This window comes from Triturus cristatus, chromosome 1_1 (assembly GCF_964204655.1).
Source record: "Triturus cristatus chromosome 1_1, aTriCri1.1, whole genome shotgun sequence".
Classification (NCBI taxonomy): Eukaryota; Metazoa; Chordata; class Amphibia; order Caudata; family Salamandridae; genus Triturus; species Triturus cristatus.
The window spans coordinates 89,029,155-89,101,243 of record NC_140579.1 but is presented as its reverse complement, the minus strand read 5'-3'; the positions used below and the strand labels follow the sequence as shown (position 1 = coordinate 89,101,243).

Here is a 72,089-nt window from a genome sequence, read left to right as displayed (position 1 = left end):
GTCAGTACTCACACAGGATCAAGCAGGAGCACACAAACCATGTGCTTATTTTTCTAGTACATTAGATCCCGTAGCTCAGGCTTTGCCTGCATGTCTGAAATCAGTGGCAGCGACAGCTTTAGCAATCAGACAAAGCGATGCCATAGTGTTAGGACATCCATTGACAGTTCAAGTACCACACGCAGTAGAGGTTCTTATAAATAGAACACAAACACAACACTTGACCATAGCACGACTTACAGGGTATGAACTTACATTGTTTCAGCCACATATAGAAATAAGACGCTGTAACACATTGAATCCTGCCACACTTTTGCCAGTAACCGGAACAGACCCACTAGCCCATGACTGTATTGAAGTTATTACTGTAACGACAAAACCCAGACAAGACTTGACCGATGTTCCATTGTCAGATCCAGACTTGACATTTTATGTCGATGGTTCATGTATGAGAACAAGTACAGGAGAATTAGTGGCCGCTTATGCAGTCACAACAGATACTGAAGTCATTGAAACTAATCGTATAAATACTTTGTCAGCTCAAGCCGCAGAGCTCATCGCTCTGACACAAGCCTGTATTCAAGCCACGAATAAAAAAGTCAACATATACACTGACTCACGTTATGCATTCGGAGTTGTACATGACTTCGGCGTGCTGTGGCGAGAGAGAGGTTATTTAACTTCCCACGGTGCCCACATTCAGCACGGACCCCTCATTCATGCCTTATTAGATGCAATACATCTACCTACTGAAATATCAATTATGAAATGTAAGGCCCATACGAAGGTTACTGATATCATTTCCCAAGGCAATGATCTAGCCGACAGAACAGCTAAACTGACCGCTCAAACTCAAACCCCCGACATGACAAAGACAATAGTCCTGACACCGACACATTGTATGACAGTTAAAGATCCTACTCTTGACGTAATTGACATACAGACACATGCTACACCAGACGAAATAAAGAAATGGACTGAATTAGGAGGGATCCAAACGGACCAAGGATGGATGATGAAGGAAAAGTCTGTATGGTTCCTTCCTGATTCAATGGTCCAAGTTATAATTAACACTATACATAGTCCGGCACATCTAGGAGAAAAAGCTATGCTAGACAGCATTCAACACATTTGGTTTAATAAACATTTACGAGCAGCAGCCAAACAAAAGGTCCGTACCTGTATGATCTGTTGCCAGTTCAACCCAGGAAAAAGTGTTCCCGTAGAACAGGGTGGATTTCATCCTCCTGATCACCCTTTTGAAGTCCTACAGATGGATTATATCCAGATGGAACAATGTCGAGGATTCAAATATGTTCTCGTAGTTGTCTGCGCTCTGTCCCGTTGGACGGAGGCATACCCGGTTTCAGATTACACTGCTCCGACTACTGCCAAACAGTTGGTTCGAGAATTTTTCCCACGATACGGTTTACCACGTGCTGTTTACTCAGATAACGGCCAGCCGTTCTCATCAGAATTAATGAAACATGTTTCACTTCTGTTAGGATATCAGTGGAAATTCCACTGTGTCCGACACCCCGAGGCAGCAGGTCTCGTAGAAAGACATAACCAGATACTGAAAATCAGAATGTCCAAAATATGCAGAGAGAAAGGTGTCGACTGGGTAGTAGCGTTACCAGTTGCACTATTTTACATGAGAATGGTAGCACACTCTCGAACAGGGCTATCCCCGTATGAGGTGATCTTCGGTAGACCACCAAATATGTGGGGGACGCCTATACCACGTAAAATAACTGATATTGACTGTAATATGCTGACAGATTACTTGGCTTCCTTGATGTCTGCACTACAATCTTCTCGTTCACAGGTAGCTGCAGCCTTTCCCGACAACACTGAGGTGAAACCCCATGACGTTGTTCCGGGTAATCTTGTCTTTGTGAGGAATTTCGACCGAAAGACTCAGCTGGAGCCCAGGTGGAAAGCACCCAAGTTGGTCCTGTTGACCACAAGAACAGCCGTGAAGATCGAGGGCCGCAAGGGCTGGATTCATTCAAGCCATATTAAGAAATTTCATGGACTATCCTCGGATATAGACACTGTGCCCTGCACTACCTCACAGACTGATTCAAAACTCCCTTTTGTTGAACCGAACAAATCTGAAAGTTATAAACTAAAGCTTAGGCCCAACCAGTCGAGCAATTTGATTGTTTAAGTCCTCTCCAAGGTGAAGCGGTTGAATTGTCTCTGACATGTATCCCTTGGACCTGAGTAGAGGAAATACCCGTAAAATGTTGAAACAACAGGCGTATTGTAAATTACTGCGTAGCCACTGTATAGTGACATTATTAATTTTGTTTTTATTGAGTCTTTTAATAATTATTACAAGTATGTTGTTGCACATATATTACCCTATTTCTAGACATGTTTATAATGTTACTGCTGAACATTCTTTTAGTGACTTACCTCCGCATGAATTGTCTTATAGACTTGCGCTGCGCAATAACACTTTCATCAGTATGTTACATCATTCCCATCAGACTAGTAATGCCACAAATTGTTGGGTGTGTGGCCGACTCCCTCCCTATCAGAATTATGAAGGAGTCCTGCCATTCTTTCCACACCCATTTACACACAATGGCTCCTGTGGAGCATGGTTCAGTTTAATCAATTCCATAGACTCAGACACAGCAGTTTACCAAGATCATTGGATATGGGGAAACCTGAACCTAGTTTTACTCAAAGTCTGCTACCCTGACAAGGAGGGTCGCCCCAAAAGAACAGGAACTGATCTAGAAAATGAAGTGTATGGATTAGGTAATTTTACACCTAATCTCATGATTCTAAATGTCGTATCCGAAGTTGAACTAGTCTTACCCACCATGTCAGTATTCCCAGCAAAAGGTGAATTGTGTGTAAGAAAGGTTGGTTCCATACATATGGGCCATAGTAAATGCACTACTATAGTAGAATTCAGTGATCAAGGAAAATCTTCATTTAGAGCTTCTCGCCACTCCTACTTCATATGTGGTCAGACTGCATATATGCGTCTACCCCTAGATTGGGATGGTACCTGCTACATTGCATTCCTTTTGCCACCTGTTTTCCTAGCTCCTCCTGATTATTACAGAAATATTCATTTAGTACACAACAGAGAACGGAGAGATCTCCCCATTGTCGATTACACTGAAACGGCATGGGACAAGTATGTAGATTTTAATAAAGGCATCTTTCCCTATATAGGTACTGTTACTAATAGTAAGCTGATACGTAGATTAACTAGAACCCTTGAAGCAGTAGTGAATGAGACTATTTCCGCCTTAGGCAATTTAACGGAAGAGCAGTCTGCTATGCGGATTGTTGTGCTTCAAAATCGTCTTGTCCTTGACGTCATCCTGGCTGATAGGGGCGGAGCTTGTAGGGTCATCGGATCAAGCTGCTGCGTATTCATACCAGAAAATTCGCCATCTGTATATAAAGCCATCACTCGCCTTCATAAGATTGTAAGCCAGATACACCAGAACCCAGGCACTTGGACTTGGTCCAGTTGGTTTTGGAATGCGGTATCAGCCTGGGGATGGAGAGTTTTATCCTTCCTAGGTATTGGCCTTCTCATACTATTCAGTTGCTGTCTATGTCTACAATGTGGACCAGCGATTTGTGGTCTGTGTGCCACATCGTGCATTCCACATCAAGATTTACGTTCAGGATCCCGGAAGAAGAAAGAAGAACAAATGATGCTATATGAACAGATCAATGGATTAATGAAGATTGATATCTCTTGAAGGGCAAGTAGGGGACAAGGAGGGAATGTGGAAATATGGATTTTCCTGGTCAGTTATGTCCCCTATCTTGGACCCCAACGGTTCTATGTGCATGTCACAAGTACATGTAGGTTCCCTCCAGTTCCAGTTATGAAGACGCAAATACATGTGCGTCCACCGTCAACATGTCCTCTGTCAGATCCGCCATGAATAGGCCGGATATTCCATTCCTAAGTATGAAAAGCCATCGGTTTAATATGGTTCACTTATGCCATTTTACAGTCCAGGCAAGTAGGCCCTGATTCTGTCATCAAAACTCCTTTTCCCTTCTGCCTCTGAAAGCTCCGGTCCGAGCCTGCATCTATGACCATGAACTTTGTCTCATTCTCTGCGCGGCTCACGAAGCCTGACATCAGCCTATTCTCTGCCAAGAACTGTATTTCACCTTCGAATTATCTGCCTCTCCCTCAGCCGATGCATTCCTGCCTAGTAGTTTAAGTAAACATTCTTCCAGTTATCAAGCAAAAAGGCCCATCTTCTCTGTCCTCATGCAAGTAATTCATAGCCCTGTTACTAGGAAATATTCCTACCCCCTCGCATTCAGTGTAGACACTTAGACGCTTGTACATACACGCACAGTCAGTATAGAGTAGATTCTGTCCGAGAGTCCTTCTTTTGTGGATAACATAGTTCTTTAAACATAGGATGTTAGATATGATTTGGGATTAGGTTGACTTGACCCCCCAGACTTCTCGTCTCCACATATAGAGCTAAATGTCAAGTCCTCGTCACCCCCTAGTTACACGTCAATTACACGTCATACTGCTGCGCGCGCATCTATGCCAAGTATTATCTTATAGATCCACCTATACATGACATCATAACCAATCATGTTCCTTTTTACTCATTATTACACCCATTTTCGGTTACGCAGACAAACGTCAATGTCCTTATCAAATTGTCACGCCTACTGTATTCACTTCATTATAATGTATGTACTATAAAAGTTACTTCTCTGTCAATAAAGTATGTACTTCACTTCCTGAACCCCCGTGGTGATGGACCTTGAAGCATCCGATTATAATCGATTATTGGAATAAAGCCCATTCCGAAACTCTAATATCACGGATTCTGCCTCTCATTTTACTGAGCTATTTTATAATGTTTCTGTATCAAATTCAGTCCCGGTAAAGGAATTTTTATTTACCACAACATGCTTATCACTGGAGGACATGTGACAACCGTGCTTCATATCCATCTAGAGATATACCTGCTGGAGGTAGAGCAGCACATGCTCATCACCGGAGGACATGTGACAACAGTGCTCCATGTCCATCTAGAGATATACCTGCTGGAGGTAGAGCAGCACATGCTTATCACTGGAGGACATGTGACAACCGTGCTTCATATCCATCTAGTGATATACCTGCTGGAGGTAGAGCAGCACATGCTTATCACTGGAGGACATTTGACAACCGTGCTTCATATCCATCTAGTGATATACCTGCTGGAGGTAGAGCAGCACATGCTCATCACTGGAGGACATGTGACAACCGTGCTTCATATCCATCTAGTGATATACCTGCTGGAGGTAGAGCAGCACATGCTCATCACTGGAGCACATGTGACAACAGTGCTTCATATCCATCTAGAGATACACCTGCTCGAGGTAGAGCAGCACATGCTTATCACTGGAGGACATGTGACAACCGTGCTTCATATCCATCTAGAGGTATACCTGCTGGAGGCAGAGCAGCACATGCTCATCACTGGAGGACATGTGACAACCGTGCTTCATATCCATCTAGAGGTATACCTGTTGGAGGTAGAGCAGCACATGCTCATCACTAGAGGACATGTGACAACAGTGCTTCATATCCATCTAGAGATATACCTGCTGGAGGTAGAGCAGCACATGCTCATCACTGGAGAACATGTGACAACAGTGCTTCATACCCATCTAGAGATATACCTGCTGGGGGTAGAGCAGCACATGCTTATCACTGGAGCACATGTGACAACAGTGCTTCATATCCATCTAGAGATATACCTGCTGGAGGTAGAGCAGCACATGCTTATCACTGGAGGACATGTGACAACAGTGCTTCATATCCATCAAGTGATATACCCGCTGGAGGTAGAGCAGCACATGCTTATCACTGGAGGACATGTGATAACACTGCTTCATATCCATCTAGAGATATACCTGCTGGAGGTAGAGCAGCACATGCTTATCCTCACCTGAGGAAATGTGACAACAGTGCTTCATATCCATCTAGAGATGTACCTGCTGGAGGTAGAGCAGCACATGCTCATCACTGGAGAACATGTGACAACAGTGCTTGATACCCATCTAGAGATATACCTGCTGGGGGTAGAGCAGCACATGGTTATCACTGGAGCACATGTGACAACAGTGCTTCATATCCATCTGGAGATATACCTGCTGGAGCTAGAGCAGCACATGCTTATCACTGGAGGACAAGTGACAACAGTGCTTCATATCCATCTAGAGATATACCTGCTGGAGGTAGAGCAGCACATGCTCATCACTGGAGCACATGTGACAACAGTGCTTCATATCCATCTAGAGATATACCTGCTGGAGGTAGAGCAGCACATGCTTATCACTGGAGGACATGTGCCAACCGTGCTTCATATCCATCTAGAGGTATACCTGCTGGAGGCAGAGCAGCACATGCTCATCACTGGAGGACATGTGACAACCGTGCTTCATATCCATCTAGAGGTATACCTGTTGGAGGTAGAGCAGCACATGCTCATCACTAGAGGACATGTGACAACAGTGCTTCATATCCATCTAGAGATATACCTGCTGGAGGTAGAGCAGCACATGCTCATCACTGGAGAACATGTAACAACAGTGCTTCATACCCATCTAGAGATATACCTGCTGGGGGTAGAGCAGCACATGCTTATCACTGGAGCACATGTGACAACAGTGCTTCATATCCATCTAGAGATATACCTGCTGGAGGTAGAGCAGCACATGCTTATCACTGGAGGACATGTGACAACAGTGCTTCATATCCATCTAGGGATGTACCTGCTGGAGGTAGAGCAGCACATGCTCATCACCGGAGGACATGTGACAACAGTGTTTCATGTCCATATAGAGATATACCTGCTGGAGGTAGAGCAGCACATGCTTATCACTGGAGGACATGTGATAACCGTGCTTCATATCCATCTAGTGATATACCTGCTGGAGGTAGAGCAGCACATGCTTATCACTGGAGGACATGTGACAACCGTGCTTCATATCCATCTAGAGATATACCTGCTGGAGGTAGAGCAGCACATGCTCATCACCGGAGGACATGTGACAACAGTGCTTCATGTCCATCTAGAGATATACCTGCTGGAGGTAGAGCAGCACATGCTTATCACTGGAGGACATGTGACAACCGTGCTTCATATCCATCTAGTGATATACCTGCTGGAGGTAGAGCAGCACATGCTTATCACTGGAGGACATATGACAACCGTGCTTCATATCCATCTAGTGATATACCTGCTGTAGGTAGAGCAGCACATGCTCATCACTGGAGGACATGTGACAACCGTGCTTCATATCCATCTAGTGATATACCTGCTGGAGGTAGAGCAGCACATGCTCATCACTGGAGCACATGTGACAACAGTGCTTCATATCCATCTAGAGATACACCTGCTGGAGGTAGAGCAGCACATGCTTATCACTGGAGGACATGTGACAACCGTGCTTCATATCCATCTAGAGGTATACCTGCTGGAGGCAGAGCAGCACATGCTCATCACTGGAGGAAATGTGACAACCGTGCTTCATATCCATCTAGAGGTATACCTGTTGGAGGTAGAGCAGCACATGCTCATCACTAGAGGACATGTGACAACAGTGCTTCATATCCATCTAGAGATATACCTGCTGGAGGTAGAGCAGCACATGCTCATCACTGGAGAACATGTGACAACAGTGCTTCATACCCATCTAGAGATATACCTGCTGGGGTAGAGCAGCACATGCTTATCACTGGAGCACATGTGACAACAGTGCTTCATATACATCTAGAGATATACCTGCTGGAGGTAGAGCAGCACATGCTTATCACTGGAGGACATGTGACAACAGTGCTTCATATCCATCAAGTGATATACCCGCTGGAGGTAGAGCAGCACATGCTTATCACTGGAGGACATGTGATAACACTGCTTCATATCCATCTAGAGATATACCTGCTGGAGGTAGAGCAGCACATGCTTATCCTCACCTGAGGACATGTGACAACAGTGCTTCATATCCATCTAGAGATGTACCTGCTGGAGGTAGAGCAGCACATGCTCATCACTGGAGAACATGTGACAACAGTGCTTGATACCCATCTAGAGATATACCTGCTGGGGGTAGAGCAGCACATGGTTATCACTGGAGCACATGTGACAACAGTGCTTCATATCCATCTGGAGATATACCTGCTGGAGCTAGAGCAGCACATGCTTATCACTGGAGGACAAGTGACAACAGTGCTTCATATCCATCTAGAGATATACCTGCTGGAGGTAGAGCAGCACATGCTCATCACTGGAGCACATGTGACAACACTGCTTCATATCCATCTAGAGATATACCTGCTGGAGGTAGAGCAGCACATGCTTATCCTCGCCTGAGGACATGTGACAACAGTGCTTCATATCCATCTAGAGATGTACCTGCTGGAGGTAGAGAAGCACATGCTCATCACCGGAGGACATGTGACAACTGTGCTTCATATCCATCTGGGGATATACCTGCTGGAGGTAGAGCAGCACATGCTTATCACTGGAGGACATGTGACAACAGTGCTTCATATCCATCTGGAGATATGCCTGCTGGAGGTAGAGCAGCACATGCTTATCACTGGAGGACATGTGACAAAAGTACTTCATATTCATCTAGAGATATACCTGCTGGAGGTAGAGCAGCACATGGTTCTCATCACTGGAGCACATGTGACAACAGTGCTTCATATCCATCTGGAGATATACCTGCTGGAGGTAGAGCAGCACATGCTTCTCACCGGAGGACATGTGATGACAGTGCTTCATATCCATCTAGAGATATACCTGCTGGAGGTAGAGCAGCACATGCTTATCACCTGAGGACATGTGACAACAGTGCTTCATAGCCATCTAGAGATATACCTGCTGGAGGTAGAGCAGCACATGCTCATCACCGTGGGACATGTGACCACAGTGCTTCATATCCATCTAGAAATATACCTGCTGGAGGTAGAGCAGCACATGCTTATCACAGGAGGACATGTGACAACCGTGCTTCATATCCATCTAGTGATATACCTGCTGGAGGTAGAGCAGCACATGCTTATCACTGGAGGACATGTGACAACCGTGCTTCATATCCATCTAGTGGTATACCTGCTGGAGGTAGAGCAGCACATGCTCATCCATGGAGGACATGTGACAACCGTGCTTCATATCCATCTAGTGATATACCTGCTGGAGGTAAAGCAGCGCATGCTCATCACTGGAGCACATGTGACAACAGTGCTTCATATTCATCTAGAGATATACCTGCTGGGGGTAGAGCAGCACATGCTTATCATCACTGGAGGACATGTGACAACAGTGCTTCATATCCATCTAGAGATATACCTGCTGGTGGTAATGTGACAACCGTGTTTCATATCCATCTAGAGGTATACCTGTTGGAGGTAGAGCAGCACATGCTCCTCATTAGAGGACATGTGACAACAGTGCTTCATATCCATCTAGAGATATACCTGCTGGGGGTAGAGCAGCACATGGTTATCACTGGAGCACATGTGACAACAGTGCTTCATATCCATCTGGAGATATACCTGCTGGAGCTAGAGCAGCACATGCTTATCACTGGAGGACAAGTGACAACAGTGCTTCATATCCATCTAGAGGTATACCTGTTGGAGGTAGAGCAGCACATGCTCCTCATTAGATGACATGTGACAACAGTGCTTCATATCCATCTAGAGATATACCTGCTGGGGGTAGAGCAGCACATGGTTATCACTGGAGCACATGTGACAACAGTGCTTCATATCCATCTGGAGATATACCTGCTGGAGCTAGAGCAGCACATGCTTATCACTGGAGGACATGTGACAACCGTGCTTCATATCCATCTAGTGGTATACCTGCTGGAGGTAGAGCAGCACATGCTCATCCATGGAGGACATGTGACAACCGTGCTTCATATCCATCTAGTGATATACCTGCTGGAGGTAAAGCAGCGCATGCTCATCACTGGAGTACATGTGACAACAGTGCTTCATATTCATCTAGAGATATACCTGCTTGGGGTAGAGCAGCACATGCTTATCATCACTGGAGGACATGTGACAACAGTGCTTCATATCCATCTAGAGATATACCTGCTGGAGGTAATGTGACAACCGTGTTTCATATCCATCTAGAGGTATACCTGTTGGAGGTAGAGCAGCACATGCTCCTCATTAGAGGACATGTGACAACAGTGCTTCATATCCATCTAGAGATATACCTGCTGGAGGTAGAGCAGCACATGCTCATCACTGGAGCACATGTGACAACACTGCTTCATATCCATCTAGAGATATGCCTGCTGGCGGTAGAGCAGCACATGCTTATCCTCACCTGAGGACATTTGACAACAGTGCTTCATATCCATCTAGAGATGTACCTGCTGGAGGTAGAGAAGCACATGCTCATCACCGGAGGACATGTGACAACAGTGCTTCATATCCATCTGGGGATATACCTGCTGGAGGTAGAGCAGCACATGCTTATCACTGGAGGACATGTGACAACAGTGCTTCATATCCATCTGGAGATATACCTGCTGGAGGTAGAGCAGCACATGCTTATCACTGGAGGACATGTGACAAAAGTACTTCATATTGATCTAGAGATATACCTGCTGGAGGTAGAGCAGCACATGGTTATCATCACTGGAGCACATGTGACAAGAGTGCTTCATATCCATCTGGAGATATACCTGCTGGAGGTAGAGCAGCACATGCTTATCACCGGAGGACATGTGACAACAGTGCTTCATAGCCATCTAGAGATATACCTGCTGGAGGTAGAGCAGCACATGCTCATCACCGTGGGACATGTGACAACAGTGTTTCATATCCATCTAGAAATATACCTGCTGGAGGTAGAGCAGCACATGCTTATCACTGGAGGACATGTGACAACCGTGCTCCATATCCATCTAGTGGTATACCTGCTGGAGGTAGAGCAGCACATGCTTATCACTGGAGGACATGTGACAACCGTGCTCCATATCCATCTAGTGGTATACCTGCTGGAGGTAGAGCAGCACATGCTCATCCATGGAGGACATGTGACAACAGTGCTTCATATTCATCTAGAGATATACCTGCTGGGGGTAGAGCAGCACATGCTTATCATCACTGGAGGACATATGACAACAGTGCTTCATATCCATCTAGAGATATACCTGCTGGAGGTAATGTGACAACCGTGCTTCGTGTCCATCTAGAGGTATACCTGTTGGAGGTAGAGCAGCACATGCTCCTCATTAGAGGACATGTGACAACAGTGCTTCATATCCATCTAGAGATATACCTGCTGGAGGTAGAGCAGCACATGCTCATCACTGGAGGACATGTGACGACAGTGCTTCATATCCATCTAGGGATGTACCTGCTGGAGGTAGAGCAGCACATGCTCATCACCGGAGGACATGTGACAACAGTGCTTCATGTCCATATAGAGATATACCTGCTGGAGGTAGAGCAGCACATGCTTATCACTGGAGGACATGTGATAACCGTGCTTCATATCCATCTAGTGATATACCTGCTGGAGGTAGAGCAGCACATGCTTATCACTGGAGAACATGTGACAACCGTGCTTCATGTCCATCTAGAGATATACCTGCTGGAGGTAGAGCAGCACATGCTCATCACCGGAGGACATGTGACAACAGTGCTTCATGTCCATCTAGAGATATACCTGCTGGAGGTAGAGCAGCACATGCTTATCACTGGAGGACATGTGACAACCGTGCTTCATATCCATCTAGTGATATACCTGCTGGAGGTAGAGCAGCACATGCTCATCACTGGAGGACATGTGACAACCGTGCTTCATATCCATCTAGTGATATACCTGCTGGAGGTAGAGCAGCACATGCTCATCACTGGAGCACATGTGACAACAGTGCTTCATATCCATCTAGAGATATACCCGCTGGAGGCAGAGCAGCACATGCTTATCACTGGAGGACATGTGACAACCGTGCTTCATATCCATCTAGAGGTATACCTGCTGGAGGCAGAGCAGCACATGCTCATCACTGGAGGACATGTGACAACCGTGCTTCATATCCATCTAGAGGTATACCTGTTGGAGGTAGAGCAGCACATGCTCATCACTAGAGGACATGTGACAACAGTGCTTCATATCCATCTAGAGATATTCCTGCTGGAGGTAGAGCAGCACATGCTCATCACTGGAGAACATGTGACAACAGTGCTTCATACCCATCTAGAGATATACCTGCTGGGGGTAGAGCAGCACATGCTTATCACTGGAGCACATGTGACAACAGTGCTTCATATCCATCTAGAGATATACCTGCTGGAGGTAGAGCAGCACATGCTTATCACTGGAGGACATGTGACAACAGTGCTTCATATCCATCTAGGGATGTACCTGCTGGAGGTAGAGCAGCACATGCTCATCACCGGAGGACATGTGACAACAGTGCTTCATGTCCATAGAGAGATATACCTGCTGGAGGTAGAGCAGCACATGCTTATCACTGGAGGACATGTGATAACCGTGCTTCATATCCATTTAGTGATATACCTGCTGGAGGTAGAGCAGCACATGCTTATCACTGGAGGACATGTGACAACCGTGCTTCATATCCATCTAGTGGTATACCTGCTGGAGGTAAAGCAGCGCATGCTCATCACTGGAGCACATGTGACAACAGTGCTTCATATTCATCTAGAGATATACCTGCTGGGGGTAGAGCAGCACATGCTTATCATCACTGGAGGACATGTGACAACAGTGCTTCATATCCATCTAGAGATATACCTGCTGGAGGTAATGTGACAACCGTGCTTCATATCCATCTAGAGGTATACCTGTTGGAGGTAGAGCAGCACATGCTCCTCATTAGAGGACATGTGACAACAGTGCTTCATATCCATCTAGAGATATACCTGCTGGAGGTAGAGCAGCACATGCTCATCACTGGAGGACATGTGACGACAGTGCTTCATATCCATCTAGGGATGTACCTGCTGGAGGTAGAGAAGCACATGCTCATCACCGGAGGACATGTGACAACAGTGCTTCATGTCCATATAGAGATATACCTGCTGGAGGTAGAGCAGCACATGCTTATCACTGGAGGACATGTGATAACCGTGCTTCATATCCATCTAGTGATATACCTGCTGGAGGTAGAGCAGCACATGCTTATCACTGGAGGACATGTGACAACCGTGCTTCATATCCATCTAGTGATATACCTGCTGGAGGTAGAGCAGCACATGCTCATCACTGGAGGACATGTGACAACCGTGCTTCATATCCATCTAGTGATATACCTGCTGGAGGTAGAGCAGCACATGCTCATCACTGGAGCACATGTGACAACAGTGCTTCATATCCATCTAGAGATATACCTGCTGGAGGTAGAGCAGCACATGCTTATCATTGGAGGACATGTGACAACCGTGCTTCATATACATCTAGAGGTATACCTGCTGGAGGCAGAGCAGCACATGCTCATCACTGGAGGACACGTGACAACAGTGCTTCATATCCATCTAGAGGTATACCTGTTGGAGGTAGAGCAGCACATGCTCATCACTAGAGGACATGTGACAACAGTGCTTCATATCCATCTAGAGATATACCTGCTGGAGGTAGAGCAGCACATGCTCATCACTGGAGAACATGTGACAACAGTGCTTCATACCCATCTAGAGATATACCTGCTGGGGGTAGAGCAGCACATGCTTATCACTGGAGCACATGTGACAACAGTGCTTCATATCCATCTAGAGATATACCTGCTGGAGGTAGAGCAGCACATGCTTATCACTGGAGGACATGTGACAACAGTGCTTCATATCCCTCTAGGGATGTACCTGCTGGAGGTAGAGCAGCACATGCTCATCACCGGAGGACATGTGACAACAGTGCTTCATGTCCATATAGAGATATACCTGCTGGAGGTAGAGCAGCACATGCTTATCACTGGAGGACATGTGATAACCGTGCTTCATATCCATCTAGTGATATACCTGCTGGAGGTAGAGCAGCACATGCTTATCACTGGAGAACATGTGACAACCGTGCTTCATATCCATCTAGAGATATACCTGCTGGAGGTAGAGCAGCACATGCTCATCACCGGAGGACATGTGACAACAGTGCTTCATGTCCATCTAGAGATATACCTGCTGGAGGTAGAGCAGCACATGCTTATCACTGGAGGACATGTGACAACCGTGCTTCATATCCATCTAGTGATATACCTGCTGGAGGTAGAGCAGCACATGCTCATCACTGGAGGACATGTGACAACCGTGCTTCATATCCATCTACTGATATACCTGCTGGAGGTAGAGCAGCACATGCTCATCACTGGAGCACATGTGACAACAGTGCTTCATATCCATCTAGAGATACACCTGCTGGAGGTAGAGCAGCACATGCTTATCACTGGAGGACATGTGACAACCGTGCTTCATATCCATCTAGAGGTATACCTGCTGGAGGCAGAGCAGCACATGCTCATCACTGGAGGACATGTGACAACCGTGCTTCATATCCATCTAGAGGTATACCTGTTGGAGGTAGAGCAGCACATGCTCATCACTAGAGGACATGTGACAACAGTGCTTCATATCCATCTAGAGATATACCTGCTGGAGGTAGAGCAGCACATGCTCATCACTGGAGAACATGTGACAACAGTGCTTCATACCCATCTAGAGATATACCTGCTGGGGGCAGAGCAGCACATGCTTATCACTGGAGCACATGTGACAACACTGCTTCATATCCATCTAGAGATATACCTGCTGGAGGTAGAGCAGCACATGCTTATCACTGGAGGACATGTGACAACAGTGCTTCATATCCATCAAGTGATAACCCGCTGGAGGTAGAGCAGCACATGCTTATCACTGGAGGACATGTGATAACACTGCTTCATATCCATCTAGAGATATACCTGCTGGAGGTAGAGCAGCACATGCTTATCCTCACCTGAGGACATGTGACAACAGTGCTTCATATCCATCTAGAGATGTACCTGCTGGAGGTAGAGCAGCACATGCTCATCACTGGAGAACATGTGACAACAGTGCTTCATACCCATCTAGAGATATACCTGCTGGGGGTAGAGCAGCACATGGTTATCACTGGAGCACATGTGACAACAGTGCTTCATATCCATCTGGAGATATACCTGCTGGAGCTAGAGCAGCACATGCTTATCACTGGAGGACAAGTGACAACAGTGCTTCATATCCATCTAGAGACATACCTGCTGGAGGTAGAGCAGCACATGCTCATCACTGGAGCACATGTGACAACACTGCTTCATATCCATCTAGAGATATACCTGCTGGAGGTAGAGCAGCACATGCTTATCCTCACCTGAGGACATGTGACAACAGTGCTTCATATCCATCTAGAGATGTACCTGCTGGAGGTAGAGAAGCACATGCTCATCACCGGAGGACATGTGACAACAGTGCTTCATATCCATCTGGGGATATACCTGCTGGAGGTAGAGCAGCACATGCTTATCACTGGAGGACATGTGACAACAGTGCTTCATATCCATCTGGAGATATACCTGCTGGAGGTAGAGCAGCACATGCTTATCACTGGAGGACATGTGACAAAAGTACTTCATATTCATCTAGAGATATACCTGCTGGAGGTAGAGCAGCACATGGTTCTCATCACTGGAGCACATGTTACAACAGTGCTTCATATCCATCTGGAGATATACCTGCTGGAGGTAGAGCAGCACATGCTTCTCACCGGAGGACATGTGATGACAGTGCTTCATATCCATCTAGAGATATACCTGCTGGAGGTAGAGCAGCACATGCTTATCACCTGAGGACATGTGACAACAGTGCTTCATTGCTATTGATTGACTTTCACAGAACTAATTTTAGATAAAATTACCTTATGTTTGAATTACAGTGTCGGGTGGTAATTTCTTTGTCAGTTATTGAATTCCTTATTGTGACTATTATTGTTTAAATCATTACTCAAGGCAATATCAATTTGGTCGCATCGGCCTTAGTGTAGATACAGAGTGTTCAAGGAGTTTCCTCTCAGGTTCAGTGCGGATAGAGTAATAGAGCGTATGTTGGTGTGATGGGCCCTAGTGAATGAAGAGTGTATGTGCGTGTATCTGTGAAATTACTCTATTTGTGGAAGTAGGGAGAATTTATATGCTCTGATCTGCAGCAATTTCCTGGTAGCAGAGTAATGGTTTTGATTAATGTCTTAATTTGATAGGTTGCTTGTACATAGGCTTTCGGTTTCATTGATTATTGATGTTGATATATGTACTAATACTATATGTTGAAGTCGTCATGTTGAGTTTTATGTAGTGCTTCTGGAACTTGGGAGCTGGTGACGGTTCCGTAGTAGGGCAGAGGGAAGTGTGTGCTGCTCTCGGGAAAGACGGGATTGTTGGAATTACCTGTACGTATGCAGGAAAAACGTGTGACAAATGAAGTTGCGCGTCACATTGTCTGGGTTCGGAATTAGTGACATCGTCGTGTGTTACTACTAGAGATATTTCTGTGTATAAGAGGAGTGTGTATGGTAGCAAAGGTTATCTGTGAAACTTTGGTCTTAAGTCCCAGGGATCCGTAAGGTTTGCCGTTAAAGCTTACCACTGGAGAAGTAATAGGTATACTCTGAGCTTGCTTGAAGGACTGGGCAGAGGTAAATGCTGCTTGGTCAACGTGTGTTATAATTCTGTAGCGGGACAGATTGTTCGCTGTTCTGGGGAAAGGCAGGATTCTGAATGCATGTGCTATATTTTCTTGTGTGAAAGTGCGTGAATGTATGAGCATTTAGTTAATTGTGAAAGCTCCTAGGAACAGTCCGGGAGGAAGCAGTTACTGGATGTGTGTTAGAAGGGCAGAGTAGAGGGATGTGCTACTGTGTCAACGAGAGTATTAATTCCGTGGTGGAGCAGAGGTAAGCGCTGTTTTAGAGAGAAGCGGGATTCTTGTGAGAAAGATTTTCTTTACTATTCTGTGGTTAGCGAAGCAGACAATGGAGATGTATATATGTTGTACCTAATGAATTTTGTAGAATTGTGAGACAAGGCCAACAGAGACGGCTTTGTAAAGGAGGGGTAGTAGAGTGACAAGAGACAGGCGTCAAAGCGGCTGCAGCGACTACTGACGTCAGAAAGACCGCGCTCTGATTGGACAGTGAATCAGAACAGTGCTCGCGCTGGGATTGGTGCGTTAGTGTGAGCCGCGCAGGGATTGGAAGAAGTACAGAGTGACGTAGACGCTCCAGGATTGGTGCGTTGGTGTGAGTCGCGCTGTAATTGGACAAAAGATCCGCGACTGTACGGAAGGGACTAGAGAGTTTTGGTAGACGCTGAAATGTATTACAAAGAGGGAAAAAAGAAGAAATCTAATGGTTTGACAAGGATAAGGACATTCAAACAAGAGAGGGTGAATTGCTACCTCCGACGAAAACACCTGCATCCTTCATGGTTGCGAAATATGGGTATCATACTTGTATATGGTTGGACAATTGGGTTAGGTATACTAAAGAAGATGGTGTTTTAGCTTTCCCGGAACATGGTTCATTTAATTTGGCTGTGTTGAGAAATTTACGGGAAAAGATGTTGTGTCTTGAGCCGAGACCAAGGCCGACGCAGTTTGAGGCATTGGTAGAATGGGAAGATGAGGTGCATGAGCGAGAGAAACAGAGAAGTGGGAGCCAGTATAGGTATATGTTTGGGAGAAGATATGATCGTGAAACTCATCATGATCGAATGAGGAGATGGCGAGATGCGAGTATGACAGAGGGATTATATCCTATGAGGACAGTTGATGGAAAGGAGGACAGGAAGGAAGCAGGGTGGGTACCTGATGCAGAAGTGAAAAGGTTTGGAGCTAATGATTATGAGGATGAGGTCCTGGATGACATGATTTACAAGAGACCACCTCCATATAGACCAGAATCAGAAGAAAACACGCCAGTGGCTACTCCAATAAGAGATACTTTGCATATCATTGAGACAGAAGTTGTGTCTCCTGATTTGAAAGGTGGTAGCTCTTTCATGGAAAGGGAAAGAGAGAAAGAGCGAGAGAGAAAGGATCGAATTAGTGATGAGAAAACAAGAGAATTAGCTAGAACAACATCTGAGCTGACTGAAAAGATCAGAGAGCTGACGAAGAATCTAGAAGCTGTTACGGTACCTGTAACCATAGGTCCGGTTATGCCTGTTTTTGATAAGCAGAGGACGGGTGAAAGTGGTTTAACGGTTCCATATATAGGGAATGGATTGGCTGGTTCTTCGGGAGAGTCAGGAATGAGGACGAGAGAAAATCAGTTGAGGCATACCCTAGGTGATGATGAGTTAAATGTACAGTCAAATTCAGGATTGAATACCAGTTGTGTAGGAATGCCAATATTGGAACCACAGAAGATGGCAGAACCAGTGAGCACAGTAAAAAGATCTACGGAAATAACAGCTGAGGATTTGAATGATTGGTTGAAAGTTCTTCAAAAGAAGGAGAAAAAATCTCAAGCAATTGATGTAGCCAGGTTGCGCATAGAATTGGAGGAGCTTATTGCAGGAACAGTTTCTATGGAAATACTGAGAGATCATCATGATGGTGAATTGTTATATATGTGCAAGAGTATCACCTGGAGGGCTAAAAGTACACATGATAGGTTAAGAGGAATAGCGAGTGAATTGGGAGTTGACATGGATAAAGTGAAGGCTTTGCAGAAGCCTTATCGAGTGGATTTTTCTGAAAAGGATATAGAAAATTTGAATAATGTTGGCAGAACAGGGCAAATTAAGGAAATGATTTCCTTGTTGCGGAAATGGGGTGATGTAGAAAGATGGAAGGACAGGTGGTACAAAGAAAGGCAAGAATCAGAGGACAGGACTTATTCAGCATTTCCAGTGAGGGAAAAGGAGAAAACAGTGGATGCTTATCCTATGAGAGAAATACCTGGAGGAGGATATGTACATGTTCCATGGACTAGACAGGATATTTTGTCATTTACAAATGATTTCCCTCGACTGAGAGAAAAGCCAGTCGAGTGGTATAGGCAGGTAGACAGGTTTGTGAAATTGTCAAAAGTGCTGTGGATTGACCTGAATAGTCTGTTTGATATAATTGTTCTGGCAGACTTGTGGGCTGAGTGTAAGATAGTCATAGATTGGCCTGCTAAGGAATACCCAAGAGATCCAAAGACAGGAGCTCCAGATCCAGAAGTTATGAGGAAATACGATCAGGTTATTGTGTTTCTGAAAAGCAAGGTACCTCCAAAAGAGACAGACTGGGTTAAAATAGATCGAACACATCAGGAAGCAAAAGAATCAGTTCATGCTTTCTATGAAAGGCTGATACTAGCTTTTAAACAGTTCAGTGGAGATGAACACCTGGGAGACAAAGATTTGAGTCATTTTGTATACAGATTTGTATATGGCCTGAGACCTGAGATTAGTGAAAGAATTTGTGAGCATACAGTTGATTGGCAGAGTAAGAAAATTGATGAAATCCTGAGACATGCTAAGTATTTCAGTGATGAAATTGAAGCAAAACAAAGGAAGCTGAAAGAGAAGGCAATGTGGGCACAGGTGAAAGTTGCAGAGAGACAAGAAGCACAGTTGGTGGAACAGGCAAATAATCCAGGAAATAGGCCCAGATATGCAGGAAAAGGAAAGGGAAGCTTGGAGGAGGCCAAGAAAAAGTTCCCTTGCCACAATTGTGGTCAACTGGGACATTGGAGATCCGAATGTACAAATCCACCATTAGTAGTAAGTAATGAGAATAAATCTTTAAATCAACAGGTGCAGAACGAGGGGTGTAATCATCAGCAGCAACAGCAGAAGGGTGTTAAGCAGCAGAGTCAAGAGCCAAAACCGCCCTTGCCGCAGAATAGAGGGTCCCAAAAGTACAGCCAGGATTCGGGATTCTACAATGATGAGCAGGTAAACAAACAGAGACGTTCGAACTCGGTACAGCAGTACTGGTTAAAGAATGAAGGGAGTGAGTCTGAGGGTGATTATTGACGGTGCCGAGGAGAGGAGGAAGAGTGCATACTTGGTGCAACTCTAGAAATAGACCAGGCAGGACCATTTGTGGATGGGAAAATAAATGAAGAAAGTGTTACTTTTTTAGTAGACACAGGTGCAACGAGATCAACTGTCAGGTCAGCAGATGTGAGAAATCTTCCTCTCTCGGACGAAGCAATCCAAGTAGTGGGTGTAGCCAACACACAGATTAAGACTCGTCTTACTGAACCAGTAAGGGTAAAAATAGGGAAATTTTCAGACATGCACAGATTTGTGGTCTGTGACACCAGTCCAGTGAACTTGTTAGGTAGGGATTTATTGTGCAAGATGAATTGTACAATTTTCTGTACTCCGGATGGAATAGCATTTGAGACACCAGATGAGGATGTTTTGTACCGAATGACTCTAGATAATAGAGAGAGTGAGATTGTTGGTACATATGCTGTGTTTAAGCCAGATGATTTGCCACAGGAGTTGAGACACACAGTGAAAACAGCAGTTTGGGATTTTACTGGAGAAGATGTGGGATTGATGAATAATGTAGATCCAGTGAAGATTTCAGTGAAAGAGGGGATTGTTTATCCTAATATTCCTCAGTACAGATTGACACCGGAAATAATTGAGGGAATAACCCCTATAATTGACAAGATGATTCAACAGGGTGTTTTGAGAGAGTTACTGAGTAGCCCGTGTAATTCACCGATAATGGGGCTAAAGAAACCTAATGGAAAGTTCAGGATTGTACAAGATTTGAGAAAGATTAACAAAATTGTGGTGGCATGTTGTCCTATTGTGCCAAATCCATCAGTGTTTTTGTATCAGATTCCACATGATGCTGAGTGGTATACAGTGATTGATTTGTGTCATGCTTTCTTTTCAATTCCATTGCATCATGACAGCCAGCCTATTTTTGCATTTAGGTTTGGACAGCGTATTTTAGCATGGTGTCGTATCCCACAGGGGTATACAGAGAGTCCTTCGATATTTAATCAGTTGCTGAAAAAATCAGTGGAGAGTTTAATCATGCCTGAAAGCTCAGTGCTAGTGCAGTACATCGATGACTTACTTGTGGCATCGAAGACACGTGAAGCTTGTAAAGTAGATACCATAGCTTTACTGAATCATCTGGCAGATGGAGGGTTAAAGGTATCTCCAGCCAAATTGCAATTTTGCAAGAAAGAGGAGCATTATCTTGGACAAAAAATTGAAAAAGGTCTGAGAAAAGTGACTAATGACAGAATCAGAATCATCAGAGGAATGAGAGCCCCGAGGACCCAAAGAGAAGTGAGGATGTTTCTGGGGATGGTGGGTTATTGTCGTCAGTGGATAAGTAATTTTTCCCTGATAGCAAGGCCATTGATTAAATTGACCAAAAGTGAGGTGAGAGACCCATTGGAGCTGGATGGAGAACAAATGGCAGCATTTGAAGAGTTAAAGAGCAGAATGTGTGAAGCACCTGCTTTGGGAATGCCTGACTATGAGAAAGAGTTTGAGTTGTACTGCAGTGAGAGAAATGGATGTGCACTTTCAGTGTTAATACAAAAGCATGGACAACTGAGAAGTCCTATTGCGTACTTCTCATCGACACTTGACCCAGTGGCTGTGGGTTTACCAGGTTGCTTGAAATCAGTAGCTGCTACGTGCAGAAGTTTGGAACAGAGTGAGGGTATTATCATGGGATATCCTGTAAGGGTATTCGTACCTCATAATGTGGAGATTCTTTTGACAAGAAGCAGAACTCAATATATGTCACATAGTCGGCTGACTAAATATGAGAAAATCATTCTGGGAGCATCAAATGTGACTCTTGAAAGATGTGTGAATGTGAATCCAGCGACATTGTTGCCTGATGCTGAAAATGTGGGTGTGAAGGATGAAGTTGATCATGATTGTTTGGATGTACTTGACTATTGTACGAAACCAAGACCAGATATTAGAGATCTTCCTCTACATGTGAGTGATCATGTGTTGTTTGTGGATGGATCTTGTCTGAGGACTGACGATAGTGTGCTGAGTGCAGCATATGCAGTGTGTAAAGTTTCAGAAGTGATGGAGGCATCTTCTTTGAAAGGAGTAAGATCTGCTAAAGTTGCTGAATTGGTGGCGTTGACGAAAGCTTGCAAGATTGGAAAGAATCTAAGAGTGACTGTGATGACTGATAGTCAGTATGGCTTTGGAGTTGTGCATGATTTTGACCAATTGTGGCTACAGAGAGGTTTCTTGACGTCGAGTGGAACTCCAATAAAGAATGCTGAAGTGATTGGGAAGTTGCTTGAGGCGATACAGCTGCCTAAAGAACTAGCAGTTGTGAAATGTGCTGCTCATGGACAAGGAGATGATTTTGTTACCCTTGGTAATAGATTTGCCAATGACATAGCACAGTATTGTGCAAAGAATAACCAATCAATTAATCGGGAACGAGAAAAGGAAATGTCTTTTTGTTCTGTGATATTTACTAATGTCCTAGAAACGTGGGATGAAGTGAAACTGTTGCAGGATGAGGCAGGAAAGGAAGAGAAGAAAGATTGGATTAAGGCAGGTTGTGCTCCGAGAGAATCAGATCATGTTTGGGTCTGTAAGGATGGAAGACCAGTCATGCCAAATAGCATGCTGTCGACAATGGCAAGAATGTATCATGGCCAGGGACACCTGGGGAGGGATGCCATGATTAGGTCTTTTAAACAGACCTGGTATAATGCAAAGTTCAGGTTGATTGCAGAAAGTATCTGTCAAAGATGTTTGATTTGTCAGCAATTCAATACTGGGAAAAAGACAGTGGTGAGCCTAGGAACAATAGGCAGAGAAGGAGGTCCTTTTACAAGAATGCAAATAGATTTCATTGAAATGCCCCAAGTGAACAGATTGAGGTATGTTCTAGTGGTAGTCTGTTTGTTTTCGAGATGGGTGGAGGCTTATCCAACTAGGAGAAATGATGGAATAACAGTGGCAAAGTTACTGTTAAGAGAACTGATTCCTAGATATGGGTTTCCAGTAACGATTGAGTCTGATAGAGGTGGACACTTCTATAATGAGCTCATGAGTTTAATTTTTGAAGCACTAAGCATACAGCAGAAATTACATTGTGCATATAGACCAGAGGCTTCTGGAGTTGTTGAACAGATAAATGGCACAATCAAGAACAGAATTGGTAAGATGTGTTTAGCTACTGGAATGAAATGGCCTGATGACTTGCCTCTAGTGTTGATGACTATTAGGTCTACTCCAGATAGAACTACTGGTTTGAGTCCGCATGAAATCCTGATGGGACGTGCGATGAGACATGCATTTGTGCCTGTCAACAAGTTGATGACAATAACTGATGACATGATTTTGGATTACTGTAAAGGCCTGGCTGACGCAGTTCATTCTGTGTTTCACCAGGTTGGAGGAGACGCCACTACACTTGAAAGGAAGCAAGCCCATGATCTGAGTCCAGGGGATTGGGTGAGGATAAAGGTGCACAGGAGAAGAAATTGCTTGGTTCCAAGGTGGGGAAGACCAAGGCAAGTTATTCTGACTACGACAACTGCTGTAAAGTGTGCCGGTGTGAAGAACTGGGTGCATGCAAGTCATACTCTGAGAGTTCCAAATCCAAGAGAAGGGACTGGTAAAGAGTATTTTGAAGAGTCAGACTCGAGTGATGATGAACAAACTGAGCCAGTGAGAAGGGAAAAGAATCCTGAAAGAGCTGAAGGAGAAAGAGAATCAGGTGATTCTTTCCTTCCAGAAGAAGCTTTAAGGCAAACATTGAGAGTTTCAGAGGAGAGATCAGATTCTGTAAGAGAGCCTGAAGTTCCAACGAGCAGTGGAGAAGAAAGGAGAGAAAAGAGCAATTCCACAGGGAATACTCCTGAATCAGATGAGGAGGTTGAAATTCCACTTGAGATTACACCTGAAGAAGCAGGGTCAGAAGAAGAAAGAGAGGGACAGAATGCGGAAGACCCCCGAGGAGGTGTAGGGAACATTTCTGAAGAGCTAGGTGAAGGGACAAGTAGACAGCAAGAAGATTGCGTGTTTTTAGACCCGAGGAGGGACAGGAATAGGGAAATCTCGAGTGGTGGAAAAGAAGTCTGTGGAGCAAAAAAGAATTGCTGAGGAACAAAAGGCAGATGAAACAGAATCGGATGAAAGTGAGAATGAGAAACCTGAGGGTCGAGTTCTGAGGAAAAGGACTTGGATTGGAGAAAGAAACAATAAAGAAGTGAGACCGAAAAAGGTTGTACGAGGAGATATTTGGCCTAACAAGATAAAGAGGCTAAGGTACAGACTGACACAAGTGGATTCGTCAAAAGCTGAACAGGTAAACGAAGTGTCGAGTCAAAACAGAACAAAAGGTGAGAAACAAGAAGGATCGAAAGAACAAGGAAGAATAAAGAGAATTAGACAACCCAACCAAAAGTACAGATCACCGGAATGGTCTTATGTGGCACTGTCTGAAGGAGAAGAAGAAGAATCAGAGAGTCAAGACAATCCGGAGGGGATCTTGAGAAAAGTGGTTGAGGGAGAGGAAAAATCTGTTGAAATCTTAAAAGTTATCCTGACTGACATTGGAGAAGAGTCAGATGCACAGGATGTTGTTGAAGATCTGATACAATTCGATGTTGCTGAAGAAGAAGTGAAAAACGATGAAAATCCAAATTGAGTGAACTGAAGGAGTCACTTGGAGAAAGTGAAAAGAAGAAAATTTGAAAATTAGCAGTAAAGAGATAATTTAGAGTTCTAAATTCAGTAGTGGAGTAGAAGAGGCTAAGCCAAAAGACACTGCCAGAGTAGTAAAATGGCTAACACAGAGAATAATCAAAGTAGATGTGCCTTTTTGAAAAGATGGTGTAGAATGTGCTGCTGCTGTACTGGTTTATTAGTGCTATTATGGTGTGTATTTGCTTTATTAGTTACCTTTAGGGTTACAATAGACACTTTTGGAATACATACTGAGAATATGACTAATGTAGGGAAAAATTCACAGAAAATAGTTCCAACTAGAATTAGTAACATTTACATACATAAAGATAGGTCAATTAATGATTTTTCTAGCAATGTTTTTTCAAAATTGTTGTATGAATACGTAAAGACAATGGAAGTTAGGGATTGCTACGTATGTATGCAATTACCTGCATCTGTTTCAGAAGGTGTTACTTATCACCATTTACCAGCTACGTATGGAATTTCCTGTAGTGTGTTGAGTAGTGTTTTTTATTTGTTAGGGAAAATAGATTATGAGATGTCTAACAAAGATAACATTTTTGGGCAATTGCCTATGAACAAAAAGCTGAATCCAGCTAAAGAAGCTAACATTTTTGGTGAGATTTTTATTGAGAAAGAAGAATTAACATTAGATTACATTTTTAAAAACAATTTAACTTGCAGTTTGAAAGAGGAAGAGAAAGCTTTTCTAGACATGGTAGAGGAAAGGAGAATGAGCATGCATGAGAAGGCAGGGAAATATAAAATGAGTGAGACAATTTGGGACATTTAAATGGGAAGAGAATTGAAGAATGGGGCCAGTCCAACTTTGGCTTTAGATGCACCACAGAAGGGTAAATTATGCATTACCAGGAGGAAATCCCAATATAATAATTATTTTGTTGGGACTAGTGAGTGCCATGATACATACTTTATTGCAACGGGATGGGGATTCAGAGGAGGAGAAGATCCAGTTTTCCCGGGAGTGTATTATATTTGTGGGAACAGGGCTTATTACAGGTTGCCTGACCATTGGTATGGCACATGTTATGTTGGTCTGGTCTTCCCAAAGATTTTTCATATAGATAAGATAGAAGATGTAGAACATATTAACTTACTAACACGTTTTAAGAGAGAGACTTGGTCAGAAATAGTAGGTGATATTTTTGGAGCTTTAATTCCAGCAGTGGGAATTTCGCTAAATGCATATGGAATTCGGAAACTGTCAACAGTGGTGGATCGCTTATCGACAAGTACCGCTGGAGGGTTTCTTTTGGTAAATACGGAAATGGTTGCCTTACGTGCCATGTCTATGCAAAATCGACTTGCCCTTGATATTTTATTGGCCAAGGAGGGTGGAGTCTGTGGAATGCTGAAAGTTCAACATTGTTGCACTTACATTCCTGACGAAAGTAAAGACCTGAAGGTCTATATCAAAAATATTACTGATTTGCATGAGGAATTAGTACCACTGGAAGCTGAAAGTATCTGGACCAAATTAGCTAATAAGATGATAGCTGTTAAGAGTTTTATTGCTAAAATAGGTAGTACTATTATAGGTAAGGTGTTGTTTCCTTTGACATGTGTGATTGTTGCCTTATTGATATTAAGATTGGTGTGTTTGTGTTGTAAAAACAGGGGAGGGAAAAAGAAAAGAATTAGAGCTAATATTGAAAAGAAACAAAAGAGGTCAAAAAGAGACCCACAAGAAATAGAATTGGAAGAATTGAGAGAGAGTGTTTACTTGGAGACAAAAAGGGATGATGAAAGGGAGTCTGGTGTGTAAAGTTGGGAAGAAAGAAAGAGACATTTCCAATTTCTCCTAAATTGGGAAACATTTTTTTTTTGGGTTTTGATTTATTTGGTGATAATATCACCAAAGGGGGGATTGCTGGAGCAGGGTTTTCTGTTGAAAATTTATTGGGTTTTAAGCTTCAGTTTTGTCTATGTGTCATAACTAAAATTATTAATTTGTAATCACTAATTATCGTTTTTACGAGCTTTGACTTATCAACATATTAACAAAAGAAACTACACGTGGGAATGCATATATGTTGCTCAATAATATGTGCGTTTAAATAAATGACGAGAGTGCTATTTGTTTTATATTCATGCTTTTTAATAATGTGTACTAATGCTTAAATATGTTGCAGATGGCTAGATAATTACATACACATAAGGGTATTAGTGGGAATTAACACTTTTTAATCATTGCAATGATGTAGTAACGTTGTTTGTGTTACTTTCAATTAAGATGGTCCGTTTTGGCCTAAATGAAAATGGCTGCCATTTACAGCCTGCGTTCGAGTGAATGAGATGTGACAAAAGTCTTTGCTGAACATGGTTGAAAGTCACCTGATCACAGCCTCTGCACAATTCGGAAAGCTTCTGTGATGACAGCGATTCCAGGCGGGCTGCCAATCCGCTGAGTTGCCCTTGGTTGAGAATGAAGCCACAATGAACTATTCACAATTGTAATGGCTTTGCCATGGTTTTGAGGAAGAGCTTCTATTAATGCAACATTTGCAAGATTGAGTTTCCTTCTTCCGTCTTTTTATTTTTGTGATTTTTTCTGAGCGGAGGTTTTCCAAATGTAGCGATGCTACATCCTTTCTGCTCGCTCTGCTTAGCGGCTCAACGGATATTCAGAACTTATTTTGTTGCTATCATTTTGTAAGTTTCATTATAAATATACTAGACTAGAGAGGGTCCGTGTCATTGTATTCGGGATTTTTGAGGCCACTTCTTTCTGAACCCATGCTGGTGAGGATCGATGCTGTGAGGACGGCGACTCGAGAGACTTTACTGAGAGACCTGTCCTGACCCATTTATGGCATTTAGCTAGAATAGGTAAATATGAGAATAATGATTTTGCTATTGATTGACTTTCACTTGAACTAATTTTAGATAAAATTACCTTATGTTTGAATTACAGTGTCGGGTGGTTATTTCTTTGTCAGTTATTGAATTCCTTATTGTGACTATTATTGTTTAAATCATGACTCAAGGCAATATCAATTTGGTCGCATCGGCCTTAGTGTAGATACAGAGTGTTCGAGGAGTTTCCTCTCAGGTTCAGTGCGGATAGAGTAATAGAGCGTATGTTGGTGTGATGGGCCCTAGTGAATGAAGAGTGTATGTGCGTGTATCTGTGAAATTACTCTATCTGTGGAAGTAGGGAGAATTTATATGCTCTGATCTGCAGCAATGGCACCACAGACATTTTTTTGAGTTTCATATTATTTCCTTTAGACTGAACACCTCTCACATTCGTATGCAGAGTTTTTCTCTTTCCATTTTGCAGATTATTTTGATTAAAAATGGCAAAGACATGCAGAATTATTTTTCTGCTAGTTAAACCTTAGCCATGTAAACTGTTGTAAAAGTCTAGGTGTTCTTGCAAACGTTGTCTATGAGTAATGTAAAATCTGTGCAGAATTGTTCTTGGTATGTCAGTAAGCATAAAACCTTGAAGAGCATTGAGTGTACTCACTCTGTACATGAGCGCGCGGTGCATGGACTGCACTCAAGGGGAGGAGACCTGTGGCTGGATGAGGTACACTCTGCCACATGCCCTCCTAGGCTGAGCATATATTCTTTGACTGCTTCATCAATAGAAAATTCGGGAAACAATTTTCTAAACCTAAGTTCAGTCCACCTTAGATCCCATTCAAACGAACTTCAAGAGAATAAAATAAAATTAAATCTTTTCAATAAATGAATAGCAAAGTTGGGCAAGTGTTTTCTACACATTTAGTAACAGAAAATACACCCTTTTATTTAGCATTCAAAAAGATAGTTTATTGGATAATAATAGAACAGAAACAGAGATGTGTATTTTCTTGCAAAGAGAGGTGAAAGGTCAGAGATGAAAACCCAAAGAAAGAGCCTTGGCACAGTGACCAGCCCCACTTCCCAGCCGATGCCCCTGCTGAGGTGGCAATTTGTGCTGTCTCCACAGGTACATTTGCAAGGGATATGGCACATAAAATGCTCTCCATTGACCTAAGTTTTGAAGGTTAGTAACCAAAAATGGACTATTCATTGTCAAAGTAAGAGCGCTCGTCCTTGGTCAATGCCAAGCCACGTGATGAACCTCTGGGCGCCCTCTCGGTTTTCTGAGGTGTCCTCTCATTCAATGTGGGCGTCTCCTCGCTTGCTTGTATACGCGGGATGCTGGTGTTGTGTTGCTCATTGTGTTGAATTGTCCAACACATTCTATGGCTATGTTTGATGAACCCCCCTAGGAGAAGCAGAAGAACGGGAGGGGTGGTGCTATGGAAGGGGCTCCTCCTCCCTGTCGGGGCATCTTGCTGTAGGTTTCCTGGTAGATCAGCGGCTCCATAAGCAGAGACCCAGCTTCTGTCTATAGTTTCTGTTCACTTTGTTTCTCCTCTTGTGAGACTACTCTGCCATCAACCACTTCCTGGACGATGGTCTTCACAACGCGGCTTCTAACTGGATCTGGGGCTGAAACAAGAAATGAAGAGGTGAACAATGCAATGCAGGTAGTATACCTTTAGAGAAAAAGATTAGTGCATAAAGGTAAGAGAGGGTGGTGGACATGTTGGATAAAGTATGGCATTCTGATCTCATTTCACAAATCAGGCATTACATTTTGTCATCTCCATTGCATCAATTTTTGTACCTAAATTAAACATAGGTAGGGAAATAGCTTTCTAAATTGCGCCCGAACGGTTTCATTTAAAAAAAAAAAAAAAAAAAAAATGGCTCAGAATTAAACTGGTCAAAAGTAATCATGTCTGTTCCTCATGTAAATGTGCCTTTGTGAATTTCCTAATTTTGGTGTCTGTATCTTGTGAATGGTTTAACATTGAAAATGTGCCTCATACACCATTTCTAATAATAAGACTACACTTTAATATTCACGTATCGTTGGCATTAGTATTATTTGAGACATTTATTCCTAGACGTAAGCCCCTAACGCGAACCATCACATATGTCTCATTTGTGAGCGCTTTCAGGCTGGTGCATGTCCCATATGTGATGATAGTATTGAAAATTGTGATATTGTGCTTGTCCACTATTGCTGTTCTTGTGGTGGTGCATTTATCTTATACACAGTGACGTCAGTGCATAATTGCATATGCTTCATGTCATTATTTGATGTATATTTTTTTCCTTTTTGTAATCTTGCCAATGTTAGTGCCCTGCCTGAGGGGAACATTCTACTTAGTGCATATGTCCCTTGTGAAAATTAAAATGTGCATACATCTGTCTTGGGTGCATATACCTCACGTGGCACTAGTGCATGTGCGGCCACATTGGAATGTTCTCTTTGCTGATGTAGCGCCTCTGCAGATCATGCTAAAATTGCGCCAAGCCACTCCTTCGAACATGATAATATTGGTGCATGTTCCTCATTGTTGATAAGTTTACACTGATGCATGTGCCTCTTGAGAAGGGACTAGTGAGTGAAAGTGCCCCATATGCAGGGTCTCGTGTAGAGCAAGTGCCTCATGGTCATTTTCTAGTTGGTGCATATATGTCATGTGACTATTGTCATTGGTGTGTGTGCATCATGTAACTATGACCTTTGGTGCATGTGCCACATGGGAACATCCTAATTGATAGATATGATTCCTGTAAATGTTCTAGTTGGTGCATGCACCGTGTGTTAATGTGCTAAATATAAAGACAGTGGTGTAAGTAACTCATGAGAAGGCTCTCCTGATGGGATATGTGCTTCATGTGACCTTGATCGTTGCTGAATGTGCATTGCTGCCTGTATATTCTATTTGGTACATGTGCAGAATATTTACAGACATGCAGGTACAGATTCTAATACTGACCAATATCTCTCATGTAAGCATCCTGTTATTGCTGCATGTCCCATCATTGAACATTCAATCATTGGTCCTTTTATGTCATGTGACCATACTGACCTCTGGTTCTAACATGCCTAGATCAAGATGGCCGTCTTTACATACCTTGGTCATCAGGCCCTCTCCGGAGGCAGCTTTTCTCCACCCCATAGTTAAGCAACTCTCCATGGCAAAAAGGAGTGAGTGAGTGTGTGCTTGAGGGAGAAAGTACCCTAGTGTATGTTAAATGAAGGAGAGAGAGTGGGGCCTCTACTGCATCAGATGTATTTAGTCCAATGCTCTACCAATAGTTGGTGGTTGATAGTAAATTCATTAATTTATAATAAAAGAGGGAATTATAATTCTAAGAGGGAGTATTTTAATCAGGCAGTAATAAAATGCATGTTTCGCTCTTCAAGAGGAGGTTTTTCCAACACGTTTATGGGGCAGTAAATAATCCTCAAACCAAAATCCCAGGATCATCCAATCATTATATTATTTCTATTTTTTCCATCCTTTTTATACAGTGACACATTTCAAGTGCTAAACAGGCATTTATAACTTTTTCATTTCATGCATAGAACTCATGCCAACATATCATCATAAAGCAGCAATGCAACATGTGACTCTAGCACTGTCGGTGAAAAGGAAAGTAGAACAAGATGGCCGCTTACAATGTTAACTTTAGCTTTTAAAGTTGGTAAAAGGTGCCAGAAGTTACCTTGCAAAAGGGATAACAACTAGATGAGTGTAGCAGGTTGTATTGTGGGAGGGTTAATGCCACAAAATGCGATGATTGGAGGAAATTCACCCTTAATTTCCTTCCTGGATTAGGCCTGCTTGAGCAATGCCACCTCTGTGCTTTCTAATCTATATATAGAGAAGTTAGGCAGTGCAGGACCAGTCTTTGGTCTCTGGTGGGATGGCAAGAACTACTGCTGCCACTTTGGAACTAAATGTCCCATACAAATCCTTTGGCAGTGAGGCTTTATTATACCAGATAGAACTACAAACAGGTGGGATTATGGCAGTAGAACCCACCACTGTCACATCTAGCCATTATCATAACGCAAAAGAGGGCACCCTTACCTTTAGATGAGTGAGAGCCATAACTCTTGGGCTGTTGCTCGATATAGCCACTGAAAGGAAACAACATACATACACATGACTGAGAACGCGTTTGGTTTATAATCATTCTACAAGCAATGTTTAATGTCTAGTGCCAATAGTGGTTTCAAGTAAGGTTTTTGCCAAGGGCTTTCCTATGTCACTTTTTTGGGCGAATTAGGGCTCCCCTCTTTCCTGCAATGGCACCCCAAGTAAAGGTATTTGCCTGGAACCAAAATATTGCTAAAGTGTAGGTGTTCAGGACTTGCCATCGTCTTACCTGCCCTGACCGTCCAGCAGGCGCCGGTAGGTCTCAATCTCCCTCTCCAGCCGGCTCTTGATGTCCAGGAGTTGCTCGTACTCTGCCATATTGTTCTCCATCTCTCCCTTGATTTGCGCGAGCTCCTCCTCTACTTGACTGATCTTTACTTGAAGATGTGCCAGCTGGGCACAGTAGTTGCCTTCTGTTTCTGCCAAGCTAGCTTCAAGGGATTGTTTCTGTGGGTAAACAAGACAAGAAGGACAGGCGACACATGGTAATGGAGGGCGTTCTAGGTGGCGCTGGGTTGTATATCTGAGCATGATGAAGAATGTTCAGAGTAATATACTGCAATCAGGTATGTTGAAGTGTGAAAACTCACCAAGCCTGCCTTGGATTGGGATTGAAAAACAGGCATATGCCAATGAAACACATACAGTAGATGTTTGCGGCCTTAGAGATTACTGCCTAAGCCCGAGAAGAGTCCAAGTTGCTATTAAGGCAGCATGGGAGCATGTTGAATAGTTTCCAACTCTCATTTCCTATCATTTAGAACATATATATTGCTTTTTCATGCAGTAGACACTGAAATATTGACCATAAAGACTGCTTGCTTACTCTCCAATTCTTCTTTACCCTCACGCTATTATTGAGAGAGTTGTGTCCCATAACTTAGGAAAGCTTTGTTTAAGCACTGGATCTATGCTTTGATTTCTTGTATGATTCTTAGTATAGTTTAGAGTTTATGCATATGTATAGTTTTGTTTGTGCCTGGAAGTTGGGTTTAGTCCTGACATTTATATAACTTACAAACATTTATTAGCTTCCCTTTTGGAGCTGTTAATGGCCCTTGACTCAGTTGCTAGAACTCTTTGGAATCTCTTTTCAGACCCATGCTGATGACATGCAATTGATTGTCAGACTAGATGGTAAATAAGAGGAGCCAGCCCACACCTTCAACATGTACCTAAGGAAGGTGGCACATTGGATGCACACTAATTCCTTCTCTCTTAATGAGGGTAAAATGGAGGTTGTAGTGTTCGGGCCTGATGCTAAGTGGACCGCCAAATGGTGGCTGAAGGAGCTTGGAGATTTTCTGTGCCAGTGCCTCCAGCACACAACTGGGGTGTGGGAATAGACAGACTTCAAGTTTGAGGCCGGTGTGGAAAATGTATGTACCACCAGTTCCAGATTATTGTATGTTCTTGATAGGTTCTTGCCTTACACACCTAAGTCTGCTAGAAGAGATATGAGCAGCCACTTTTCACCTCTCGCAAGTACTATTGAAATTCTCCTCTAGTGGATGGGCCTAAATATCTTATCCATTGCCTCCAACTCCTGCGGTACGTTGCTGCGAGGCTAGTTGTAGGCCTGAAAAGCAATGTGTCTATTACTGCATATTTAGACAAATGACATTGGCTGCCTGTTTACGAAAGAGGTTTATTGAAAGCGCTTTCGCTCTTTCATAAAATCATATATCAGGTCAATCCCAAGACATACGTGATGCCATTTTTTCATTGTATATTCTTGGCAGAGCACTGAGATCTTCCAGCTCAGGCCAGGACAACGTAGTCTGGTAGTTCTCACAGCTAGAATTTGGAATTCCCTACCTCCAATCATTGGGCTACAATCGAAGCTGATGCCGCCTAGGAAATCGGTCAAGACCAATATGTTTGACCTTAGGTTAGGAAATCTGTTGGTAATGCTACTCAGTCCCTCCCCTGATGAGATAGCTCATGCATCCTGCTTCTCTAATCTCCCTTAAGCGCTGGTACACTTCTAAGGATGTGGCTGCTTGAGCTCTGTCAATGCAATCAGTCGATCAATTAACGGTAACACTCAGTAGTTGGCTACTATATGTAACATCCAGATTGGCAGATCAACGCCTGATTCCGAGACAAATTGGCTTGTTTTTGAGATTGCAAAAAATGAGATTTAAAGCCAATTCAGTGACAGTGTTCTCACTAATACTGATAAGTGCAGCCCTGCCAAATATCCCGTTTCCAAGCGTGATTAGCTTCTCCAGTCCAGAATTTGTCTTTACATTCTATGACTTGTAGGCACATTTTATCCCATTATAAAACCAGAACTACAAGCTCCAGAATGCAAAGAACTAAACATATCTGGACCAGCTACCCACTCAAGGACCTAGGAAACATGGCACTTATGTATCTTGCCTTCATTCTCTTGAGAATGACCTATGTGCTATATAAATGGTGCTTTCATCATTATCCTGTTCCTAAAGCTCTTCCAGGAGAAATGGGGCACCTTATATGCTTGGAAAGATCTTGCGCCCTTGAAGTATCTTTAGAAAGAACTGGAATAATTGACACAACTTACCATTGCCAGAGCTGCCTGCAATTCAATTACCAGGGCCTGGAGGGAGCGTTTCAGGTCGTGAATCTGACTCTTGCTCGACTGCACCTGCTCAACCCCGGCAGAGATTTCTTGCTTGATGGCATTGCTCTAAGAGACAGCATGGGTGTGAGTGTTAGTCACATGTCTACACATCACAAAAACTGATGGATGAACTGCTTGACTCACCCTCTGCCAGTGGTAGTCATCTGTGGTGCATTCCATTACATCATCTTTCAACTGTCTCGGTCATTACAGACAGGGGTCAACCATATGCTAATTGGTATTTAGAACACACCTCCTCCCAAACCCAAGGCATCAGCATGGACCAGTCTGTGGGAACTCAGAATGGCTGGTAAGCCCTGAGTAGACTAGGTGATAATTTACATAGAGTCTGGGTTGGGACTTACTTGGCAACATCATTTATGGGCATTTCAGGGAACATTAGTTGGTTAGGCAATATCTAGGTTTCCCATCGTTCAGTCCGCCCTATCCCACCACCCGCAAGACATGCACCAAGCAGCTTATCTCCCCTCCTCACCGCTTCCAGGAAATTTGTTTCGGCATCCCGGCGATTCTTTTCTGCCATGTCCTCATACTGGCTTCGCATGTCGCTAAGAAGCTTCAGCAGGTTGATGCCTGGCGCTGCGTTCATCTCTACGCTGAGTTGCCCTTGGGTTCCCATGAGTGCCTTCATTTCCTGCAGGAGGAATAGCAACATATCAAGGGCAGGAATCACAGGCAGGAATACATGAGTTTGAAAGACTACACGGAACAGTCACCTTCTGTGCTCTTTGTATAGTTGCTTTCATAGAAGTCAATTCACCAAAATGCCAATAGTAACAGAAGTGACATCATGCATAATTTGATCCCCATTAGCATTTCAAGTGTCGCCAGTTTCCCACCGTGGGCCCCTCAAGAGCCTCGTCTTAGCCCGCGAGTTGAGATGAAAGGGGCAATGATTGTGCACCTCAAACACAAACATGGTTCTTTGAACTATATTTACTTTCTTGCTCCCGTTAGTTTTGATCCCTGAGACCACTGATGCCAAGAGTAGTGCCAGGGGTACCAAAGGGTTATTCTGTAGTTACAGCGGCCATCCCTAGTCGCCACTAATTCGCATCCATGTTTGCTTTCAATAAAACAAATCATAACCATAACCCCATCATTGGTATCGGTGGATTACCAGACACCAAATACTCCTATAGAGCACAGTGTCGTCACTGGTTTGTAGCAGCATCTACTTTTCCAGAGGGGATATGAGTATATATTGTTTCTAAATTATAGCATTCTCTTTTTCCTTTTTAAGTGACATACTAGGCATTACCATAAGGACATATTTTTGGCATTTTAACAGGAGCCTGTGAATTATTTTGTCTGACTTAATGATTGTAATGCTAGAATAAAAAGAACAGGAATGGTAGGGGAGGGAGGCTTGACATAAGGACAATGGTTTGCATTGATCGAAGGGTTAAGAATGTTCTTCGCAAGGAAGGCTCTTGACTACAAAGAGGAAGGGCAATTGTTGAGTGAGAAGGTTGTGAGGTGTGCTGGTAAGGAGACACAGTCTAGTTGTAGGAAACAGCTAAGATTCATTGCCTGCTGCTGACATCTGGTGTTACTGGCAACTCAGAGGTTCAAAGTCCTTTACAGCACCAACTCTGCCTTTCACTCCTTTGAGGTTAGTAAATGAAGTACCATCAAATGTGGAAATGGAATCTAGGATCTGGAGGTGTGATGTGAGAGAAGATAATGTAGTGCAAGGGAAGAACAGATACTTGATTCGAAACAGGTATGTTTGTGGAGGAAAAGACCTGACTCGGTGTGACAGGATGTGGGCCTGACTCCGGTGTGACAGGAAGTGGGCCTGACTCAGGTGTGACAGGATGTGGACCTGACTCCAGTGTGACGGGATGTGGGCCTGACTCCGGTGTGACAGGATGCGGGCCTGAGTCCGTTGTGACAGGATGCGGGCCTGACTCCGGTGTGACAGGATGCGGGCCTGACTCCGGTGTGACAGGATGCGGGCCTGACTCCGGTGTGACAGGATGTGGACCTGACTCCAGTGTGAAGGGATATGGGCCTGACTCCGGTGTAACAGGATGTGGGCCTGACTCCGGTGTGACAGGATGTGGACCTGACTCCAGTGTGATGGGATATGGGCCTGACTCCGGTGTGACAGGATGCGGGCCTGACTCCAGTGTGACAGGATGTGGGCCTGACTGCGGTGTGACAGGATGCGGGCCTGACTCCGGTGTGACAGGATGTGGACCTGACTCCAGTGTGATGGGATATGGGCCTGACTCCGGTGTAACAGGATGCGGGCCTGACTCCGGTGTGACAGGATGCGGGCCTGACTCCAGTGTGACAGGATGTGGGCCTGACTGCGGTGTGACAGGATGTGGACCTGACTCCAGTGTGATGGGATGTGGGCCTGACTCCGGTGTGATGGGATGTGGGCCTGACTCCGGTGTGACAGGATGTGGACCTGACTCCAGTGTGATGGGATATGGGCCTGACTCCGGTGTGACAGGATGTGGACCTGACTCCAGTGTGATGGGATATGGGCCTGACTCCGGTGTAACAGGATGTGTGCCTGACTCCGGTGTGACAGGATGTGGACCTGACTCCAGTGTGATGGGATATGGGCCTGACTCCGGTGTAACAGGATGCGGGCCTGACTCCGGTGTGACAGGATGCGGGCCTGACTCCAGTGTGACAGGATGTGGGCCTGACTGAGGTGTGACAGGATGTGGACCTGACTCCAGTGTGATGGGATATGGGCCTGACTCCGGTGTAACAGGATGTGGGCCTGACTCCGGTGTGACAGGATGTGGACCTGACTCCAGTGTGATGGGATATGGGCCTGACTCCGGTGTAACAGGATGCGGGCCTGACTCCGGTGTGACAGGATACGGGCCTGACTCCAGTGTGACAGGATGTGGGCCTGACTGCGGTGTGACAGGATGTGGACCTGACTCCAGTGTGATGGGATGTGGGCCTGACTCCGGTGTGATGGAATGTGGGCCTGACTCCGGTGTGACAGGATGTGGTCCTGACTCCGGTGTGACAGGAAGTGGGCCTGACTCAGGTGTGACAGGATGTGGACCTGACTCCAGTGTGACGGGATGTGGGCCTGACTCCGGTGTGACAGGATGCGGGCCTGAGTCCGTTGTGACAGGATGCGGGCCTGACTCCGGTGTGACAGGATGCGGGCCTGACTCCGGTGTGACAGGATGCGGGCCTGACTCCGGTGTGACAGGATGTGGACCTGACTCCAGTGTGAAGGGATATGGGCCTGACTCCGGTGTAACAGGATGTGGGCCTGACTCCGGTGTGACAGGATGTGGACCTGACTCCAGTGTGATGGGATATGGGCCTGACTCCGGTGTGACAGGATGCGGGCCTGACTCCAGTGTGACAGGATGTGGGCCTGACTGCGGTGTGACAGGATGCGGGCCTGACTCCGGTGTGACAGGATGTGGACCTGACTCCAGTGTGATGGGATATGGGCCTGACTCCGGTGTAACAGGATGCGGGCCTGACTCCGGTGTGACAGGATGCGGGCCTGACTCCAGTGTGACAGGATGTGGGCCTGACTGCGGTGTGACAGGATGTGGACCTGACTCCAGTGTGATGGGATGTGGGCCTGACTCCGGTGTGATGGGATGTGGGCCTGACTCCGGTGTGACAGGATGTGGACCTGACTCCAGTGTGATGGGATATGGGCCTGACTCCGGTGTGACAGGATGTGGACCTGACTCCAGTGTGATGGGATATGGGCCTGACTCCGGTGTAACAGGATGTGGGCCTGACTCCGGTGTGACAGGATGTGGACCTGACTCCAGTGTGATGGGATATGGGCCTGACTCCGGTGTAACAGGATGCGGGCCTGACTCCGGTGTGACAGGATGCGGGCCTGACTCCAGTGTGACAGGATGTGGGCCTGACTGCGGTGTGACAGGATGTGGACCTGACTCCAGTGTGATGGGATGTGGGCCTGACTCCGGTGTGATGGGATGTGGGCCTGACTCCGGTGTGACAGGATGTGGACCTGACTCCAGTGTGATGGGATATGGGCCTGACTCCGGTGTGACAGGATGCAGGCCTAACTCCGGTGTGACAGGATGCGGGCCTGACTCCGGTGTGACAGGATGCGGGCCTGACTCCGGTGTGACAGGATGTGGACCTGACTCCAGTGTGATGGGATATGGGCCTGACTCCGGTGTAACAGGATGTGGGCCTGACTCCGGTGTGACAGGATGTGGACCTGACTCCAGTGTGATGGGATATGGGCCTGACTCCGGTGTGACAGGATGCGGGCCTGACTCCAGTGTGACAGGATGTGGGCCTGATTGCGGTGTGACATGATGCGGGCCTGACTCCGGTGTGACAGGATGTGGACCTGACTCCAGTGTGATGGGACATGGGCCTGACTCCGGTGTAACAGGATGCGGGCCTGACTCCGGTGTGACAGGATGCGGGCCTGACTCCAGTGTGACAGGATGTGGGCCTGACTGCGGTGTGACAGGATTTGGACCTGACTCCAGTGTGATGGGATGTGGGCCTGACTCCTGTGTGATGGGATGTGGGCCTGACTCCGGTGTGACAGGATGTGGACCTGACTCCAGTGTGATGGGATATGGGCCTGACTCCGGTGTGACAGGATGTGGACCTGACTCCAGTGTGATGGGATATGGGCCTGACTCCGGTGTAACAGGATGTGGGCCTGACTCCGGTGTGACAGGATGTGGACCTGACTCCAGTGTGATGGGATATGGGCCTGACTCCGGTGTAACAGGATGCGGGCCTGACTCCGGTGTGACAGGATGCGGGTCTGACTCCAGTGTTACAGGATGTGGGCCTGACTGCGGTGTGACAGGATGTGGACCTGACTCCAGTGTGATGGGATGTGGGCCTGACTCCGGTGTGATGGGATGTGGGCCTGACTCCGGTGTGACAGGATGTGGACCTGACTCCAGTGTGATGGGATATGGGCCTGACTCCGGTGTAACAGGATGCAGGCCTGACTCCGGTGTGACAGGATGCAGGCCTGACTCCAGTGTGACAGGATGTGGGCCTGACTGCGGTGTGACAGGATGTGGACCTGACTCCAGTGTGACAGGATGTGGGCCTGACTCCGGTGTGACAGGATGTGGGCCTGACTCAGGTGTGACAGGATGTGGAGCTGACTCCAGTGTGACGGGATGTGGGCCTGACTCCGGTCTGACAGGATGCGGGCCTGAGTCCGTTGTGACAGGATGCAGGCCTGACTCCGGTGTGACAGGATGTGGGCCTGACTCCGGTGTGACAGGATGCGGGCACTAGTCAGCAGAAGATGTGGCGAGGGGTTGACTATGGTCTAGCAAGAAGGTGTATCTACCAAACAAAGATTTCATCAGTAGGACCATGGGTTCTGAAAATGACTGAATGATTCAAGTGAACGATAGTCCTCCCTTTCATGATATCCCCTCCACCAATCATCACATTTACAAATGCCTGTAACTTGGCCAAGGATACAACAGCCTTAGAAACAACAGAGCCACCAGCCCTAGACTTCTTGAGAGTATAACCATATATGTTCTTCTTGGAGCAAGCAATGTAATGCTGTTCACTTCTCACGTGTCTCAGGTTTGCAATGCAAACCTGATATGATAAGCTGTGTGCCAGTGCATTGGTGTTAGGTGAATAGTTGCTTTCTGCCACACCTTTCCCTTGTATCTGTTGACTCTGCCTTGAGAAATGGTAATAATTCATACTGTTTCAAGGCAAAGTGTAAGAAATAGTTGAAATGTGTCAAATATTCTCTACATCCCTATTGCAACTTACCTTGTGATAACGAACAAGAATTCTCAGAATCACTTAGTAAACTGCTAGATCTGGAATGGAGGATTTGTTCAAAAGCACCAATTTCAGCAGGAGAATGTAACTAACATGGCTTCCCACAGTTCCTGCACACCTCAGATTTTTGTCTTAAATGCAAACTCACACTCTCCTGCATTTCCCCACCTAAGACATTTATAAGATCCCTTGACCTCATTTCTTGTCAGGGGTTAGCAAAATTGAGTTTATCATATGATATTGTGTGCCATGCCTTTGAAAAAAGCTCCAAACCAAATCACGAAGATTTTTTTCAAAGATTTTTCTAATACAGACATCCACAATTAAGGAAGAACTCTGATGAATCAGAAAACAAATTTCAAGGGCATGTAAAAAAAAGTTTTTAGCCTCCATCTATGTCAATACCAGCACTTTCATGTCTCTTTAGAAGTACAACAACTGCTTTTACCTCTTCATGGTTCTTCTTGAGGGCAGCCAGCTCCTCTCTTAGACTCTCAACTTCTCCCTCAAGGTCAGACTTGGATAAGGTCAACTCATCCAGCACCCTACGAAGCCCGTTGATGTCAGCCTCCACACTCTGGCGCAGGGACAGCTCATTCTCGTACCTGGAGAAAAAACATAAGTAGGCATGTGAATAACGGGCAAAAAAAACACATCTGAAAGAGCAGGTTCTTACAACTGTGGCTTCAAGCAGGTAAATTAAAGATTGCAACAGCACAGTGCCATAAGCCCTGTGGCATTTCAAATCTACAACTAAATCCATATGCTTTTTTTAAATAAAAGATGTAGAAGTACGATACTGTTGGTGACATCTATAACAAGCGACTGATAAAATGCCTCTATTGGAGAGTTATAGAATTTCTCTTTAAATACCCTTCTGGTGGTTTTGGTCTTTAATTGCTAGATCAGTTTCATACAAAATTCCCAACATGCAAGTTAGACATGACTGTTGGAAATTCAAGTCTACCAAATCCTTCAGGATAAATCATAGTTTCATTATTTTCATAGTCGTGCTGAGGCGTTCTGGATCCGCTGAAGTCTTTTCTGGAGTTTGGCGGTGGTTCCGGCGTAGAGGGAGTTGCCGTAGTCCAGACGGCTGGTGACGAGGGCCTGGGTGACCGTCTTCCTGGTCTCGGTGGGGATCCACCGGAAGATCTTTCGTAGCATGCGCAGGATGTTGAAGCACGACGAGGAGACGGCGTTGACTTGTCTGGTCATGGAGAGGGTGGAGTCCAGAATGAAGCCCAGGTTGCGTGCGTGGTCTGTTGGTTTGGGTGCGCTGCCTAGGGCGGGGGGCCACCAGGAGTCGTCCCAGGCGGAGGGTGAGGAACCCAGGATGAGGACTTCCGTCTTGTCCGAGTTCAGTTTCAGGCGGCTGTTCTTCATCCATTCGGCTACCTCTTTCATCCCTTCGTGGGGGTTGGCTCTGGCGGTGGCGGGGTCGTTGGTGAGGGAGAGAATCAGCTGGGTGTCGTCGGCGTAGGAGATGATGTTGAGGTTGTGCTGGCGTGCGATGTCTGCGAGGGGGCTCATGTACACGTTGAAGAGGGTTGGACTGAGCGAGGAGCCCTGAGGAACGCCGCAGATGACTTCGGTGGCTTCAGATCTGAACGGGGGGAGGCGGACTCTCTGTGTCCTTCCGGCGAGGAAGGAGATGATCCACTCCAGTGCCTTCTCCTGGATTCCGACGTTGCTGAGTCGCTGCACTAGTGTACGGTGGCAGACAGTGTCGAAGGCCGCGGAGAGGTCTAGGAGGATGAGGGCCGCTGTTTCTCCGTTGTCAAGCAGAGCTCGGATGTCATCGGTGGCTGCGATCAGGGCGGTCTCGGTGCTGTGGTTGGCCCGAAAGCCAGACTGCGAGAGGTCGAGGGATCCGTTCGTCTCGAGGAAGGCGGCCAGCTGCTTGTTGACGGTCTTCTCGATGACTTTTGCAGGAAACGGGAGCAGCGAGATGGGGCGGTAGTTCTTGAGGTCGGTGGGGTCGGCTGATGGCTTCTTTAGTAGAGCGCTGAGTTTGGCGTGCTTCCAGCTCTCCGGTAAGGTAGCGGTGTCGAAGGAGGTGTTGATGATGTCCCGCAGGTGGGGCGCGATGACAGCGTCGGCCTTGTTGAAGACGTGGTGAGGGCAGGGGTCGGTAGGAGATCCGGAGTGGATGGAGTTCATCGTGCGGACGGTGTCTTCGGTGCTGATCGGGGTCCAGGCGTGGAGGGTGGTGGTGGGGGGCGGTGGTTCGGTCGTGGCGTGCGTCGGTTGAGTGCTGAAGCTGTTGTGTATGTCTGCGATCTTGTTGTGGAAGTAGGAGGCGAGGGAGTTGCAGAGGTCTTGTGAAGGGGTGATGTCGTTGTTACCGGCGTTGGGGTTGGAGAGCTCTTTGACGATGTTGAAGAGTTCCTTGCTGTTGTGTGCGTTGTTGTCCAGTCGTTCCTTGAATGCGGTTTTCTTGGTGGCGTGGATGAGTTGGTGGTGTTTTCGGGTGGTGAGCTTGAGGGCAGTCATGTTGTCCGGTGTTGGGTCTCTGCGCCAGGTTCTCTCGAGGGCTCGGCAGTTCTTCTTGGAGCTCTTGAGTTCGTCGGTGAACCATGGGGCTTTCTTGCTACCGGGTCTGCTAGTCGGGGTCTTCAGAGGGGCGAGGTCGTCAGCGCAGTCGCTGATCCACTTCGTGAGGTTGATGGCCGCTTGGCTGGGGTTCGTTGCGCTGGTGGGTGGGTTCTTGCTCAGGGCGGTCGCTGATCGGCTGTGATCTTGTTCCAGCTTCTATACAAGCCTGCTTTCTGTTACTTCAGAGCACCAACTTGTCATCAACTACAGCACAAAAACTGCAAGAATCTTTCAGTACCCCGGGATGCCTCAATTCAGGGCACTTGTTCTAGATTGATGTGTTAATCTTTTCTAACGCATTTGTCACAACGTGTACACTTGAAAGAGGCTGTTGCCAAGTCCATGTTATTACTCCAGGCGTACAACTGAAGCCATAAGAAATGAGGGGTGCGTAATCATTAAAAAAAATGTTTATAAAATTACCTAATTAAAGTAAATGCTTACCGTTGCCCCACCCGCTTTGTCTCGTGGGGATGATAGCATGTACCCTGCGGCTTTTCGCAATTTGATGAGAAATGGATCTGCCAAACAAGACTTGAATATTAATTAATTGCACCTATGGTGATGAGAGGGAGAGTCTGGTCTGGAAACAAAACTGTTGATTTAGCAGTTTACTCATAGAAATGAAACACCCACCAGGGTTTGTATATAAAGGCTCAGAAATCCAGCCATTGCACCAGCACCTTCTACTCTCCTACTCTGTGGCAATTTGAAGGGCAGCAGTTCTTCGGGAGCATCATGTCTTACCTCCATCATAGCACTATGTAAGACCAACTAATGAGAGAATACATAAACGTATATTCAATCAGTTTGTAACACTTGGTGGTATAGGCTCTTGTCCATTTAAGAACCAGTTCTCAATAGCCTCTCAACAATCACAGTTAATAAAGGGGGCGAGGTTTAGTCTCAAGGTTATAGGTATCTAGGGGCAGATTTACAAGCCACCTGCGACACTTTTACGCTGCTGTTGTGTCACTTTTATGACGCAGCAGCGTCGTAAACAATGCCCCCCGTTGTGACACGTTTACAACGTGACGCATCTATGGAGATGCGTCACGTTGTAAAGCCCCGCATCACATTATACCTGATGCAGGTATGCAAGTTGGGCGTTCCGACTCAAGAAAGCCTCGTAAAAGTGACGCAGTGAAATCTACAAGATTTCACTGAGTCACTTTTACGACACCACTGCGTCAAAACCTTACGCTTGCTTGAAGCAGACGTAAGGAGTGGCACAGCATGTTTGAAATAGGCCTTCCGAAGCATTGCTGGAGTTGCATCGTGCTTGCGACACGACTCCAGAAATGCGTTGCCTTTATGCCAATAGATGCGTCACGCATCTGTCAATCCTTGCTCCACGGTGCGCCGCATTGTAAACGTGACGCATCTATGGTGGCGCAAGAGTTTTTTTGTGTGACGCAAATTAACTGACGCATCTCTGCTAATATGCAGTGATGTGTCAGTTCTTGTAAATCTGCTCCTAGTGCCTAGCAGCCAATTTGCGGACCTTGAAGTCAGGCGTCCTGTGTGCTCACCTTATCAAATTTGTGAAAAATCACTTGAGTATTAGGCAATCACTTTATTTCCATGCCGACAGTAATGTAAAATGGCAAAGGCTGTCCCTAAAAGGCGCCCCGTGATAACATCTGCTGGGGTCTGAAAAGATCAGTTTTGGCCACTGTAGAGAGCCAAACAAAAAAAAGGAGGGCCGTCCTGTCCCCAGGATCGGTAAGCACACCAAAGTTGTTGCGAAAACTCCAGTCCAAACTGGGACCAAGTATTTTTAAACCCCCTCCTATCCAGGGGGAGGTAGGGGGCACCGCCACACCTCAGTAGGGGGGAAAAAGGTTAAAAAGCCTTGCTGGCCCTGATGCTACTTTCTTTTGTTTAAGAAGATTTTCTCATTCATAAACATTTACACCAATTGGCACCAAAAATGGACAGCAATGGTGTAAAGTAAATCCATTTTCAAGTGTAATTCTGATTATGTCACCACTAGTCATCAATTTATATTGCTAAATCATTGCACTTCAGTAACAAGTTAAACTTTGGAGTGAAACCATTTTGCTTTTGCAAACCGTGCAAATTGCTAAAATTGACTGTTTGCAAATGCCAAATACTCATCAAAGATTTATAAAAAGGCTTTGCAGTCGCAATCTTAGGTAATCGCAATTTTTTGCAATTACTTAAAATAGCGAATGCAAAGAGAGAATCACAATTTGCGATTCAGTAAGCACATGTGGCAAGCATTTTCTAAATGCAAACTGTGGATTTAGGATATGCTATTACCATCGAATCCGAGTCAATGGTAACCATATGCAATATTTGAAAATGCACAAAACTGCATTTTTCATAGTGCCTTGCAGCATAAGTGCACTTGCATGTACACATGTCTCTTTGGGGTGCTTCAGGGGGACCTCAGGCCCCTGGGCACACTTGGTTTTGCATTAACTAATTTGCGATTACCAATTTGGTAATCGCCAATTAGCTAATGCAAAACCATTTGCACCTATGGGCCTTGTAGTAGCGAATGCAGTAGTATTATCTAATAGTGATTACCTAATTGCGATTGTGATCTTTAGCAATCGCTATTTTCTTACATATCATTTTGCATTCCTTACATAGCGATTACCTAAAATTAGCTTTTTATGGAATGCTGAATTGATTTTCGATGCGGCCCTAAGTTTTTTCCATTGTGTTTGTGTCTCCAACTATGGGGTCAATTAGAATGTCAGGCGGATCACCACCACCCGCATGGCGGTGGCGATCCGCCCAATATTCTCTCCCACTCGCATGCCATTTCCCCCCGCCATATTACTATGGCGGGGGAACCCCAGCGGACGGAAGGACCGTCTGCCGGTTTTCCGCCCGGGCAATGAGTCGACTGGGTGGAAAAGGTTTTAATATGGTGGCGGTGTCTGTTAGACACCGCCATCCATATTACGATACACGCGGGGATTTGCCTCTCCGTGGCTTCGTTGCCGCCACGGAAAGGCATGCGGTCCTTGCCATTGGGGGCCCGTAGCGGGTCCCCAGGAATTTTGGGGGGTGCACATGGGGGGTACCTATGGTACCCCCCTGCATTTGCATGCACAACATGGCAGGCACCGCGGAGTGCCTGCCACGTTGTGCATGCAAATGCACAACATGCATTTTTGGCATTGCGGCGGGTGGTGCTGAAAGCACCGCCGCCGCAATTTTAAAAATGCAGGATGCGCCCGCCAGTGTGGCAGGCGCATCCTAATCACCCCCATGGGACCGCCGCACTTATGGCGGGCGTCCCTTTTTACGTTGGGATGGTGGGCGGACTTTCCTAATGATGCCCTTAGTCCCAATTTCATATTTTAATTGTGGTAAAGCTAGATTGCTTAGTCCCTTGTTGTGCTGGTTTCCAAAATAGCGAATAATCGCTCTTTTCCTTGTTCATCTGATGCAGAATAATACTCAGTTTAAATTACCTGTAGTGCAAGTACCGGGAATGGACTAAAGTGGAGTTACTGAACTTGTAAACCTAACACAAAACTTTATGTTGTTAACAAAGTTAGCTGGAATTCTTATTTTTCTATTGGTATATCCACTATGCTAATAACAATGTTCCAGACTCTGGAATAGGATGTTTTATAGGAGAATTTGTAGTTTCTCTATATTTCTGTATATTGTATTACATGACTTTATAAAACATCTCAATTGCCAGTTGCCAGATTGCGACATGTCGGTAGAATACTATGTTTTCAGTCATGAGATTTTCTTTTCTAAAAATAAATATTTCCTTAATACCTACACCAGTTAGACCAATTGTGGAAATTAAAACTAAAAACTACCAATTCCAGATTGTAGTATATTTTTGTAGAAAATCCCCAAAAAATGAAACATGCCTTCATGCTGACATGGAGTAATCAGATGTCTACTTGCTGCTAATTCAGAGCACTTATGCACACAGATTTCCCGGGGAGGAGTCATGCTATTGGATTAAGCTGTATGTATGCTGGACTGAATTAGAGAGAACCAGCGACATGTTTGGAGCTAATTTGGAGTTATTGGGTTCTATATACTGAGTCACTCTATCACTCTGTCACTCTCTCACTCTGTCACTCTCTCACTCTGTCACTCTGTCACTCTGTTCCGCTGTAAAAGTCAGTAGTCTGCGACCTATTACAATCCACCATTTTTCAACAGTGTACTGAAAAACAATTGCTTTGGCTCATCTCTATTATTGAGACTATTTCAGAGTCTAGAGTTGTGCCTTGTGAGGGTTTTAAATGTAGGAGAGTGTATTGTTGACTGATTTGCACCTTTCCACAAAATGGGGGCTACTGAATGAATACATTGACATTTGATTGGAGCGATCTGCTGCCCCCAAATAAGCATCCTGGCACCATCAGCATGTGACATCGCAGCAACCATACTAGACCGTCTATTTAAATTTAGTGGATGTGAATTCTCAGAGAACAGAAGCTTTTTCTCAGCATTCAGCTGCAAGCAGCTGTTCTGCATGTACTTAGCAACTGCACTTTTACAGCTCTGGAATCTATTCTATGATTTTGTCTGCTTGTTAGCCAGCCAGCCGGCATCAGCTGAGTGTCATCCTTGTATGATAAAATGTTGAAACCTCAAAGTTCTGCAACTTGTGCCTTTGGGCTAAATAGATGTTGAATAGGGTAAGGCTAAAGGCAAAACCCTGAGGGGCCCTGAATCTTAACTCCCTGTAGGAAGAGTAATAAGGGGGAGGAGTACATATTGATGTCTGCCTTACAGAAATCTTTCCAGCCATTGTCTAACCATATCTCTCACTCTCACTTTGTCCAAAAATTCAAAGAAGATGGAATGAGACACAGTGATGAAGGCCTCCAACAGGTCCAAAAGGATTACCATAACTTTATGGACCTGGTCTAGATTAGTCTTTATGAATTCAGCTACTTTCAGCATGGTCACCTCTGTTCCAAAACCTGGACAGACACTTGACTGAGACCTATGGGAAAGTAAGTTGTCTTCTAAGTATTACTGCAGCTGCTTTTCACTAGCTTCTCCAGCCTTTTGGAAAGACCTGGCAGCCTGAGATTGTTTAGATTTCTTGGGTCAGCATCAAGCCTCTTTAAGACAAGAAGAAACTGTGCCCTCAGTCTGTTTCTAGAGATTGATTAATTAATGTGTTAACCGTAGGGTTGTAAGTGGATGCCGCAAATTTTAGGATCAAGGGGTGGATAATGGAACGAAAGCTATAAAATAATATTGCCGGGACATAATCTTGTAGCTATTTTGTGTTCAAAAACACTGAGGCTGATTGCCTAATTTCACCCCCATCATTTGCCTCTCTAATTGTGTGGATATTTCTGAGTGTTACAAAAGGAACCATAGATATGTTCTACTTTCTCATGAAGGTAATCCGCAAAACTATTTCATAGTGCTTTAGTTCAAGGCACTTCCTGTGGGCAGGCAACAAGGGTGAGAAAGATTTTCACTATTTTGGGTCATTGCTGCAGATGCAATTTGTACAGAGAAAGCCTCGACCTGGACTTTCAAAAGGGACTTCCTGAAGCCCTTCAAAGCCTCTTTATATAACTTTTTTGCCTTATAGTCATCATTTTCCTTCGGCGCGTATTTCTAACCATTTGCTGTTTTATTTGCCTGTTCTTAGTACCAAGGGGAAGATTGTTTCATTCTCCGTATCGGGCTCCTTCTTCTGGGCAATTTTGTTTAAGGCCCTAAGAAGGTTATCCTTGAATGAAGAAGTGTCTTTTACCAAGTTTCCTTCTAAGGAGATAGAACAGTGGGCAAAGGAATTAGAGATGATTTTTGGCTTGCAGTTTTGTGCAAGTGGAATGATTCCTGAAAGGGAGAAAGGAACTAAGAAATGATTAGACCAGATCAAAGGTATAGGGCTGCCCATCTCCAGCACTATGTGGCTGGAGAAAATGTAGATTTTTCACAGTGTGGAGGGCAGAAAGTCTGGATTTTTTTAAAGACACGGAGGATAAGATTACGTAAATCTCCTTTATTGTGCAGCTCACAGCAGCAACAACTGAAGAAATCTAGAACTTCAATAACATTCAAGTAACATATAAAGTCCATCAGCACAACGCATTCTCCCATCTTTGTTTAAGTTGTGCACTGAAAAAACTTCTGGAACTATAGTTTTCCAAGTGTAGTATTTCCTATTCTGAAAAAAAAATTAAATACTGTCAGAAAAAAACTTTTCCCCACCAGGGAAGGTTTCAGCTGCGGGATAATCTTAGCCTTTGTGTCTTTAATAAAATCCAGATTTTCTGCCCACCAGGCTACATTTTATTGCATGACACGGAGGCTAACATTATGTAAGTTTAAAGTGCATTTAATACATTATCAATAGCACTACTAAAAGGTCTAAAATAACAGCTTTTAAACATTGTTGAAATTGGGCAAATCTGCAGTTCTAAGGATAATTTGTAGGCCTCCACCTAGAAAAGAAGCTTTGGATGCAGAGGCCCCCCTTAGAGAGTGTGCACAAAATATAGTAAAGTCTATGCCCACTTCTTTCATTACCTCTTTGAACCATCTAGCTAGAGTGGGGGATGAAACAGCCTTATGAGGTGATCTATAGGATAAAAGCAGTTGGTTTGCGTTTCCTCTCAGTGTCGCAGTCTTTCTCTCGTATTCTTGCAAGCATCTCTCCAGGCAAAGAAGTGTCATTTTGAGGGAAAAAAGGATGAAAAATGAGTGGGTTGACATTGTTTTTGTCCTTCTTTTTAGGTAGAAACAAACCCCTTCTGGTTGGAAGGCCCTATTGTTAACGTCTAAGGCTTTTACATCTGAGGTTCGTCTAAAAGACACCAGGCAGAGTAAGACAGTGAGTTTGTAGGATAAATATTTAAGGGATAAATTAAACTTCTCACCCCAATTCACTAGAACTTGAAGAACATCTTTACGTCCCACAGAGCGGCGTATTTTGCAAACGGAGGGTTTAGGACCCACATACTTCGCATAATTTTTTTGGGTCAGTACGTTTTGTCCTACAGATACTCCCTCTGTGCGGCAGTGGCCCGCTGCGGTGGCAGACCTTTAAACATTAACTGTTCTGTAAGAGAAACCTGATGTGAAAAGCACGGATAAGTAGTTTAATATATGAACTAAATTAGTTGAAACGGGATTGTTATTCCGTTGAAGACACCAGCGAACCCATTTCTCCCATGCCAGTCTATATGCTTTTCTTGAGCCCGGTGCCCATGACTCTGATATGAGTTGGAGGGCATCTGTTGAAAGGCCTGCGATCTGCCACTGTCGCCTGAAATCCTTTAAGCCTTCAGTGCAGCCGCGGCTCGTGGAGGGAGTTCCGTGGGGCAGAAAGGCGGGGTGGGGGAGGGGCAGGGTGGGGGGTACTAAACACCGGAATATGGATAATTGCAGGTAAGTAAACAATTAAATAAATAAAAAGAATTTCGTTGCTCGCCCTGCATCGCAAATGCGATGCAGGGCGAGCAACAAAATTATTTTTATTTATTTAATTGTTTACTTACCTGCAATTATCCATATTCCGGTGTTTAGTACCCCCCACCCTGCCCCTCCCCCGCCCCGCCTTTCCGCCCCACGGAACTCCCTCCACGAGCCGCTGCTGCTTCAGTGTTAAAAGGCCGTGCTCTACTAGAGGGTGTGGTTCTCCCTCTGGGCCTGTTAATTTTCCTTTGAATGTTGGAAACAGAACTGGAAGGTCTATACTCATTTCTAGTAGGATTGAGAACGATGCCTGCGATCTCCACACTACTAAAATGTCTTTGTTCCTGCGAGTGTGTACTAATAGTCTGGGAAGCATGAAAAACGGAGGGAACGCATAGGGTGTTAGATCCTTCCAACTCTGAAGGAAGGCATCCACTCCCAGTGCTTGAGGGTCCGGCTTCCAGCAGAAGAAATTGGGTAACTGAGTGTTCAATCTGTCTGCAAACAGGTCTACCCCGAAAGGTCCCCACATTGATTGGATGGAAAGAAAGATTCCCTTGTGTAATTTCCAATTGCTGGAATCTTTGAAATTCCTGGAAAACGAATCCGCGACCCCATTGCTAAGGCTGGGAATATGTTCCGCTATTACTGAGATGTCCTTGCTTAGGCAGTAACTCCAGAAGAATTTGGCTAAATCCGTCAGACCCTCAGGCTGAGGTCCCTCCATCTTGTTGACATATCTAATTGCAGAAACGTTGTCCATTCGTAACATGACAGAGTATTTTATTAAATCTTTGGTGACACAATGGATTGCATAGGAGCCTGCTAGTAACTGCTAGTAACTCTGAACAGTTGATGTGCAATCCCTTCTCTTGTTGTGTCCAGCGGCCACCAGTTGTCGAGTTGCTGCATCTGGCCCCCGTCCCTCCAAGCTAGCATCTGAGTATATCATTATCTCTGGTTCTTCCCTGAAAATCATGCAAATCTTAGTCTAGAGTTGCAATTTGGGAGTAGAATTGGTCTGTTCTCAGAGCTTTGACTTTGAGTCTTTGAAGAGCTTGGTAATATAGGGGGCCTGGGTAAATAGCTTGGAATATAGAAGACAGAAGGCCAAGAATCATTGCTCGGGTTCTCAGACGGAATTCTTTTTTTCCTAATAATCTCCTCAGTTCTTTGCAGTGTTTTCTTTGTCTCGTGTTTACAACAAAACCCAGGAACTGTATTTTCTGCCTTGAGATTGTGCAGGATTTTGTCTTGTTTTTAATGAAGCCTAAGTGTGCTAGTAGTTTTATTGTCAGGTCTGTGTGAATAACAACTTTCTCTTTGGATTGGGCCATTATAAGAATGTCGTCTAGATATATAATCAGCCTTATTCCCCTTGAACTGAGCCATCCCGCTACGGGGCGAATAACTTTGGTGAAATACCCAGGAGCTGAGGACAACCCGAATGGGAGGCTGCAGACCTGCCAAAGTTTTCCACCCCAGGTGAATTACAGGAATTGTTAATGAGGTGGCCAAATTGGGATTGTGAGGTAGGCATCTTTGAGGTCTAGATGGGTTAGCCAGTCCCCTTTCCTTAACACATCCCTTAAAAGATGTATTGCCTCCATTTTTAAGTGGTTGTAGACCACCCATTCATTTAACTCTTTTAGGTTTATCACAGGTCTTAGTCCTTTGTCTTTTTTTTAACTAGGAAGATATTGCTTATGAAACCATATTGTGTCCCTTCTTGTATTAAACCTTTGTCCAATAGATCTTTTACCTCTTGTGATACTAGTGTTGAGTCCTTGTGAGAAAAGAACATTTCTTAGGGTAGTCTTCTTTGTACTGGGGTACCAGTGAAATCTATTTTGTATCCCCTCACTGTTTCTAAGACCCAAGGGTCTTCCTTCAACATATTCCAGTTCCCAGAGAATTAGGCTAATCCCCCTCCCACTTTTAGAAGGGTATGTGATAGGTCTTTGGTAAGTCTTATCTGCTGAGAAACCTCTCTGTCTCCTTTCTCCTCTGAATCCTCTACCACAAGCTCTCTGCCTTTGCGTATAGAAGGATGAGTACAAGCCAAAGTTTGACTGGAATCTTTGACCTCATCCTTAAAAGGGTCTTGAATTACCTTGTCCACGGCCGGGGAACTGACACCATGTTCTCCCGTCCCTTCCAAAAATTCTGTCCTGAAAAACTCTTTTACTATCCTTCTGGGATTTTTGAATGGAGCTGAAAGCCCCCACATACTTTGCCATGTCTCGGATGAAATCATCCCCGACAAGGAGCCCTTGGCAGAAGCTCCACCTTCTTTGGAAGCCAATTCCACGAGTTTTGGGTCGACTTTTAGGAAGACGCTCTTCCTTCTCTCGTTTGAGAGCGCCATGCTGGCATTTCCCAGGAGGCAGATTGCTCTCTGCGCCCATTGGCGTACCTCGATTGGATCGATTAAGGAGTCATCCATGTAGGCCTCTTCTGCCATTTCAAACTTTTTGGTGAATGGACCAGATAGATTGAGTAGTCGATGTTGGCATGATTTAAGGCCTTTGTCAATGCCTTTTCTTGGGTCTTTTCCCCCTTTGGCGATAAACATTACAACTTTGGGCTCAAGTTCTGGGGTTGCAGTTATTTTGTCTGGTAGGGAAGGAAGTGGACATGATCATATCTCAGACGTGATCTGACATCCTTGGGTATTTGCGGAGCCAAAAGGAGAGGTAATCCTCAATGTGTTCGGTAGGGGTCCACTCTGGCGACAGGGTATGTTTAATTAAGAGAGGGCCAATAATGCCCATCGTTGACCTAGAGGCCCCTTGTGCCTCGTCATTGACTTCAGTGTCCTCTCCTCTTCTTGAATGTCCGAATCTAGCTTAGAGGAGCAGGACAGCTCTAATTCCTCCCCCATCTCCTTTTCACTGTTGATGGGGATAAGAATTGGGCCTTTTTCTTGCTCATCAGAGGTTCCCTGGGCACTGTCAAGTTCCCCGCAAGTGTGTGAAGTTAAAGGGATTGAGCGTTTGTTTGTTTTTTTACTCTTTGAAGTATTCTCCCCAGGGCTCCTTTTCCTTGGGGCCTTATTTGCCCTGTCTTTCCCTTCAGGGTGTCTTCAGGCAGTGATTGACCAGTTTGTTTGGGAGAGGGCTTTCAATTTTTTATTTATTGTGTCTTCTAGTGACCCAATAACTTTATTGATGGCTTTGTTTATAAGGCCTTTCATTTTTTCCTCCATACTACTCACTGAGGCTTCAAGAGATGCACCGGCAGGTAAGTAGCTATCAGCGTTTCTTGAAGGGGTGGTTGTGACAGTTGGTTAGACTACAATTGCCAGAGTTAATTTGGTCTCCCAGACTAACAAAATGGAGGTTTTATGCTAATTAATAGTATCAGTCCAACCATATAAGATGGCTACAGGGGGTTCCCTAGGACTTTCCCTCTAAAGTCCTACCTCTATTTCCTTTAAACCTTCGTCATCCCTTTTGTTTTGTTTATTGTTTTGGACAACCAAGTAGCATTGTTGCCTCTTCTTAACAGGTGAGTCTTTATTGTGTTTGTATGGGTTATTTTTCCCTGGTTACTCTTTATTTTAAATTGTATAGGAGTTATTTTCTGTTTACAAGTGAATTGTTCAGTTGATTAATGCTCCCGACCAGGTGCTGCCTCTTAGCACATGCTCGTTGGTTTGGGAGTCCGATGAATTACCTCTTTCTGGCGGCAAGATGCTGCTTGACAACGCTAACATTAAGCTCGCCAGCTTAATGTTAGAAATCAATTGGGCTTTGACCTGGGAAGCGCTGCTGCACAATGCGCTCGCTGGTCACAGAAAAGGTGGTTTTGCGAGCCGATCTCCCGCTGGGGGTCGGCTCGCATGTGGAAGCAACGTGCCGGTCCCAGAGACAGATCAGCTAGTGTATAAATAATGCCTCACACTTAGTAGGCATCAGTGCGGTCCCGTTGCTATGGCAGTGTGAGTGTCCTGAGTTCACATTTGAAGCCAAAGATGTAGGTCAAAGGTGTGCGAGGTCGGACTCAAGAAGGATTCGCCTCATTAAGGACAAAACCTTGGTTTACACCTGAAACGACGAAAAGAGATTAGAGAATTTCATCGGGCTGGGTGAAAAAAACACACCGCGCTCCAAGGAAAAGTGGAATAGCATTATTATAATCTCTACCACCAACCCATGTTCCTACTTCCTAATAAAGAAACCCAGAAAAGGTTTGGATTCAGAGTTTAAAGGGGTTAGGGAGGGTGTCAATATTAGTAGAGGGTTGGTGGGGTGTTAATAAAGCGCGTAATCAACAGTTAAAAACAGTATTAACATAAAACTGAAGACAAAGCAAAAGATAGTGTACTTATCTGTGAGCAGCAGCAACAAAGAAGGGAGAACGCTTTGAGCTGATGGACTTTATATGTTACTAGAATGTTATTGAAGTTCTAGATTTCTTCAATTGATGCTGCTGTGAGGTGCCCAATAAAGGAGATTTGCATAATGTTAGCCTCTATGTCATGCCATAAAATCAAGTCTAAGCTATGCCCCAACTAATGTGTGAGACCTATGACTTTTTGCCCTAGGTTTAAATCCGCCCTTGACTCCTTCAGTAAGCAGGGCAGTTTGTTGTCTTATCTTCCATGTGTACATTATAGTGACAAAGGACTGTAAGTTAGTATATTGGATGTAAAGTGGGGAGATAGCATTAGCTAAAACTTCTGGAAGATTCGCTGTGTTACCAAGAGGTCGATAGATCAACAAACCCTGAAAAGGAAAAAAATGAGTGTGATTTTAATCAAAAACCCCATGCCTTTGGCCTCACTCAGGTCTTCCAAATTCCCGCCTGTGCAAATGTATTGTGAACAGTAAACTATTGCTACCCCACCACCTACTCGATTCTGGCTGTCAGTGTGTCTAATTCAGAAGCCTTGTGGGATAGCTAGGGCGATGTCAGGGACTGATGAAATCCCTAGCCAGGTTTCTGTGAGAAATACCAAATCTCATAAATTCTGTCACAGCAGACTCAAACTGTCCTAAGAATGTTTAAGTAAATGGCGTGCCTTTGATAAGGCAAGCTGAGATCTGCGTTAGACTAGTTCTTGCAAATCTAGTATTAACTCTTCTCATCCTCTCAGCATCAGTCTTTATGCCAGCGGTGTCCCCTTCGGTACTGAGTTGGAAATGGCAGTTAGGACAGTAGGGAGGTGAGGCCAATAGGTACATTTGTGCTGACATGAGTCCAAGTCTCTAAAAGCAAGAATGTCCTCTATGCCACTGCCAAGCCTTCTCTTACCTTCTGTGAAAGTTTGGGCAGTATGGATGGCACTGGACATGGGCCGGAGGCTGACAGGCGAAGTCTGGCGGGCCTTTGGGGCACCAGCAGTGTTTATGTTTGAACCAGGAGAGAGAAGCTTCCTGCCTTGGTCTCAAACACTACAGCACTCAAAACCACGTTGGTGACTCTAGGATGGAGCCCCAGAGTAAAAACGGTGGCAAACAAGTTCAAAAAGCCAAATAAACTTAACAGTATTTCCCTCAAGTCTAAAAGCAGGCAACCATGCAGCAAAAGATTTTTTATGAGTGAATCACCTGCTGGCTGCATGTCCACGCCGTTGTGTTCATTTTGTGCGCCGGGAGTGAAACACTCTCTGCCTTGGGTTCACACACTAGAGTGCTAAAACCAAGATTGCAATTCTAGGAATGGAACCCCAGAGAGGAGTAAAAACTAGACAAGCATATAATTCCCCAATAAAGTGCAAAAACCAAATCAGCTTAACAGAGGTGCACCTGAATCTGAAAGCAGGCAATCACACATCAAATGATTTTTATGAACAAATCACCTGCTTTTTTATAAATACACATTTTTCTTACATTTATATATATATATTAAAAAAATAGAAATACATTAATTTATTTTAAATTTATTTCTTATGGGGTTCTATTTTAAATCTCTACCTCTATTATTTTCTATGTGATGGTGTTTTCGATAACAATGTTACAATATGTATGGGGCTGGATTTATTCCACGTCTCTGCTGGAGTACATTTAAAGCTGTTTTTGGACCTTTTTGGATGCAGTAACTTCAGATGTGGAGTTTGTAAATAGCAACAGGCTTACTCTTTTGTGGGTGGGTTTATTTCTTTCTGTAGCTATCCCTCAACCCCTCCTTACTCCTTTCTAAAGCTCTTCAGTTTTAGAGATACAAACCAACATTTAGCGGGGGCATGCTGCGGCCTTGGGAAAGGGCCGCAGCACATGCAGATACCGTTCAGCATCCTCCTGCACATCTGTGCACGTATGCAGTGCACCATGTCGTGCATGGCACACAGTGCAAGGATGTGAGTGGAAGCACTACATGTGCCACCAGGGCCATTTTTCAGTGGCCCAAGATGGGCGGGTCCTGTTCCGATAACCTTTTTACAGCAGGACTTTTGCCTGCCTCAGCACCGGTGCCATTGTAGGACGCTGCTCTAACCACTGTAACGTCAGGATCAATAATCTGGGTGGAGCAGGCGGTCCTGTGTCTGACAGAATAAGGTCCAACCGGCAGTATCATTGTACAGCAGCCAGACCCAAGGGATGTCGGCAGTTGGACCGTCACCGACGGCCTGTCAGTGATTGGACTGTCCTTATTGTTTTCAATGCCTGTTGGAAAGTGGGTTATTAGTAGTGGGAAATATGCATCCACCACTGGCAATAAGGCCCCCAACACGCCTCAGGGTCCAGTACAGGTCTCAATAAATTATGCCCAAGCTCAACCCTTGGTAGCTTGGCTGCAAGCAGTCAGGCTTAACTTAGGAAACAGGTATGTAAAGCACTTACAAAACAACAATTCAGTAAATAACTAATATAGAACACACAATAAAAATCCCACGCCAATTGTTAAAATAGGAAATATTTTTATCTTTAAAATGACACCAAAATAACAAAAATCAAATTTAGAGAAATTGAGATCTGAATTTTTAAAGATTAAACACTTTCTAGCACTTAGAAACCTATAGCACCACTCTGGGACATCTGGTTGCACTTGACTGGGACAAAGTCAAACTTTCAGGCCTACCGCAATGGAGCCCTGCTCGGATACACTCAACAGGAGACATTTCTGGAGCTTTTTCTTCTGAGTTCCCTCGCTGTTCTTCACCTGTCCGGATTCGGTGAGGGTTCGTCAGCTTGGCTTTCAGGAAGCTCCTGGTGAAACTCCGGAAGTTGGACCTCTGGAGCTCTTCAGCGGCACAAACCTGGACTCCGGTTTGCAGTTGAATGTGGCTGTCTTGGTTCTCGCAGTCGAGTCGGTCACCTCATGGAGCTTTTTTCCAAAGTTGCTCCAAACTTCAAGAACTTCTTCCTGAAGTTCCTTTTGAGGGTCCAATAGGTTCAACACACTGTCCAAGGGTCTAGAAGCTCCAAGATGGTCCTTGAAAGTTTGGGACCACAATTCCCACAATACACCTGGACCAAACCCTTAAAAGTCCTCTGGACACACTCCAGCTAATGGACTCTTGGTGGTGATGATACAGGTGAGCTCTGTTAACCTGTTGCTTGCAGGAAGTCCACTCTTTAATCCTTTAGAAGCAAGGTACATCCACAGGGCTGTAGTTCCAGATAGTACAGCAGGCGCAGTCAGTCAGAATGTAGGGCCTGGTGTGTAAATCATGTTTCCAGCAAGGCAATCCTTCTTCTTCTCTTAAAGTTCAAGCAGCAGGTCTGAGAGGCTTTGCACCTCTCACATATTTATTCAGTGTTCTTTGGGGTCAAGAAAGAGAGCACCCCTGTCCAATGAGGTGCAAGGCAACACTCCAGAGTATGACCACTTACTCCAAAGTGTGACAAAATCTTCTCCAAGAAAGCACTATTCCTCAAAACTTCATCATGGCAGAAATCTCAGCAGAGCAAAAAGAGCAAACTAAACCAACTCTCAGTACGGCTCATTTCCATAGCTTTCCACCCCCTAACATCTGTAGATTCCTTCCTTTGGCCTCCTATCTGGTTGGGTCAAAGAGGGTAAGGGTAGGCAGACCTGGCCTTTCCTGCCTGTCCAGTTCCCTCCTTGAAGTCTCATGCTTTACAACCCTTCCCCTGTGCTCTGGCATTCCTATGTAGCAGAGCTCTCTCCAGCAGATAGCCTCTCCCGGGGTAAGCCACTTATCACTTCATGAAAGCAGCCTGGCTAATCCTGTTAACTCTGACCAATCAGGGAAGACTGCAGGAAGGCTGAATGTTGCCTTACAGACAAGAAAGTCTTATAATTTCTTTTCTGTACAAGTTAGGATACATTCAACAATAGCAAATTGTTGGATTTATTAATGCCCTTCACCTATGATATGGGTGCCCGCAAACATTTCCCCTGCGGGCTGCACAGTACTGTTTGTGGCATGCCCAAGGGCCGCACCAATGCCAGCAATGCGAGGATCGGGGTGATGAAAGTTGGGCATAAGGGGAAGCGAAGCAGATGTATGATGTGAATAACAAACCGAGCCTTTACATAACTTCTGTCTGCCACCGACGCTGTATTCTCACGCACCAAGAATTAAAGTCAAAGCATTAACTTCTAATGTAAAACGTGAGAGGGTAAGAGATACTCATCTGTTGGCGGAATTGCAAAATTGCAAAATGTGAAACCAGAAAACCTGGCATCAGTTCTGACGAAATTGGGTAATCCTTGGCAGATGTTTAATTTCACTTTGCCTCCTATTTCTTCATTACCACATATGAGAGCTCCTTAAAATATACAAGTTCAGAAGGTGTGCTTTGCAAAACCGTCTCTTGTTTTTTATTAAATAAACTATAATGTTGTTTCAATTATATAACAACCGAGGCTACACACAAGGTGCACCTGACAAATGACTCGCCTCTTGGTTCACTATTGGCGTTGTTTTCAGAATGGGGGCAGCATTAATGTTTCTAAGATCATATTTGAAAACTGCTAATAAATGCTTCTCGATGTAGTAATATAATCTAATCTAAACGCTCATGCATGTTAATAAAATACACCTTTTTGAAGTTTCAAGAGAGTTTATTATGTTTTCCCATGTTTAGTGCAAGATATCTTTAAAACTAAAGGTGTTCCTAAAGATAAGTTGTGTAGAACACCTTCTGTTCTTCTATACCGTTAATTTAGTTAACGTGTAAATAAATGATGCCCCGTTTATTTCACAGCTTTCTGAATGTTCCTTCTCTGTCAAGTGAGCAGCAACCCAGTGCTGCTGTTCACCAGGGGGCAGCAATTAAAGGTTAGGAGGGCTGCATGTGGCGCCCAAACTGTACTTTGAGTATATACACACTGTGGAAGCTACCCCAATGTTGTAGTCACTTATGTGACGAAACCGTATGCCTACAAGCAGTATATAGATGGAGTGCTGGGCATCTCAAAAATTGTGAAGGACTGTCCTCACACACCGCCAGGTGTCATGCTTCAGCATAGGCAGTCCTCACTCTCTAAAAACAGGGATTGATAGAGAGGGGCCTGCACCTGAAGATAAGGAGGCACTTCTAATCATTTAAGTGGGGGCCCGTGAAAAAAGGGATTTAAAAACCAATGTACTACCCCAAATCACATTTAATCATAGGGTATTATTTGGTATTAAAAGCTGGAATGTGGGGATTAGGGGAACTATTACCCCATCACCACTATTGTCGTCAACGTGTTTTTGCCATTTACTCGAATAAGACGGCGTCATTCTTCAGAATGAGAATTGGGCTCCTGTCTTGCCAATATGACTTTAGATATCGCCACTATGTTCGGGTGACATTTGCCAACCTCTAACCTAATGCTGGTGTTCTAACGTACCCCGACATAGGGTCTTTAATGTTCCATAGGAGGAGGGGGTTCAGGGACCCCTGTATTCACACTTGCCTCAAGATGCGTCCCTCTCCGTACACCTAGGAACACCCACAGGGACACCAGCGTTATGTTAGAGGTTAACATAGGTCGCCCTAACATAGTGACAATATAACATAACTTGAAGCCTAGTAACAAAAGATCTGCTTCTTAAACAAAAGTCATAAATCTACACCTGAAGAGCTAAGCATTATATGGGTACAGATTTACAACATCCTGGAGGGGTAAAAACAAACTTTTCTGAACCTTATTTTGATCTCACCAGATATACAAGTGAATATTTGCTCACATGAAAAACTATCACTTAAATGTAAATGTGTGTGCAAACTGTGTATTTTATCTTTCCTTGTAACTTATTTTTTCCTTTGGCTTAATTACTTTCCCTGTGCCATCGACATGTTGGACCCATTTCTTTAAAGCTAGCCAGCTATCCTGGTTATAAATTGGCGAAAAATGTACAAAAGTTGCAGATCAAAATTACCCAACATATTAAACAATCAAATGTAAAAGCAATGGATTTTGTGCCTCTATTCCATGACTAAAAATATTTTCAGTTTCAATCTCCTATTTGATGCTAGACATGTTCGTCTTGTCAGCCACATCATTCCAGTGGATTAAGGAAAGGAAAGCATAAAGGCTGGATTCGGATTAAAAATCGGCCCGGGCACGCAAAAAAAAGTGTCCCACATAACATTATGCCAACGTTTCACCCTCGTTGTCAAACCATTAATGGGATATCTCCTAAATTCCCAATTCAGATGAATACTATGTCCTTGTCACCATGCAATCTAAGATCTGAATACCTAAACCTTACTGCTAGTCCTAAACCTCCATGCACTGCCTCACACTTTCTCTCTTTTAATCTACTTTTGTCACCATCACTGGAACCAGCTTCTAGGTTTTCTCAATTTCTTCTCTGTCTGATTTTAAATATTACACCTGTTTAATTTACTCAATGGTGCGACAAAAAGCAATTAACTTCTTGTGTCTTAACTCCCTGAACCCTTAGAAACATTTTAATTATCCACTGACGTAATTCCCAATTAGGAAGAAATGGCAAAAAACCTTGACAGTCTTGAAGTTCTTGGTTGAAGATGAACACTACTGAAGAAATTCATAGGAATTTGCCAATCTCTCTGTCATATTGGGGAATAGGAAATAGTCAAGCAAAGACATCCAGCAGCTGATCTAAAGGAAAATCCAAAAAGGAAAGGAAAAAAATCTTGGACTAAATCTGTAGCAAAGCGGTGATGAATACACTGAAAAATAAGGAGACTAATGCTTCCATCTCATCTATCACTCATAAATGCCTCCCTCTATATGATAAAAAAATGAATTGATGCCACAGGAAAAACAACAAGTTTGTCTTAGATTCGGAATCCCAGGCACATTTTCGGAATTGACCATTGTCTCAGTAAGTGCAGCTCATAAGGCTTGTTCGAGCCCTTTCCTGTTGGCTTGCAAATTCCAATATCACCATCTGCAGCCCAGTACAGCAGTCGGCAGCACCCTTCACCACCCTTTGAGGTGGACATGTTGTACTCATTAAGGAACACTCGTAGGGATGTTGTCGACCACTGCAACACCTGTGCACCATCCCACAACAAGCTGCTGACTACGAGGCACAGACTCCATCTTCTTCTAGACACTCGCAAGCCCTGTTAAACTCTTGGCACAGATGTAACACTCTTCATTTTCTTGCCAAACAGTATTTGGATATTTTGTACAGTGTTCCCGCTTTTTGTGTATAAATGCAACTTGTTAGTAGAATAAATAAATAGACAGACTATGTAGTCCATGATGTAGAAATAACAAAATATCTTTTATAATGTCCCTGCTTATCGTTACATTGAGCCCTACCCCTGGCGCACCTAGAGGAGACCTTTGGGGTGACTTATATGGAAACCTAAGGTAGATTACTACTTTGGAAGTACCTTTGGTTCTGAAGTCGAGTTCACACATAATTGCAATCTAAAAGTAGCCTGCTAAGCAGGGCTGGCTTTTAAATTGACAGCCAGCACCACAGTAGTGCACACTCTAGTGTAGGAAATCAATTGGGCTGCTACACCTCCCGGCCCTATTTTATACTAGGGACCTATAGGTAGCTTGAATCCCCCTTGCCTTTTTATATACGAGGGACTTACAGGGGTCTCTCATTGCCAATTATAATTATACCTAACCATGTACATTTAAACAGAGCTCAGGCCCTGGGTCAGGTCAGCAGAGCCCAAGGCACAATCGAGTCAGAAAACCAGCACCTAGTAGTCAAAATGGGAGCAAAAAGTAAGGAGACACTGCAAACAGGTCCTGATTTCTCACAAGCACTACAACCCATACCGGGACTTCTCCCAGCTCTAGGCGTTCTCCGAATGTCACATTAATGCGTAGATCACTTTGACAGTTTGTGCCGCTACGAGATTACGCAGGCAATGTCCATGGTTCTTAATGTCAGAGTTGCCTTTGTGTGTTCTGTCTCTCTGTCTTCTTGCTAGACCTTGTTTTACCAGCTTGGTGAACAGGTAGCTCTTGTGGTGTTGGCGAGTGCATTCTGCAACACTGCACCTCTGGGGGTCAGTGATTTTAATATTGTAATTTTGTGGGGCACATTCGCTGTTATTTGCCACAAGGGTCTCTCTGGTCCACCACGGTCTTGTTCATGACCGATTGAGTGGAGAGAGGAAACCCATGGCCAGAGGGGCACTAAGCGGGCGCCATTTTGGGAGGTTAGCGCTCTAGTGATCCACCGCTGAGTCATTTAAAGTCACGTTACTCACGGGCGCGCCACTGGCGCGCCAAAGGCATGCCTAAGGCAAGCCCGTCTGCGTCCGTCCGCGCCAGAACACTGCCAGCTGACAGAAAACTCTGCTATACCTCGCGCCCACAACAATGTTGCCTCTAACCTATTCAAGGGAGGAGCTGTTGGAGCTGGGGACAAATAGGTTTTGCCTGAAATGCGAGGGTAGGTTTTGCCTGGATACTGGAGCCTTTAAAAACTATCGCCCTTGTTGCAAATGGCCAGTTAGTCAGCCCCAGAAAGCAGCTGGTCGTTGGAATAAAAATTGGCCCCCAGGGCTGCAACAATTACTAATACGACCCCTAAGGAAGACTTAAATAAAGATAAGAGGCCAGACGTCATTTTCCAAGCGCTATACATTAATGCCAGGTCTATATCCAAGCATGTCACGGAAATCTGGGATCTTTTAGATGATCAAAAACCTGACATATGTTTTTTTACTGAGACATGGCTACACACACATTCCTCTCCCTCTCTAGCTATCGCCTTTCCCTCCGACTACACGGTATTAAGGCTGGATAGAACTGGAAAAAGGGGTGGAGGGCTGGCCATTGCGACCTGTTCCACCCTAAATTCAAAAGTGCTGGATACAATATCGTCTCCTAAGATGGAGCTGATGATTACATCTATTGAACCGGTCCATGGCCACCAAGTAATAGGAGCAGTTGTGTATCACCCTCCAGGGGAAAATAAGAAGGCCTTTTGCGCCTCCCTATTAGAAATACTTGCCCCATACGTTCTGCAAACGAAGGATTTTTTTCTTTTAGGAGATTTTAATTTTCATTTTGACATGGATTCTAATACTGACACTGCTGATCTGCTAGCAGCTATGGAATCGTTAGTCCTGTTGCCTAAATTCGTTTTTCCAACTCATGTAGCAGGCTATACGCTAGATAATATTTTTACCAATATCCCCAGCTTGAGCACAGAACCACCTCAAGTAGTTAGTTGGTCGGACCATATGGCCCTCAGTTTCTCTTTTTTGGCTCCTAAAGGTCTGGAAAAACCGCAAGGGCGGAAAGTCATACGTAGACGATGGAGGAAAATAACACCTAAGACGTTTTGTAAAGTATTTTCCCCTCCTATGTTCAATGAATGTCAGGACATCAACGTAGCTTTATGTAAATTGGAGTCGGAGGTCATAAGGGCTTTCGACAAGATCGCCCGAGCAAAACAGCTACAATCTATGACAGAAAAAGTCCGGCTCCCTGGTATTCTGATAGTTTAAAGACAGAGAAGGCTGCCTACAGGGTAAAGGAACGAAAATGGAGGAAAACAAAATCTGAGGTAGATAGACTGGCCTACAATATAGTACAGAGGATGTATCTCATGAACTGCAATACAGCAAGACGAACATTCTTGGCCATTCGTATAGAGGTGGCAAAGGGTTCATCAAAAGAACTTTTTAGGATTCTTAAGGGATTTACTGCTCCTAGAGTAGCCAATTCTACCTGCCCCCGTACACAGGAACTCTGCGATAAGCTCGCTATGCGTTTTAAAAACAAGATAGATAACATTTATGACTCTTTCGAGCAGGTATCAGATAACAGGGAAAGAATCCTAATCACAGATAACCCCTCCCTGGTGAGATTGGAGACTTTTGCAACCATCACTAGGGAGCAGGTGCTACTACTTCTGAAAGGCATCAAGTCAGGCTCCTCGTCTGATATAGCCCCCCCTTATATGTTGTCGGATTTAGCAATGGAGCTAGTAAACCCCATCACGGAAATATGTAACTTATCTTTAGCAACCTCCTCTTTTCCGGCTAGATGGAAAAGGGCCTTTATTAAACCCCTGCCCAAGAAACCATCTACAGACTGTGCCAATTTACAGAACTATAGACCTATTTCTCTCCTCCCGGGCTGCTCTAAAGTAATGGAAACTCTGATCAATCACCAACTTTCAAATCATTTGGAACAGCACGGCCTTCTGGATTCCTCGCAGTCGGGCTTCCGCGCTGGTTACAGCACGGAGTCCGCTCTGGTAGAGGTAACAGACACTATCAGGCTGCTATTGGATGAAGGGAATCCGGCGGCGCTGGTCCTTCTTGATCTTTCAGCGACCTTTGACACCATCTCTCACAGAATTCTGCTGGATAGACTGCGAGAGATTGGTGTCACTGGAATGGTATTAGAGTGGCTGCAGAGTTTTTTATCGGACGGATCTCAATGTGTTCAGTTAGACACATTTGTCTCTCAGACCACAGTCATGGATAAGGGGGTTCCTCAGGGCTCCATTTTAAGCCCCATCCTGTTCAACATCTATGTGGCATCTCTGGCCACCATTGTAAAATCCTGTGGATTCCAAACCTTCTCCTATGCGGATGACACTCAGGTGATAATCCCCATAGAGAAGGACCACACGGCGACCAGAGACAGATTTAAGAGCTGTATAATGAAAATATCCACATGGATGAAAAACAACTATTTCCAACTTAATTCCAACAAGACGGAGATCTTATTGTTTGGTAAAGCGGAGGATTTGTGGACAGACGAGTGGTGGCCGGGGGAACTAGGATCACCCGCCTCCCCCAAAAAATGGGTAAAAAATCTGGGCATCTTAATGGATAACAATTTATCCATGGAAGAACATGTTAAAACCCTTATCGGGTAAATGTTTGTGACTGATACGCACTTTAAAGAAAGTCTTCCAGTGGATTCCTCTCTCCGTTAGAAGGGTTTTGATCCAGGCACTGCTAGTCAGCAGACTGGATTACGGGAATGCTCTCCTAGTGGGGTTGAGGGAGAACCTGCTCTCTAGGCTACAAGTCGTGCAAAACACGGCTGCCCGTCTAGCCTTAAATAAACCCCCGCTTACGCCAGCTTTACCGCTACTAAGAGAGCTACATTGGCTGCCGATAAGAAAGAGGGCACTTTTCAAACTTTTGTACCTAGTTTTTAAATCACTTTTCGGACAAGGACCTATATACCTTACAAAGAAGTTGGTATGATATACTCCGGCACGACTGTTAAGATCCGGTAGCCAAAAGCTTCTCCAAATGCCGAGAATTAAAAAAGTTAAGATGGGGGGCCGTGCCTTTTCCTATCTGGCTCCCAAATACTGGAATACGCTGCCCCTAGATCTGCATTCATGCCCCACCCTGACCATTTTTAAGAAGCACCTAAAAACCTGGTTATTCAACTGATTCGCTCTGCTCCTAGAAAGCTGCCTCCCAAGGCGCCGAGAGATCCCTTCGGGGATGATTTGTGCGCCATATAAATAATAATAATAATAATAATAATAATAATAATAATAATAATAATAAAAAGATAACAAGTATAGGAGATGTTGGATGAAATTTAATTTCACAACTTAAAAATTGTTGTGATGTTCCCCATTTATCCTGCTAGATTTAACTGTGGGTATTTTAATTATTTTATATTTCATGTTTTTAAGTGTTTTGTTACTGCATGATTATACATTTTTAAGTTATTGTGTTTGATTTTATGGCAATTGCTAAAATAAAGCTTTATTATGGAAATAACGGCTGTTAGACACAGGGAGCTACCTTTACATCTGCTCCCTTATCTAAAAGCAATGCCTGCTCCCGCAGGATGCGGGGAGCCGGCACAGACCGCGGAGGCCTTGAGGCTTCCCCTGAAGGCCTCAAAAGATGCGAGTGGGTGCCCTGGGTCGGACCAGGGTACACACAGTAGAAGCCGGGCCCCAGGGATGGGGTCCTTGGGGCCGAAATTGGCCTGGAAGAGGGGCCGCTCGTTTTCCCTCCCACATTTAAAAAAATGCCTGCCCACAGTGGATGAGGTCATGGGGTCCCCGGGGACCAAATCGGCCCAGGAAAGGGAAGCCACAAACTCCCCTCCCCTAATGAAAGAAAGAAATGGTTGCTGGCAAGTCGCAGGTGACCCACCCCTTTCACCAGCACTCTGCAAACGTGCCTCCTGGCACGCTACTAGTTGGGCGATGAAGTCTCCTTGGCTACTGAGAGCCCTTGGCCAACTACCCCTCTTGTTACCTCCAGTAAGTTCTACACAGCGGAAATGCTGAGAGGTTGTGGGAGGACAAGCCCCCTTCCTCCACCACTCTGCAAACACCCCTCCTGGTTCACAACTGGTTGGGGTTATTGGGAGCCAACAACCACCACCTCCCGGGGCTAAAATAAACATTAAAAAGGGGGGCTGTGTGGCCCCTCTTAAGGGCCATATATGGCCCAAGAGACCACCACCTCCTCGGGCCGACCCGTGCAGTAGATAGGAGGGGGCCATGCAGCCCCCATCCTGGAGCCATATACGACCCTGGGAACTGCCACCCCCAGGGCTGGCTCCAGCTTTTCTCCCGAGGTACCCACCCTAAGGAGATAACTGTTTGCTTATGCTTGGTGGGAGCTATGACATCGGTGTATATTTGACTTCCGGGGTAAGGCAGATACACACCCTAAATTAACCTATGCTTTACCTCTAGTAGCTTGGCACAGAGCAGTTACGTTTAACGTAATAGGCAAGGTGTAGAGTATTTGTGAAACACAAATACAGTAACTCAATGTAAACACCACAGAAAGACTCCACACAGGTTTAGAAATAGAGAATATTTATATGATTAAAAAAAGACCAGGAAGACAAACATCAAACCAGTAGAAGTCGAGATATGCATTTTTAAATATTAAATGTGAAAAAGGTGCTTAGAAGTCACTGTCAGTCAAGAGGTTACTTAAGGTCGCGAGGAACCAGTGCAAAGTCAAAATTCAAGCCGACCGCAATCGACAGCGGACCGGCTGTAGGACCCAGGCAGGTCCTGTGAAGAAATACCTTGGATGGAGCTTTGGTCAATGTTGAAGACTCGAGGTGAGGTGTCGAGGAGGAGTTGCGTTGTCATTGATCCAAAGATAGAGGGCGACGGTTGGCGCTGATGCACGCTTTCAATGGAAGCTACAGTGTTCAACCCAATTGTGATACAGGCGCTGCGTTGATGTCGAGCCGCATGGTCCATCAGCATCAAGCCGCATCGGCTGTAGAATTACTGTCATTCAGCATCCGCTGCTTCGTTGTTGGAAGCGATGCGTAAATGTCGAGGTAGAAAAAAAAGGGGGCACCTCAGGCAGGTAAGGGTGTGACTATCAGATGGCAGAGGCCAGCAGCACTAGCAGGATTAAGTTGTTTGTGTCCCTGAGACTCCAGACTACAGAAGGCAAGCCAACAAGCCCTTGGCGTTCAAGTGTGATGGGTTCAGTCCTTGTCCTCAGCAGGTCAGAGATCAGCAGGCAGCAGAACAGCACAGGAACGCAGAGAAGCAGTTCCTCAGAAAAGTCAGCCACAGCAAAGGGGCAATCCTTCCAGCATAGCAGTGTTTACTCCAGCAGAGCTTTTCCCAGGTCCAGTAGTATATTGATTTGATAGGGCCACAGCCCTGGTACTTATACTCAAAAGTGCCTTTGATGTAGGGTGTGACTTCAAAGGAACTCTCTGAAGTGCACAGGAATCCCTTTCAGCCCAACCATGGCTCCAGACTACCAATAGGGGAGAAATCACTGCTTGGTGTGAGGGCAGGACACAACCTATTTAGATGTAAGCGTGAGCCACCATTTCCCCTTCTTGCCCAGGAAGGCTATCAGTATGCAGATGAATACAGATGAATCTCCTGTCACACCCAGCCCTTCTTGTATTGTGCCTGTCTAGAGGGAATGCACAAAGTGTAGGTGTCACCCAGCCCAGACCTGTATTGTAGACAGACTACAAGGCACACAGAGCAGTGAGAGCAGAGAAATGTCCACTTTCTAAAAGTGGCTTTTCTCAAATGGTACTGTTAAATCCAGCTTTACCATTAAAGAGGATTTATCATCACCATTCCAAACATATTAAACATGAAGAAGATACTCCTTTCCAATCATGAATTACAGCTTAAAAGGTGTTTTAAGGAACTCCAATTCTAGCCTATGGAAGGAGTAGGCCTCACTGCAGTGAAAAACAAATTTAGCTGCGTGGTGTATGTTTAGAGTATGTGGTGTATTTCTCATGAGAATGTCACTGTTTGCAAACAGTGTGGTGTAGAGTGAACTCTCTCCATAGAGTAAACACTGTTTACCATACCTCGTTATCAGCTTCATTTCTTAATTTAGGCTTGGTGTGTGTCAGGGGTTTGATACAGATGAAAGCTGTACGTAGTAGGGCATTTGCCTTGGAATTTGCATTCACTATTTTGGCTTCCTCTGAACAGTTGTATACAGATTGAACACCGTACTCAATGAGAGTTTCCCATATGTCTGTGGTTGATTGCTAATGTGAACTATGCAACCTGTAAAGTACAGGCTATAGAGTCAATGTTGCACATAATGCTTGTTTTCAACACCTAAGGTAGTTGTTTCTGTGTTGGTAGCAATGATGCCTGATCTTCTCTTTTGTACTTACTGTCAGAACTTTAATGCCATAGTAATTTACATGTGGGAAAATTAAGCTTGCGTGATGTCATCAGTGATGTCCCAAAACACAAAATCCCCATACAGTTTCTATTGACATCTTTTAGAAGGGCTACAGCAAAAATTGCTCAACAGAATTACACCAAATTTGGAAGGTAGTTAGATCTTGGTACGCTCCGCTCGCCCCCATCGTCAGAACTTACGGACTCAACATTGTGTCATACGCAGACGACAGTCAACTCATCCTCTCCCTATCCAACGAACCCAACACCGCCAGACACAACTTTCGAGAAGGCATGGAAGCCGTCGCCAAATGGATGAAAAACAGCTGCCTACAACTAAATACCAACAAAACGGAAGTACTCATCATGGGCCCAAACCCTGAAGCCTGGAAAGACACCTGGTGGCCCCCCACCCTCGGAAGCCCGCCCACCCCCACGGACCACGCACTCAACCTGGCAATCCTCCTGGACTCAGAGCTCAAAATTGACCGCTAGATCAACTCTGTCTCGTCCTCCTGCTTCCACACCCTCCGCCTCCTATGTAAGACCTTCAAATGGATCCCCCTCAAACACAGAAAGACCGTCACTTATGCCCTGGTCACCAGCAGGCTCAACTACGGCAACGCACTCTATGCCTGAATAAACAAAAACCTTACCCGTAAGCTACAGAACATCCAAAACGCTGCTGCAAGACTGGTCCTCAACCTGCCAAGACACTGCCACATCTCCCAGCACCTGCGCACACTCCACTGGCTCCCCATCAAAGCTAGAGTCACCTTCAGGATGATAACCCACGCTCACAAGGCCCTCCACGACACCGAACCAGCTTACCTAAATAGCCGACTCAAATTCCACGTACCCCAAAGGACCCTACGATCAGCCCAACTCTCGTACGCCATGGTCCCCCGCACAAGAAAGACCAGATCGTGAGACCGCTCCTTCTCCTTCAGCGCGGCCAGAGCCTGGAACTACCTTCCGCTCCACCTCAGACAGATAACATTGCTCCCCATCTTCGCAAAAAACCTCAAAACCTGGCTCTTCGACAGACCCCCTCCTTGATGGACTGGAACTTGCGAACCCCCCCCCCCCACAAACCCTAGCGCCTTGAGACCCTTCCGGGTGAGTAGTCGCGCTTAACAAACACCTGATGGTACGCAGATTGCGCTTTTTGTGATTTGGTGTAAATCCGTTTGGTAGGTTTTTATTAAAAATTAAGGGTATAAAATAATTGTATATCTGGACTGTTGGGTCTGTGAGAAGCTCGAGATACTCTTGCTGGAGCGCCAATTTAAAAACAGAGCATTCCAATTGACCCAGGGAGCTTTATTTCCTTTGGGCCTATTCGCTCTCGCAGCAGTCATACTGATTGACTGCCAGCCACATCATAAAAATTTTGCTTGCAACCGTCACACAACTCGGGGACTTTGTCTCATGCTCTGCAGTAGGAAATTAAATAAAATATAAGGGGGCAAGGTAGGGATACTCTGCCCCCCTAGGCCTCATGGGGGGACCCAGAGTGACCTCCCCCCCAGGCCAAAATCCCCAAAACATCCGTAGTTTCTGCTGCGATCTCGTAGGACTCCCTCAGGATCAAAACACAATTGGCAGCTGGGGCCTTAATCTTTAATTAAAGGCCACAGGGAGCCCAACCCCGAGGCTTTAATGTTTATTTAAGGGGAGGGAGGGCACGCTGCTCCCCTCCCCGAGCCATTAAAGGCCCTAGGATGACCACTGCCGAGGCCGAACTTTGTGTTTGAGATATCATTAGTTATCATAAATGATGTGATCGAACATGTCATGATTGATGTAATATGTAAGGTCATAAGCAGGGCATGGCGGAGCTTTGCTAACTATAACTGGTGATTTCCTGTTCTTTTTAGTTCAAACATCAATGTTGTCACTGACATATTCACCTAACTATAACGTTACTTTAATCTTTGCACCCGCAGCTCAGTTTTATCCATGGTCCTGTATAACATCCCTAAATATCACTTTAAGAAACGCCACTGTTTAAGAGCACTGCTGTCACATGTCCTCCTTTTCTGAGCATATGTTCTTCAAACGCTTTGTCTATCACTAAATTCAGTACCAATTTTGATTCAGTGCATTCTAACTTCCATACATTTGAGTCATATGACATTTCTCAATAGATAAAAAGCTAAATTGGGGAAATGTCAGAAAATACACCCTTTTATCTTGCATTCAGAAATAGTTTATTGAATTAAAATGTCACAGAATGAAAGATTAGCATCTTGTGGTAAAGAAAGGCAAAGAGGAAGAGATTTAAGGTCAAAGGAGGAGCCTTGATACAGTGAATAGCCACACTTCCCAGCTGGTGCCCCTGCCGAGGTGTCGATTTGTGAGGTCTTCAGAAGTAGATTTACAACCAGTATGGCGTTTAAAATGCTCTCAGTTGGCCTAAGTTTTAGAATGCTGTTTACCGATGATTCATTTAGTGTCCAAACAAGAACACTCTTCCTTGGTCAATACCAAGCCACGTGGTGAACATCTTGGACGCCCTCTCGTTTTCTTAGGTGTTCGCTCACTCATTTTTAGTGTCTTCTTTAGTGCCTGTATGCACGGGGACTGCTGTTGTGGCGCTCAGTGCATTCAATTGTCCAGAAGATTCTGCGGTTATGTTCGAAGAGTTGAAAACCCCCTAGGAGAAGCAGAAGAGCGGCGGGGTAGGATTGTGGAAGGGGTTCCTCCTCCCGGGTTGTGCATCCTGTTGTCGGTTTACCGGTAGATCAGCGGTTCCATAAGCAGAGACCCAGCTTCTGTCTATAGTTTCTGTTCACTTTGTTTCTCCTCTTGCGAAACCACTTTGCCATCAATCACTTCCTGGACGATGGTCTTCACAACTCGGCTTCTAACTGGCTCTGGGGCTGAAACAAGAAATGAAGAGGTGAACAAAAGAATGTAGGCAGGATATATTGAGAGAACAGATGATGTGCTTAATGACAGAGAAGCTCGTGGACATGTTGGATAAAGTTTGGGA

General features: G+C 44.8%; 2 protein-coding genes across 2 annotated transcripts in view; both read right to left on the bottom strand.

The window, feature by feature from the left end:
* Window positions 1–28,812: 28,812 nt before the first annotated feature.
* LOC146869563 (keratin, type I cytoskeletal 12-like) lies at window positions 28,813–47,643 on the bottom strand. Its single transcript, XM_085639313.1, has 7 exons — window positions 47,471–47,643; window positions 40,571–40,727; window positions 34,823–34,981; window positions 34,267–34,392; window positions 31,948–32,165; window positions 31,650–31,699; window positions 28,813–29,205 (listed from the first exon to the last, which is right to left on the bottom strand). Exons 1-7 carry the CDS (start codon window positions 47,641–47,643, stop codon window positions 29,102–29,104), a joined length of 987 nt encoding a protein of 328 aa, XP_085495439.1. The 3' UTR covers window positions 28,813–29,101.
* A 23,637-nt stretch (window positions 47,644–71,280) lies between these two features.
* LOC146869562 (keratin, type I cytoskeletal 12-like) overlaps window positions 71,281–72,089 on the bottom strand; it is a 13,863-nt gene continuing 13,054 nt past the window's right edge. The window contains exon 8 of the mRNA XM_085606172.1: window positions 71,281–71,976. Coding sequence (XP_085462298.1) covers window positions 71,873–71,976 — 104 coding nt within the window. The 3' untranslated portion in view covers window positions 71,281–71,872. The remainder of the gene's footprint in view (window positions 71,977–72,089) is intronic.

Bases quoted from the DNA above. Each gene is read 5' to 3' on its own strand.
- LOC146869563 (XM_085639313.1), bottom strand. From the start codon at position 47,643: ATGCTGAAAGTAGCTGAATTCATAAAGACTAATCTAGACCAGGTCCAT. The intron at 34,393-34,822 runs GTGAGGAGGGGA...GCTGTCTCTTAG, and splicing joins AAACAAATTTCCTGGAAGCG to AGCAATGCCATCAAGCAAGA. The intron at 32,166-34,266 runs GTAAGTTGTGTC...GTTTACCCACAG, and splicing joins TGCAGGCAGCTCTGGCAATG to AAACAATCCCTTGAAGCTAG.